This window comes from Salvia miltiorrhiza, chromosome 1, assembly GCF_028751815.1.
Source record: "Salvia miltiorrhiza cultivar Shanhuang (shh) chromosome 1, IMPLAD_Smil_shh, whole genome shotgun sequence".
Classification (NCBI taxonomy): domain Eukaryota; kingdom Viridiplantae; phylum Streptophyta; class Magnoliopsida; order Lamiales; family Lamiaceae; genus Salvia; species Salvia miltiorrhiza.
This window is the reverse complement of record NC_080387.1, coordinates 55366236-55436163: the sequence shown is the minus strand read 5'-3', so window position 1 is coordinate 55436163 and position 69928 is coordinate 55366236. Positions and strand designations below refer to the sequence as shown.

The 69928-nt window shown below is 37.4% G+C and overlaps 9 protein-coding genes across 13 annotated transcripts; 6 read left to right on the top strand and 3 right to left on the bottom strand.

The window, feature by feature from the left end:
• Positions 1-1162: 1162 nt before the first annotated feature.
• Positions 1163-1756, bottom strand: LOC131010297 (uncharacterized). The gene has a single exon (XM_057937753.1). It carries the CDS (start codon positions 1754-1756, stop codon positions 1163-1165), a length of 594 nt encoding a protein of 197 aa, XP_057793736.1.
• An 11991-nt stretch (positions 1757-13747) lies between these two features.
• LOC130995369 (60S ribosomal protein L35-like) lies at positions 13748-15221 on the top strand. Its single transcript, XM_057920639.1, has 3 exons — positions 13748-13917; positions 14025-14317; positions 14953-15221. The coding sequence occupies exons 1-3, from the start codon at positions 13914-13916 to the stop codon at positions 15025-15027; spliced, it is 372 nt and encodes a 123-aa protein (XP_057776622.1). The 5' UTR covers positions 13748-13913; the 3' UTR covers positions 15028-15221.
• Positions 15222-15839: 618 nt separating this feature from the next.
• On the bottom strand, positions 15840-18313 carry LOC130995349 (chlorophyll a-b binding protein 7, chloroplastic). Of its 4 annotated transcripts, none has more exons than XM_057920605.1 (6): positions 18010-18313; positions 17762-17928; positions 17285-17431; positions 16894-17026; positions 16308-16400; positions 15840-16222 (listed from the first exon to the last, which is right to left on the bottom strand). In XM_057920605.1, the coding sequence occupies exons 1-6, from the start codon at positions 18121-18123 to the stop codon at positions 15905-15907; spliced, it is 972 nt and encodes a 323-aa protein (XP_057776588.1). In that variant the 5' UTR covers positions 18124-18313; the 3' UTR covers positions 15840-15904. The 4 variants fall into 4 exon arrangements, with proteins under 4 accessions (XP_057776588.1, XP_057776592.1, XP_057776602.1 ...); XM_057920609.1 differs by having other exon boundaries at positions 15840-16207; XM_057920619.1 differs by lacking the exon at positions 17285-17431 and having other exon boundaries at positions 18010-18245.
• Positions 18314-19001: 688 nt separating this feature from the next.
• On the bottom strand, positions 19002-19971 carry LOC130995378 (calvin cycle protein CP12-3, chloroplastic). The gene has a single exon (XM_057920650.1). The coding sequence runs from the start codon at positions 19572-19574 to the stop codon at positions 19206-19208; it is 369 nt and encodes a 122-aa protein (XP_057776633.1). The 5' UTR covers positions 19575-19971; the 3' UTR covers positions 19002-19205.
• A 1190-nt stretch (positions 19972-21161) lies between these two features.
• LOC130995341 (mitotic spindle checkpoint protein BUBR1) lies at positions 21162-25366 on the top strand. The gene is given in 12 exon segments (XM_057920594.1): positions 21162-22151; positions 22260-22319; positions 22803-22947; positions 23035-23192; positions 23718-23799; positions 23907-23970; positions 24050-24104; positions 24497-24596; positions 24598-24666; positions 24733-24815; positions 24929-25006; positions 25106-25366. Coding segments are annotated over 12 exon segments (1170 nt in total). The 5' UTR covers positions 21162-21939; the 3' UTR covers positions 25170-25366.
• Positions 25367-25850: 484 nt separating this feature from the next.
• LOC130995334 (splicing factor U2af small subunit B-like) lies at positions 25851-27275 on the top strand. The gene is given in 2 exon segments (XM_057920584.1): positions 25851-26691; positions 26693-27275. Coding segments are annotated over 2 exon segments (864 nt in total). The 5' UTR covers positions 25851-26073; the 3' UTR covers positions 26939-27275.
• Positions 27276-30644: 3369 nt separating this feature from the next.
• On the top strand, positions 30645-33077 carry LOC130995323 (bZIP transcription factor 60). Its single transcript, XM_057920574.1, has 3 exons — positions 30645-31310; positions 31871-32094; positions 32581-33077. Exons 1-3 carry the CDS (start codon positions 30856-30858, stop codon positions 32883-32885), a joined length of 984 nt encoding a protein of 327 aa, XP_057776557.1. The 5' UTR covers positions 30645-30855; the 3' UTR covers positions 32886-33077.
• Positions 33078-34052: 975 nt separating this feature from the next.
• On the top strand, positions 34053-39654 carry LOC130995311 (pyrophosphate--fructose 6-phosphate 1-phosphotransferase subunit alpha). 2 transcript variants are annotated; one of them, XM_057920562.1, is made up of 19 exons: positions 34053-34267; positions 35260-35432; positions 35556-35668; positions 35943-36017; positions 36095-36208; positions 36292-36359; positions 36545-36628; positions 36908-36961; positions 37249-37329; positions 37452-37545; positions 37624-37697; positions 37896-38006; positions 38082-38126; positions 38203-38259; positions 38503-38607; positions 38690-38806; positions 38898-38995; positions 39105-39270; positions 39358-39654. In XM_057920562.1, the coding sequence occupies exons 1-19, from the start codon at positions 34178-34180 to the stop codon at positions 39469-39471; spliced, it is 1833 nt and encodes a 610-aa protein (XP_057776545.1). In that variant the 5' UTR covers positions 34053-34177; the 3' UTR covers positions 39472-39654. The 2 variants fall into 2 exon arrangements, with proteins under 2 accessions (XP_057776545.1, XP_057776536.1); XM_057920553.1 differs by having other exon boundaries at positions 34059-34267; positions 39105-39654.
• Positions 39655-52473: 12819 nt separating this feature from the next.
• Positions 52474-62002, top strand: LOC130995303 (AT-rich interactive domain-containing protein 3). The gene is made up of 15 exons (XM_057920543.1): positions 52474-52626; positions 52711-52876; positions 53281-54452; positions 54581-54711; positions 54791-54830; positions 55951-56003; positions 56283-56328; positions 56658-56750; positions 57245-57370; positions 57472-57523; positions 57676-57754; positions 58476-58542; positions 58634-58684; positions 59366-59458; positions 61641-62002. Exons 3-15 carry the CDS (start codon positions 53292-53294, stop codon positions 61743-61745), a joined length of 2097 nt encoding a protein of 698 aa, XP_057776526.1. The 5' UTR covers positions 52474-52626; positions 52711-52876; positions 53281-53291; the 3' UTR covers positions 61746-62002.
• The last annotated feature ends 7926 nt before the right edge of the window (positions 62003-69928 follow it).

Here is a 69928-nt window from a genome sequence, read left to right as displayed (position 1 = left end):
ATATTTCTCATTATACATATCAAATTTATGACATAAAATAAATCTAATATGGATGCGCTAGGAAATATAATGTATTCATTATTATGATAATATATGAATTCACTATGAAATAACGCATTCGTTGTGAAAAATAATAAATTTATAAAAATTAAATTTGCGTCATTTATAATTTATGTTTTGAATCAAAATCCATCCAAAACAGTCATAAATTTACGTCTAAAAAAAACAGTCATAAATTTAACATACATCTTCAGAGTCTAAAAATTAAAATTAATTTGATCTTATATAAAATACATCTAAACCATTTCTCATCCCGAAATTCAGAAAATAACACCAAAGATTTGCGCCAGTTAGCTAGCGAAGTTTTGAAGCATACTCCACACCGCATCAACGGTCGCATATTTACGATTTTTTTTAATTACCATAAGCAATTTATTATATGCAAATCGCATTGCAATTTGAATATTTGAATTTAACATTCGTGTGGAAGAAATTAATTATGCACGGTCACATGTACTCACTCCTTTCTTATTCTTTTTTAAAGCATTCACCACTCCTAACAATAATGATAAAGTTACTCCTTCAAATATCCATGCGTGTTGAAGCGCGCGCGTCCACAAAAAATAAAATATTACTACTATTTAAAAACCAGTATTTTTTTTTGAAGGGGTTTAAAAACCAGTATTAGATATCTTCTTTAACATGAATATTTAATAATTATGAATCAACAAAAATAGAGAACGAGAGACACGATATATTTAGAATGATAATTTGCATATGATTATGAACATGAACGTATTATTTAATACACAATGACAGATGATCGTGTCTGCAAACGTATCAATACATGATGATTTTGTCTCTAAACCTGCCGATCGACAGCGAGAATATGCATTCATTTTTCAACCTCTGTTTTGTTCTTCAAATGACAGCCTCAACTCCAATTCCCCAATTTGTTGATTTCGATCTAACCAAAAACAAACCTAATAAAAACTCTCTAGGAGCTCGACTTGATGAACTATCTATGGAATTTCCAGTTCCAAATGGGGATCGACGGCTTCAGAAAAGGACTCAAAATTATTTACAGCGGATTTCCCTCCGCGGAAGAAATGAATCAACCCTCCACAAATGGCATGGACACTTAATTAATTAATCAAATTAATTAATTTAGGAGCACGGAACCTTCGTTAATCGTGGTGAGCCTAATCCTGAAAGATCGAACCGCCAATTTCGCTCGCCGCGAAGAATATTTATGCAGCTTCCTCACGGAGCTGGATCTCGAAACGCCGCCCGACGACGCCTTCCTCGCATTTTTGGCGTGAACGTACGAATTGCTGTTGATTTTGATCTGATGAGTCGACTGCGGATCCTCCTCCGCCACCAAAACGGGCGAGATCCGAGATTTCCGGCTCCGCCGCGGGTTGAAGTCGTTGAACGCGACGCTGGCCTTGACGGCCAACGCCGCCATGTCGGAGGCGGCTAGGCGCTGCTGGAGCCTCGAAGCCGGCATCACGAAGTAGATCTGATCAGGCTCCAGCTCCTCCGCCGCGTCGAGGCGCGGTATGTAGTCGTCGAAGTACAGCCGGTCGGAGTCGCAAAGGAAGACGGAGTTCGGGGCCGACGCCTCGAACTGAATCACCTGCGACACCGTGACCGGGAGAGGATACCGGCGCAGCTCTCCGCCGACGGAGATCACCGTGGCGCACGGCTTCTGATGGATAGAGTGATCGGAGCCCGACGATATACAACCTCCCATTTTAGTTGATATTAATATTTAATTTGGAGAAGTGAGTGTGAATTGAGAGAGAGAAGACGATGGAGAGAGAGAGAGAGGAGTGAAGGTGGAAATTGTGAAATGAGGCGGTGGGGGGCGATTAATATAGTGGGGAGGAATTGGGTGAGGGGTGACGTAAGGGGAAGCACGTGATGTAAGGGGTGAGTCATCTGCAGGGAAATAACCTTGCGTCTCAAGCATGTGCGTGCTCCCTAGCCGCGTGCCACATTCTTCTAACAAACTTCGCAAATGTTTCACCACTTCTTCCTCTCTCTTATTCATGGGACCTTTCTCTACCACTCTTTTCTTAATTATTTTCATCCACTTTTGAACGTTTGTCTTTATTTCTAAATACAAACTCTACATTCGTTGGTAAGAGGCCTAAGCACATGCGCTAAAATTGAGTTATCATTAGTTCAAAACTCCTTTTTATAAAAAGGTATTAATTTAATATTGTGTGAATTATATTTTTATTTATTTAAATATTTAATTTTATTTATACTAATTTAATTTATTTATTTATATAGTACTTTATTTATCCCACTAATCACGAGTCACTTCTTTTTGGCACAAAAATTAAGTAGAATGTGTAAATTGGATAAAAGTGGTAAGATCCATAATTTTTCCACAGTTAAATATTATCTTTATGAAAATGAATCATCTTTAATGGTACAATCCAAAATAGAAAACGGATCATCTTTAATGGGATAAAAGGAGTATATAAAATTATGATATAATAAGTATTCATTTCATATTCAAAAATAGTTTTAGAAGAAAATGATACGAGTATAAAAATTGTTGAGTGTATTGTGAGTGGAGAAATGATTACACTTTGAGGACATCGTCAGTAGTGATTAATTAATTATATGTAAGTGGAGGAAGAGGTCATCATGTGATAAGATAGATAAATAAGTTGATATATTAAATATCATATGTTATAAGATAGTGTTTATAAATGAAAATAGACTAATTTTTGTGGATGTATTCAAATGGCAAAAATTATTAATTTTTTCTAGGACCAATGAAGTATATTGTATCTAAAAAATTATATTAACTCTACTTTTTATTAATTTTGGGGTTTTCTTTAAAACATAGTACTTGCCATTTATGAAATTTGGCAAGTATTTGCCCCACTTTCAACGTTTGCCTTTATTTGGATTCATGGCTTTGATATTTTGATTTCCCGATTTATTTGAATCATACTATCATTGGAGTGATCGACCTAAACTTTTTGAATTAGTCTGAAGTATGATTTAGAGGGTGTTTGGCTAAGTTTATTTTAAAAAATTTATGAGCTTTTAGAGCTTATAAAATATTTCTAAAATCGAGCTTATAAAATATTTCAAAAGTTTATAAGATGTAGTTCTACCACTCGACCAGTCATAACGATAAATAAACTTTTCATTTTGCCTAATCGAGGCTTAGCCACATCAGGGGCTATGGGACTCGAACCCAACTCAAACCGCGACCCCCCCTAGAATAAGGAGCAAACTTTTCTCTTATCTTTTCTACGAGAATTTCTGCTTCGCTACTCTTCTACTATACAGACAGCTACGCTACGATCTTTCTTCTCTTATGAAATTTCTGGTCACTAAAAAGTGAACTTCCTTCCTTCGACAGTCGGAAAGTCTCTTAGGCGGTCTGAGGATACCAGCTTCGCGGGACCGCAGTCCAACTCAAGGCTAAGCTTGATGGTCCTGCCGCTTTCTCGATCAACTAACCGAACTCTTGAAGACAAGGAAAGGGACTGATTCACAAAGGAGTCCGGCACCGACCCGGATAGATGATGCCCTATCGCACTCCCTTCGATTAAGAGCTTATAAGTGGTCAACGTGTTTGGGTAATTGATCTTATAAGCTAAAGAGAGAATTTTTAGTCAGTGAGAGAAAATCTTAGTTAGACTGAGAAAATTGAAGAAAAATGAAATTAGAATGATATATGATAAAAATAAAGGTTAATTGCATATAATATCACGAACTTTGCCCGAAATTCATTTTCCCCACTATCTTTAAAATTTTCATTTTTTATCAAATACTTTGATATTTGTTCAATTTTCCCACGATTTTAATTTTACCCTCAAATTGGAATCGACGTGGCACTGATGTGGCTCGCCGGCACACGCCATTTTGATAAATTGAACGATGTGTTTCAATTTAAACATTAAAACCCTCGTTTTAGCAATCAGTGCCACCAATGGGCGAAGCACCGGCGTCAACAATCGGCGCACTGATTTGAAAGACTGGAAACACGAATCAATCAGCGAGCAATTGGCTCCACTAGTTTGGAAGACCTCAACACGAAGATTTCCACACTGGTCTGGAGAGGAACCCTTCGACAGAGGTGGTGGAAAGGAAAGCAATCGTTTTTTTTTTCCTATCGCAAAAAATAATCATTTACTATTTCCTTTTGCCTGATAAAAATGAGAAATTAAAAGAAATTAGGGCTTTTTATTATGATTTAATATTATATGTGTAATTTAAAATTCATATATATTCTACGTCAGTGTTACGTGTGTAAAATTAAATCCACGCCACTGCTATGTCATTTTTCCGGTCATCAGAAAAAAAATCATGGAGAAATTGAACAAATGTCAAAGTATTTGATAAAAAATGAAATTTTTAAAGATCGTGGAGAAAATGAATTTCGGGCAAAGTTTGTGATATTATATGCAATTAACCCTATAAATAAAAAAATCATAATTAAGTTATTTTTGTAAAAACACTTTGAATTAATTTATAAGATCTTAAATAACTTATAAGCTCAGCGAAACACCCTCTTCATGATGCTGTGAGTATTTTATAAGCTAAAGCCTCTCAAAATTACATTTGAGTGAGTATTTTATAAGCTAAAGCCTCTCAAACATGTCACCAATATTTTTTAAATTGAACATTTAACAACTAATTTCAGTTGTATTATGTTCATATAATTCTCATCCATGTTTGGTTTACTCTCGTGTACCTTTCAAAAGCTAATTTTCTAATAATTTATCACAAATTCTCCTGTGGACCCGGGTGTACATTGTTATTTCGATAACATGATAGTGTCATTTAATGTTAGTGTCATTTCAATATAGTGTTAGTGTCATTTCGTGACAATGTTATTTATATAACATAATAGTATCATTTGTAAAACAAAATAGTGTTTATGTCATTTTAAAATAGTTTTGGTGTTAGTGTCATTTAGTGTAAGTGTTAGTATCATTTTGCACCCGAATGCACGATGCATTCGGGACACCACCTCATATTTTATTTATCTAATGAGCACTGCAAAATAACAATTCATGTACCACCGACCACATAAAAAAGAAAATCATATCAAAATTAGCTTTACGTATCCCATTGTTTTTGCAAAGTGGATTGTTCTCTCATTAAATGAAAACATAAAGTGCTTTTCTTTTATTTGAAGCTTTGTAGTCTGAGGTTTTATTTTATCTTTTTCATTTATCCGTTATTTTACATGGTAATTAATGGTATATATGATTAAGTTTTTTATAAGTATTTATTTATTGACGATGCTTGTATGCGTGAACTTGGTTTTTGCAAGTTTTTGTAATCATGCTATCTATTTACTTCATCCGTCCCATTACAAATATTCCACGTTCTATAATGAGATATCTCATTATATATGTTTCATTTCTTTTTTGGTAATATATTCTTTCTCTATAGCTAATATTTAAATAATTTACATCAACTCACTTTATTTATTTTCTGCACATTTTTAATTTTCGTGCCCAAAAGTAATGAGACATTTATAATGGGACGAATGAAATACAATTTTAATTAAACAGATACTCTCTCCGTTCACGAAAGATCTTCCTAGGAGGAAGTGCCACAAATTTTAAGAAAAAAAATTATTGATTGTATTGAGAGTGAAGAAAAGGTTGTTGGATGTTTGAAAGCGGAGAAAAATTGTTGTAATTAATATTGAGAATGGTGAAAAAAAAAAAGTAAGAATAAATAATTAATACAGTGGGGTGTAGTCCAAAAATAGATAGAAAATTCATTTGTGGACATCCCAAAAAGAAAAAATAGGAAGTTCTTTCGTGGACGGATGAAGTATATCATTATTTATTTTATATAGCCTATTAGTAGAAATACATTTAAAAACTAAAATCATCCACATATATATATATATACAATTTAATTACTTCTGGGAACCAAACTCATAATATCATCATTGTAGTAAACTTGGCTAATTAATGTTTCACCACTTGTTACGTTCTAAATATCTTCTAATTCGTCGCATCTGCCCTAATCATTTATAGGATGCAACCTATGTTAGACAAATGCTCGAGTTTTAAACGTTTGTGTTTATAAGGATCTGCACGTCTAGATTACAATCTTGAGTTTATTAATTAATGTAGTTGTACCATTTGTGTGAAGCATATTCACTTGAGTGATCAAACAAAAATCTTCAATATTAAAATTCCCATTCTTTGATTGAGGTATTAATGCAGAGTGAACTTTTATTTTTCTGATAATGACCGGTGTATACGATTTATTTATTTTACTTAAAGCTTAGCCATCAAAAAAATGACCATCAATTAAATCATCATTAAGGTTTCATTTTATACGCGTGATAAGAGCGTGAATTTATAGATATGTGAGATTGATACAATATATAATTATGTTATATCATAATTTATTATTGGACTAATTAAATACATTAATTTCACCCTCATATCATATATTTATATATTTTGTAGATAATGTAATACATTTCAACAAAAATACAATGTTGATAAATTACATGTATAATAAAAAACATCATAATTAATCAAACACATTAATTTTGATCTCATAGCAGTCAAAATATGGTCTTAATTGTAATATAAAAATCGCCTCATGTTAATTGTAATATAAGTGAGTGGCAAGGATACGTACGGATTCAAATCTCCCTTCCCAATAATAATAATAATAATAATAATATCAATATCAATAATGTTATTTGGACAAAATTTATCCGAACAAAATATAATTAAATATTTTATAAAATAAATTTATTTAAAAATTTTGGTTCAAAATAAAATAGGATTTAACTAGTTTTATTATTTTCTTTATATTGTAATTTTTTAATAACCTTTTTAATTATTATTATTATTTTTAAAGTACACAAACTACAAATAAAATAACAAAAAATAGAAAAAAATATTAAAAAAATACGAAAAAATTACAATATGGAAAAAACAATAAAACTAACTAAATCCTTTTAAACTTGAATCAAAATTTATAAATAAATTAATTTTAAAAAAAAAATTAACCTTGTTTTTCTTCGGACAAATTTTGTCCAAATAGCACTACTCTAATAATATTTGTGTTGCTAAGTATTGGTGAGCCTAGGGCCCTAGAGTGAACAGAGGCTCTAAGTTATCCTGAACAAAAAAAAAAAACATTCATAACGTTTCCATGTAAATTTCATTTTGCAGGCCGTTTTCCAATAGAGCAATGAAAGACAGAAAAAATATATAATATGAGTAAAATATTTTAATAATATAGTATTAGATTTAATAGCATTTAGGGGTAATCTAAGGTGACATTATCTAAGTTAGGTGCATTCAAGGAAGGCTTAACCATGTCCTTGGACGGCCGAGCCTTTCGTGGTTCCAAATCCAAATACAGTTAACAATTTTTTATCATATATACTCCCTCCGTCCCTGAAATAAGTTCATCTTTTTCCATTTTGGGACGTCCCCCAAATAAGTTCCTCTTTCTTTCTTTCTATTTTTGAACAACTACCCCACCACTCTCAATACTAATTATAACACTTTTTCACATTTTCACCACTCTCAATACTAATTATAACATATTTTTCTCAATTATCAATACACTTTACCATTTTCTTTAAAACCCGTGCCGTCCCCAAAGAGGAACTTATTTTGGGGACGGAGGGAGTATATTTTAATTAAACAACATAATCTATATGTTCTCATAAAAAAAAAAAAAAAAATCTACACAAACAAATTAATCAACGATGTTGAAATATGAGATGTGATTGTTCCCTGAAGAGGAACCAATCAAATGTCAAGGTCTAGGATCCAAATGTTACAAAATAGAGGTCCCTTACCACGATCTTCAATTATTTATCAGCTCAATTTAATTTTGTTAAGAATTAATTCATAATTTTGACGGATCTTCATAATTGATATGCTTGCTTCTATTATTGATACTTTGGTCCAAATAGATGGACTATAATATGATTTCTGCAAGTAATATATATGCATAACTTTTTTTTAAGTAATGCAATTTACGGAACGTTGAAAAATAGTTATTAAGAACAATTAATATAAATACCAATAATATTTTAAATCCCTTTACGGGTGACCCATAATGAAATCATTTAAATGGATAAATTTATTGTCAAATATCACAACATACGATGTCTATTCACTATCTTTTTGCTCGATGAATTGGTGAATACAAGTTTATAAATCTGATAATGAGATATTTTAAGCTAAATTTGTCACATATATATGATTTCTCTAATTAGGTAAACTACATGACGTTAAAATATAAACAATTATAAGCATTGCTTCGAATCAAAATGTATGGATATCAACATGTACCATTAATGACTAGTTGGTATGTCTCCTTTATTTGATGTGTATCAAGTCTCAACATCATCAATAAAACTATATATCAACATGTATTATTGTAGATCATATTCTAATTGCGCACGTATATTCATTTTTTAAATAATCTAGAGGGAAATATATAATATAAAAAGATGTAGTAACTAGAAACAAAATAAGAGTTTTTTTGGCGACATGCCAGCGGCTGGTTAGCAGTTTTAAATATTAAAATTGACAGAAATATAATTGTCAGTTAAGCTAATCAATTAATTTCATGTATTGAGAGTTTTAAAAAAATAAATTGGGCGGTGAACATATGATAAAGCTAGATGCACAATTAATACATTGTCCGAACAACAACCTACAATATGTTGATATTTGCATTGGGGAATCTGGATTAATGTATATGTCTAATTCTACCCGACCTTAATTAATTAGTTTAAGCATCCTGTTTGTCACCCTTTAATTAATTAATTAATTAACCATTAGTGGTCTAATAACTTACCAAATTTTCTGCGGCGGCAGAGGTTTCAACGTTCTATTTATTATTTAAAATGATTTGGGTTTTCCAGTATCAATTGTTCTGACAATTTGACTACTATCATATTAATTAGTTTCGAGGATCGTTCTAATAATAATAATAAGGGTTTACTAAATCATAGTAATATTTTAGATTGATTTTTGGACTTCTGCATGCAAATTTTTGCCTTATTGTTAGCTAGTATTTTGTATGATGCACCATAATAGAGTATTTTGTTGCATCTAGCTTTAATTATGATTTATTTTTAAATATAAAAAAGCTAAAACTCGATATGTACAAGGCTACAGTTTAATAAATTGGAGTACTATTATTCATTTAATAAAATACTACGAACTAATGGAAATTACAGTAAAATAAAAGAAATTATCTCAAAACTAACTAATAGATGATGTTGTTCGATATCCGATGATGAAATTGTGATGTGTTTCGTTGGCCTATGATATGGATTTTTAATTCTAATATTTATAAATAACATGACACATTATTAAAAAATAAATGAGGTGTCGAATCTTTGGAGAGTTTAAAATAACTCGTCAGAAATATTTTTATTAGTTTTCAGACAATTTGTATATTTTATTGTAATTATCATGCTTTAAGATATTTTTATTAGTTATTAGGTAATGTTAATGAAGCCTAGCTCAAATAATAAAGTTGAAATACCAAAAAATTCTTATTTATGAGAAGTTTTGGTTCAAACTTGTGTGTGGATAGTATTTTCATTTTATGTGAATAGTAGTTTCATTGCGTGCAATATTTCCATCACGTGCTATTATTTTTCCAACTTTATTAATGATCTCCCAATCTAAAGAGTGAAAAGGTCAATTCACTAAAATGCATAATTTATTTATTCATCTAATAATGACTATAGCTTCTATCAAATTGGAATTAAATCTATTCAGCACCAATCTGACAAAAGAATATAAAGTCCACGCATGAATTAAATGTTACTGAAATGAGTGCCATATTGTTTCTTTTACGTCCTAAAAAAATAACACTATCATTAAATAAATTATGTACCGATTAGTAAGAATTTGTACGTACGGAATGAGCATTACATGTGTGTAAAGATTTATATCTGCAACTCGCCAGATTAGCATTACTTATTAGCGAAGATTAATTTCCCTAGCTCACTTGTGATTATATATTATAAAATGAAATCTTCTAGTATTATTTTTCAAAACGTAGATTAAAAAGAGGTGTATGTATGCTTTTCGCACTTTTCACTTTTAAAAAAAATGTTGTTCATATTTTTTTATCCTCGAGCACAAATTATTTCATAATGAAACGTTGATTTCACTTATTAGTATGTATGTCGACACTGTCTTCTACGTTATTTGCATATTATTGCCCAAAAATAAAGTTCATTTAGTACGCATTTCGAATAGGTATAGCAAATTTTATGGCAATATATATATATATATATATATATATATATATATATATATATATACAGTTTTGATGTGCTGAGCACGATTTGAGCGACTTTCTTGAGCGCTAATCTTTATCCCAACTTAATTCCTATTCTATTGTATTTTACTTATTTAATAATTTCCTTTTATTGTTAATAATATCATTATATTGATAGGCACATATTCTTCCGTCTTTTTTTTCTTTTCTCTCTACGCTCGCCGCCGCATCGTACTTCTTTCTCACAGCCGCCTCAATTATCCATCTCGCCGGCGATCACGATTCATTAGGCGTGAATCGAGGTTCCAAAAATCAGCAGACCGACCCCCTCTTTCCTCATCTTCACCCGCACCAACGAAGCTTGACGTCGGAGGTTTATCTTCGGAGCACTTGTTCAGCAACGTAAGTTCATCACTCTCGTTCTGTTCATTATGAGTTCGTCATGGGATGGGTGGCGCTGGGAGTGGTTGATTCGGAGGCTTTGTCGCTGAGCTGGGTCGTTTATTTGAAGAGTGTTGAGGTTATTGGAAAATTTTCATTAAGGCCTTTCGTCGATCACTTGGCGCGCGCAGTAAATTTGATGTACTAATGGTTTGGGTTGAAGCCTTTGTGCAAGTTGTGGTTGTTTGCTACGATCTGTGACTTCAAGTGTGTTTGGTTTTTTGTTTTCTTTTCCTTTTCTTAATAAAATTTTAATTTTTTTGCGTTTTAATCACCGTCCTTCATCGTTCTTTTTTCTCCGATCCAAAATAGTGGTTCGTGCTATCGTTCGTTTTTAGCTCTTGCTAGTGTTTAGCCAGTAGAGTATCTATTCATTCGAAATAGAGGATGTAGTTTTCATTTTTATTCCACAAACTGAGTAAAAAAACATTAATTGACAATAGCATGCATACAACACCACATCCACATAACAAATCACTAGAAAATTTAAAATGAGAAACCATGACATTGGTATATCCATCTTGATTTTCTAACATATTATAGTGAAATAAACATAAACATTAACAAGTGAAACCAAAGTGAGTAGTAGCACATATAAACAATTATATTTTTATAATGCTCTGGCTTTATTCTACCCTCATTAGCCATCTTGAAGAGTTGCGCTTGAGCTGCTGCAGCCTGTAGGAGCTCAGCCCTCTAACAAAACTATCTACCTGGTTGGTGGTGTAGGGGAAGCTCGTGTATGCCATGGAGATAAAAAGAGCCATTGTGCCTTCCATGTAGAGGGCTCAGATGCTATCGGTGCGAGTGTTGGAGAGATCTCTAGCAACTTCATGTTCGACCCCAGATTATTTTAACAATTGAAAGAAACATCTTAGTTTAGGATTTTGGACCTTTTCTTTTCATTAGTGAATATATGACAAAGTCACTGATTGAAATATTTCTAAAAAAACAAAAACAGATAGAAGTGAAATAGTATAATTGTTTTTATCAAAAAAGCATCGAGCATTCTAATAACAATTATAGCAAAATTAGTTTGTTTGCATCAAGCCTTAGAATGTAAAATAAAAATGCAAATTAATTATAACCTCATGACTATCATCATTTCTGACAAAATTTCGTGTTTGTCCTTCCTTTTACTTTTTATGATAAAATTTGTTTTTCAAATTAATTTTGTATTTTAGTCTTAATCAATAATACAAAGAAGGGGTTATTTGCCTTAGAATCATAACCTGCATGCCATTCTGAAATTTAAGAAAGGAATCATAATGAAAAAGAAGTAATTAAATTAAATCACAAACTTAAACAAGATTTCTTCACAAATTAAATCTGGGAAAAAGAACCATCACAATCACAAATATCCTCTCAAGACTGCCCAATTTAACTATTATGTGCTGCAAATATCTTTGTAACCCATTGCTCGGACTGTTCAAAAGTCTTGAGTTTATCAAGTCTTATCTGAAATAAAGAGCCTTCATCTCTTTCAAGTAGTGACAATCTCAAAAATCATACGAAATTCTCAGCTTCAACTTCCCTCTATGAGTAAGCAATGGATCCTACTTGTTTCCAAGAGAAAGAAATGACTCACATGGATCTGTACTTGTTTCTTTTCTAATAACCTCAACACTCTTCAAATAAACGACCCAGCTCAGCGACAAAGCCTCCGAATCAACCACTCCCAGCGCCACCCATCCCATGACGAACTCATAATGAACAGAACGAGAGTGATGAACTTACGTTGCTGAACAAGTGCTCCGAAGATAAACCTCCGACGTCAAGCTTCGTTGGTGCGGGTGAAGATGAGGAGAGAGGGGGTCGGTCTGCTGATTTTTGGAACCTCGATTCACGCCTAATGAATCGTGATCGCCGGCGAGATGGATAATTGAGGCGGCTGTGAGAAAGAAGTACGATGCGGCGGCGAGCGTAGAGAGAAAAGAAAAAAAAGACGGAAGAATATGTGCCTATCAAAATAATGATATTATTAACAATAAAAGGAAATTATTAAATAAGTAAAATACAATAGAATAGGAATTAAGTTGGGATAAAGATTAGCGCTCAAGAAAGTCGCTCAAATCGTGCTCAGCACATCAAAACTGTATATATATATATATATATGTAGCAAAATAACAATAAATAAAATAAAATTGATTGGGGCTGAACTTGTATGGGGCAAATTTTAGTACGCATTTAGTACTTCCTCCGTCCCACGAATCTTGACACGTTTGGTTTCGGCACGAGAATTAAAGAGTTGTAGATTAGTGTTTTAAGTGTGTAAGTATAAAAGTGATAAAGTAAGAGAGAGAAGGTAATAAAAGTAATAAAGTAGAAGAAAGAAGGTAATAATTACCCAAAATGAAAACGTGTCAAAATTCGTGGGACGGCCCAAAAAGGAAAACGTGTCAAGATTCGTGGGACGGAGGGAGTACTTATCAACATGGCCGGAGCCGGGAATTAAGTTCGAGGAGGGCTGAACTTGTACGGGGACGGTAGGCCCTAAGAATTTTTTTTTGGGCATTCCGTATATTTAAGACATTTTTTATTGAAATACGAGCATAATAGTAATACTAACGAACAACATTTTCATAGATTATATTGTTTCATTATACTACAATTTTTTTTTAAAAGACAAGCATAATAGTAATAATAACAAATAACATGTTCATAAATTATACTCCGGCTCCGCCTCTGCTTATCAATGAGAAATACTCCTATGTCATAAATATTTTATAAATTGCATATTTAGACTAAGTTAGTATTTATTTTGTTTTATATATTTATTTTGATTCTAATATACTCCAATGTCATAAATATTTTATAAATTGCATATTCAAAGCTCGATTTATTTATTTTTTTATTTAACTTCAGATAATTATTAACAAGAAAAAATTGAAACTCTAATTTATAAAATTAATAATTTCAAGTTGAAACTCTAATTTCTGTCTAAATTATGAGTAAAGTTTTAAAAATCATCTTAATGCAAAATATTAAAGGAGAGAGAATTTTCATGAGGAATATTATTGGGCCATTTGTGGGGATTTAGAGGCCCATCTGTATAGCAAAAATTTAGCCCAAATCGACGCATAAAAATATAATTAGGGTTTGAAATTGCTGAAGCTGAACCACACATCGCTCGTCACTTCCGCCGCAGCTCTCCTGCCGAAACAGAGAAAACAAGACAAGAAATGGGTAAGGATTCGATTTCGCGCTCCAATTTCGAAGGAAAATGGATCACAGTTAACTTTTTTGTGTTTTTCTTTGTGCATATTGATGTGCTGATCGTTATGCTTTTGTAGCTCGGATCAAGGTGCACGAGCTTCGGCAGAAGAACAAGACGGAGCTGCTGGCGCAGCTGAAGGATCTTAAGGCGGAGCTGGCGTTGCTGCGGGTGGCCAAAGTCACCGGCGGCGCACCCAACAAGCTCTCCAAAATCAAGGTTGTAAGGTTGTCCATCGCGCAGGTGCTCACCGTTATCTCGCAGAAGCAGAAGTCCGCTCTGCGCGAAGCCTACAAAAACAAGAAGTATTTGCCCCTCGATCTCCGCCCCAAGAAGACGCGCGCCATCCGCCGCCGCCTAACAAAGCACCAGGTATTACTTAAAAAAAAATTGATGTGTTCTTTTTATTAATTCTATTGGCGGCTTGATTAATTGAGTTTATTCTATCATGTATGGCCTATTTAGCTTAATATCATACATATCCCTTTTGGTTTAAGTAGAAATATTATTCATGTTTAGATCTTTGATATGGGTATGATACTGTTGTTTCTGTTGAGTCGATAGGTTTGTTTGTTGTGCATCCAATAATACATAAAGAATGAATTTATGAATTTAATCTTTATTTCTACAATCTTGTCTTCCAAAAGATAATTAAATCCCAATAGTGACTAATAAGCCCCAAATGGGTATATTAATAAACTCTAATTGGGATTGATGAACCCTAATTTTCATGATTTTGGTGTCATTTTGTAGTCTTGGGAAGTTATGACCAGGTCTTTTGTGTTGCTTTGGTTTCCAAAGAAGTCATGAAATGCTAGTTACTGAAATTGCTGCATTATTATATAGTTGCACCTCCTATGTTAGCAAAAGGAATTGTTCATCTCTTTTATCATTAATTTCTGCACCCCACCCAAGTTGATTATCCTTTTCCATGAGTTCTTAACCACATTCAGCCTAATTCAGACCCCGATTCTTACTGTTTGATTTGGTTTTGCTACCATTTTCAGGCTTCTTTGAAGACAGAAAAGCAGAAGAAGAAAGAAATGTACTTCCCCTTGAGAAAGTACGCCATCAAAGTCTAACTTTTTCCGCGGTATTTAAACCCACCATTGGAGTATTATCAAAATTTATGTGCAATTGAATTTCAAATTTCTTTTTGGCATTACTTCAAAGACCTCATGGTGTGAAAACTAGAAGCTTGGGATTAATGGTGTGCTGTTTTGTACCCCTGCTACAAATTTTGTTATTGAGTAATTCATGTTCATTTATTTCCCAAGTTTGTCTTTATCTTTTGTCTCTACAAGTTTGTCTTTATCAGTTAATGCTATTGTTAGAGCAAATAATAGATCTTTTAAGATGCTAGAAGCTATTGAGTTTCCTTATGTTCATCTGGTTAAGCATATGCCTTGTTCTTTATGAATATTTTCATTCAAAACAATATTTTATTTCGTATTTTATGTATACATAGTTAGCTCTTTGTTTGTTTTAAGTATGCAATAACTCTATACATGAAATTTGGCACATCTCCTCCAGTTTTCCGCAAGTATATTTATTAATTACTCCTTTGAAATGTTTTTAGAGCTCAACAAAAAGAGTAAAGGAGAAAGAAATTCATTGTTTTAGGGGTTTCTTTTGAAAAATTTGAATTACCAATTTGAAAAAATATCGATAGAAATATAAAAATGAATTGAAAAAGAGGAAAGACGTCTAAAATGCTGTTTTAAACTACAAATCCCAAAAGGCACAAAGCCAAACGTCTAACGGTAAATACGTCATACGTACATTTCAATTGAAAGGTTAATTTAGTTTAGTAATATAGAAACCTTCTTATAATTCTAGTTATTGTAATCCGAACACTATGGATACAAATTTGCTCCATTCCAAATGCAAACAATTGCAGGTATAGAAATTAAAAGAGGATGAATACAGAATTTACAAGACACAAATCATGTACAAAATCTACATAGCTTTTAGAGCTGAAAGCAGATTATAGTGGAAAGGATCAGAAATATGGTCAAGAAGGTTATGTACAGGTCCTTTACCAGTTAGAGCAGCTTGAGCATAAAAACCTAACCATGCAACCATGGCTAGGCGCCCATTTTTGATCTCTTTGATTTTCAGTTCCTCGAATGCAACTGGATCTTGGGACAGATTCAAGGGGTCGAAAAGCGCGCCTCCTGGATAATTGATGTCCCCTGGTAGATATATGCCTAAAGGCTCCAAGGCCTCGATGCCACAGAAACGCGCATACTCTGGACCAACCTGCGCTTGGAAGGCCTAATATTTAAGCATATATTCATACCGCGAAAAAAAGTACTAACACAAATGTAGCTTGTAGAGGATATTATTATAGAAAGAGTACCATGAGAAGGGCTTGACATATGGCTATGATGAGGACTCCTTGACTTCCAGCTAAATGGAGGCCGGGGATGCCGAGGTAGTCTAGTGTGTCGCCCTGGTCGACGATTCAAACACGAAAAGGAGTAAGTTTGTGTGACAACCTACCTTGAACAATTATTCAACTGGGAATTTTCAGTAGTAAGAAATCATATGTGAAAATTGGAGCTTAGAGTGGGGAAGGTCTGCTGTTTTCAGCGGCAATGTTGCAAATTACTTGTGACCGATTATGCTTATCACGACTTATCTTTTGTTTCGTAGATCAACTAAGTATATAGAGGAGCATTTAGGGGGATTCCATGTATCTTTAGATCTAAGTTGTGATCACCCAATCTTTATTAGAATATAAGTTGGTAGGATACATAGCTTCACTACTTTGAACCTCAACTACAAACTTCCCCTAGTGGCAAGGAAATGGTTCTATAAGATCTCATCAAGGACTGCTTTGGACATCAATCTTCAGAACTGATATACAAATGAATACATGATGTGTATTCCACTCGCATCACATAAGAGGCTATGGGATGATTAAAGAGGCACGGCAAACTAACCTTAAGCTTTGAGTAGCCCACTCGCCACCAAACAGGTTCCACGAAATGAAACGCTCCTATCAGATCTAATATCTCTGGAATTAAAGCACCGAGAGCAGCAAGCATAGCCCACCTTGCATGTAGAACTTCAAAACTACATAGTAATAATCGTGTTATATAAATAACTCGACAATGATGTGTTATTTCCAACATATACCATTCCAATTTCATTTCTCTTTGACTCTCTCTCTCCCTCTTAACTTTAAATTTAATTATCCAAATGCATTGACAACTCTTCAAGCATTAAATCTTATAAACTTTTGAAACATTTGTCTAAAATAAGCTTAATCAATCACCCTCTTAGCATTGGTTGCAGCAAAGTAAATATTGATTCTTGATGAAGAGTACTGACTTAAAATATCTCTGCAGTGCCACAGGGTCCTGGCTCAAACCAGCAATATCAAAACCATAATCCCCAGGCAACTCGCCGGTGAGATAGGTAGGATACTCATATGAGATCGGACCAAGCCAACGGGGGCGATCCTCCCCATACCACACGCTGAAAAACCAGAGAATTTCAATTTCTCAATTCTTTGGGCACGTTTAGTCCGGTTGGTAGATTAGATTGACAGATACATAAGATTGAGAAGCAAAAACTTGTTCAGTCCATCAAAATTTTGGCAGATTACCCTATACTTAATTTTACCTGTCTACACTATTATCACCCAAGGTAAGAACCTCCTAACAGAAAGAGTAAAGGCATATGTAGAAGAACTGTAGTAAATAGAAAATCTACAAAGCATCACCAGAAAATTGTATCAAAATTAGGGAGTGATTGAGATCGTGTGTCATAATTTCAATTGCAAGTAGAGATTAATTGGATGACTACCTCTCCATTCTAGCCTTGTTGGAGAGCGCCTTCAGCTTCGAAGCGTTGTCCTTAAAGAGCTTCTTCTTCTCCTCCATTCGCCTCTGGAGCTCCTCCCCGACCGGGCTGTTGGCAATCGCTTTCACCGCCGTGAAAGGAATCGCGGAGAACACAACGACTCCGGCAACCTTCACACCAACGGAATCTTTAGAGTGAGAGAAGGTTATACAAGCGTAGGGAATTAGGGATTAGTTTGCCAGTGTGGCTACCTCTTGCCATGAAGCTTTAAAGCGGGAGAATGAGTTGATACCGTGGAAGCTCGAAAAAGTTAGAGCCGCGCGTTCGCAGCGGAGGAGCGGCGGCGGAGGGCGGAGCAGAGACATGGCTACGACGGCTCCAGTCAAGCCTCCCGGGAGGAATTTGCAGCAGTTAGCCGTTTAATGGATTTTTTGATCTCGATGGTTAGTTCTCCTCAGCCACTAGTTTTGTCTTCCCTTTTTTCTTTTCCTCCATTTCTTTATTTTTTATTTTCTATTTTCTATTTTCGATTTTCTTTTCTCAATTTTCTTTTTGCAAGCGGCTTTCATAATGCCACGTTCAGTGGAATATAACAATTTTTTAAAGTTCGTCTGATTTTAATAACATTAAATGTAAACATTAGAGATGAACGAAGTGTAAAAAAGAAAAACAGTTTCATTATTTAAAATTTAGTGATATTCATCGCCTTTCTCGATCCTTCAATTGCCAAACTTTATACTAATAAGTAAAAATAATATTCTCAAAAAAAAAAAGAAGTAAAAAGAATGGTCAGATTTATAGAATTTTCTTGAATTCAAAATTCTCAATTTTCGATAGGTGAGAAAGAAGATGAATTGGACATTTAAATCAATTCCATCTTATTAAACCCTACTAGTTTTTCATTATCAACCTATTCAGAATTCAGAGCTATAAAATTACGTTATAATAATGCTTAAAATAATAAGATGACACGTTATCATCAAAATTGAGGTAAAATGATCGACTTCTTCTTTGATGTTTCGCAACTTATTTAGAAGAAAAATGAAATTGATCAATAAATTTCGCGACAATGATTTGAAGGAATAATTCTTAGTTTAAACAAAATAGAGGAAATATAACTATATAAGTATGATTTTGGCATCTTCCGAAAAGCCATAAACTGAGAACAGATCAACTTTAGACGATCTTAAATACGCCACAATTAAACAATTAAAAGAAAATTAAGCAAAACACTCGGAAACAATACTTCGTAACTCACAGCTTCAATTCAGAAGTAGATGAATAACACAAGATCAAGATCCCACGAAATCACAACCATAAACTGATGATTTACAACAACAGAAGTTTAAGATTATGCTAACACGATACCAAATATTGTTGTGCAGGTGGCGGATGAAGAGATCGCGCGGATAATTCGAGAACACGAACACTGGCGAATCAGCGATCGTCAATCCTCATAAACACGGCACTCATCGGTTTCCGGATTCTCCTGGCAGAAGTATTCGAGCGGATCCTGCTGGAGCTGGTGGATTTTGAGGCGGAGATCGGCCTTTGCCTGGCTCACCTCCTCCACCTCGTCCCATGCCACCTTGCACTCGTCGGAAGTCTCGTCCTCGCCGCAGACTTGCGTCGCCTCCGCCACCTTCTTCTCGATCATCTCCGTCAGCCGCTGCTCTCTCATGTGCGTTCCTTTGTACAGTTTCATCTCCGACCTAACCCCGGCCATCGTTGGCCGGCCGGATCGCGGAGGTGAAGCAGAAGAAGGAGGTGCGAAAGGTAGCGGCGGCCTGAAATTTAGGGCTAGAGAGGCGGACATTGGAGCGAATGGTGAGAGGAATTTTTACCTTGTTTTCAATGTGTAAATGGTTAAAGGTAGGTGTTGCAGGGAAGGAGAAATGTGAACTGATTGATGACGGGATGGGAGAAAATGGGGCCGGGTTGTGACTGAAAGTACGTGGGTACCCTTTGGTCATTATATGGGCTGCTATGGCTTTGAAGGGTATTCCTGGGATTTTTTATGGAATGAATGTAGTTTGAAATAATTTGATGGAAATGGTTGTGCTTATCTATTGGTCTAACTTGATTGGAGGGCTGGTCGGTTTGTCATTTTTTGGTATATCACGAACCTAAAATTTGATTTTTAAATATATTGTACTTGTAATTGAATCGCTTATTAGCTCGAGAAATAACATTATTATGTTGAAAATATATTTACAGAATGCATTTATATTTTTGTTTGAAGTTGTATGATATAAAGTTTAACATAATGTAAAATCGTACATGGCAGATAATAATAGGTCTCCCTTAATAAAAATAAACTGAAGTATCAATACTTATGTTTACATTATGGTACTAAACATATAAATTGCATTATCAATATTCACAATATAGTTAGATACTAACGTATTAGTAGACACTCATAATATAATAATTTTACCCCAAGAAAGATAATCTAATACTATTAACATATAATAATGTATGATACATAATTAAAATTTTATATTAATACATGACATCGTTACTATTTTAGATTGTACGAGGTGCGTGTGCAAGGAGTAATCGTCGGTGCATAAAGCACAAACAAAGGGCTACTCCTATTAGTGCTTTGAAGTAGAGGAGTAGATGAACAAACCAAAATACACCAGAAAGAGAGGAAGAGTTATGTGACGCTCGAGGCAGAAGTAAAGAGCAGTCGTTGGTGCACAAGGCACAGACAAAGAGTGACTCCTATTGATGCTTCAAGCGGGGGGATAGATGAACAAATCAAAATACACCAGAAATAGAGGGATTCCAATAATATGTAAGTATGAGATTGCATATTCGAAGATAGTTTAAATCATTTGATATGTGCTATTGATACTAATAATATGCATCTTATTTTCTGGTGACCAAGTAAAAAAATAATTCAAAGTTAAGCGTGCCTTAATTTGGAGCAATTCCATAACGGTTGACCGTCTAAAAATTTCTCAAAATGCATACAAATAATGACAAAACATGCTAAACAAGATTAGGGGACAAATCAACTTCGATATCATATTTTTTTTCGAGTTTGATCTTATTCTTATTATTTTTCAATCTCAATTATATAACAACAAGATCAAATTGATCATCCATCTTCGAGTCCATTATGATTAATATTCACATCCTATTCGTATATTTTTAAGTTTAGTGAAACAATATTAGATCGGAAAGGGTAATTCTATTCATAGCCCCCATTTTTCTCTTTATAGCCCCTTATATAAAATAAAATAATAAATAATTATAAATTTACTATTTTACCCTATAATTCATAACCCCTTTAATTTAATTGCAAGCATAAAAAATTTCCACCGATTTCCGTCTAGCAAACTAATCAATATATGTATACATTAAAGAGAAATTGATTGATTACAAGTTTAGAACCGTATTTTGTGATGGATTGATTCATAAATTTATAAACTTCAATCTCCACTCATCATCACTCCATTTTTCATACTTCAAATCAAAGCATTTAATTGCCAATTCCAATTCCCCCAATCGAAGTATTAAATTGTTGGTTCCAACTCCCTTTCTCAAAAGCGGGCAGCAACAAGCTTTCATGCTCCAGAAGCTTCGGCGGCCACGGCGAATTCTGATGCAGTGGTGGGGAATCTAACGACTCTCTACCTGGTTGTCATTGCGGCCATCAAGGTCTACGGGATGGCAGCGGGGCGGAGCTTTAGCGGCAACTGTATAATCATCTCGCGCTGATCCTCATCGCCGCTCTCACCTAGGTGGCACCGCCACTGCATCCTTGTGGATCTGCTTCATATACAAGGAAACCTGGCAGCCATGGCGGAGGCTGAGTTTTCTCCATTTTAATTGTTGATTTTCTTAATTGGGGCTATACATTAGTTTGAAAGACTTAATCGGTGGAATTTTTTATGCTTAGCATTTAATTATTGAAAATTATAAATTATAGGGTAAAATAGTAAATTTATAATTATTTATTATTATTATTATTTTATATAGGGGCTATAAAGAGTAAAACGGGGCTATGAATAGAATCTCCCGATCGGAAATTATAAAGGCCCAGCCAGAGTAGGCCCAATCAACCGCTCCCACTTGCCACTTGTAACGGCTAGAAAAGAATCTTGGGTTCATTTCAAATTTAAAAGATTTACAGAGAGCAGGAAAAAGAATTGGAGAGAAAAGGAGAGAGAATGGCGAGCAGCAAATTGGAGGAGTCTATCGAAATCATGCAAGATCCGGAGATGGAGTTCTTAGCGTCGAAAGAAGAGACCGGCAACGAGTGGGAGCTCTTTAAAGAAAACGTCCGCCCATTGAAGCGCGGGCGCAACGTTCGTCTCCTCAACCACGCTCTCAAATCGAACTTCCATTCCCAAGTCAAGAGCTCCCTGCTTCAACATCGAAGGTTCCGAATTCATTGCTCGTTTCTTCAGTTATTTATTTATTTATTTATATGTAGATGAATGCGCTTTCCTTTTCCTGAGGGTTGACAGTTGGAATTTGAATTGAACAGGAAGCTGATCGAGGCCATTGATGAATATACCGGAGACGACCCTCTCCAGCCCTGGATCGAGTCAGTAATCATTTCTTAAGATAGCTTGGTTGAGTTTGAATATTCTTTGTGAGGGTAGGCCGTTAGGGTTTCTATACGGCGAATGTGCTCCCAATTTTGTTTCGCAATGCTTCATGACTATGATTTAGTACGTTTGAATTATAATGATTGGTGTGCTGATTATAGCTTATTAAGAATGATTGGCATGCTGATTATAGCTTATTAAGAATATGATTTAGTTTTAGTATCTCGGGCGACAGACATATGTCGTATGTTGTTGCTTCAATGTTTATCCACTAATTATTCTAGTAAATTTAAGTGTGTTAACTTTCATTTTTTGTATGACCTATTTTTGTTGATTATTAAAGATGCACATTGCAATCATAGAATGTAAGTTTAGGCAAAGGTTGTATCATATTCTACTCAAAATAAAATGGCAAGTGACTGAGTCAGTTCCTTCTGCTTTGTCTTTATCCTAATCTTTTCTAGTTAAATTTTAAAAAGGTGCATCAAATGGGTCCAGGAAGCTTTCCCACCTGGTGGAGACTGTTCAGGATTAGTCGTGATTTACGAACAATGTGTCCGCACCTTCTGGCATGATGACCGATACAAGGACGACCTACGGTACCTGAAAGTTTGGCTAGAATATGTAGGTGTTTTTGAGAGTTCCCAATTCATAGATAAACATTGTCTTTAGATGCTTGTGTTGATTAAATTTTGTGAAATGGCAAAACAGGCTGAAAACTGTGTTGATGCTGAAGTCATATATAACTTTTTGGAGGCAAACAGCATTGGTGTGACACATGCGGGATTCTACATTTCCTATGCGTTACTCATGGAACAGAAGAATAAAAATAAGACTGCGAATGAGATCTTCAGTCGTGGGCTATCTATGTAAGTTGTTTCTTTCAGGCCCCTTGAGTTTGTTATAAACGCTTGAAAGTTTTTGGAATGAAAAGCTTGTTGGCATTTCATTTCCCTGAGATTTCATATCTGAGGCATCAGTAAATAAGCATGTTATACTATAATGACTCGTAATTACTTTTGGAGTGAATATTGGTTGCTGGAGAAGTAACTAAGTAAGAGTATGGCGTGCACCTTTTATTCTCTTATCAATAGATTTTTGTTCATGTTGTGGCATAATTTGCTTTGTCTTTCAACTTCCTACAGTTCAAGAAACTGTGTCTTCGATATACTATGATAATAGACCAATCTACATTAGGAGTACAATATTGATGGATGCAGTTTTCATCTTTGTTGCTTACATGGATATGCTCAGATTTGCTATGACATATACATGGGACTTTTGATTGGTAGCTGAAATAGATATTTATGGGAATTTAGCTGAATGTCAAAAAAGGATTGGCTATGAAATCTTTCTATTTTAATTGACAAACTGAGCTTTTATTTCTCTACTAGGAAGGCTGAGCCAGTCGAAAAACTGACAGCATCTTACAAGAAATTTCTTGCTCGTTCAATGAGACAACTAAAAGCTACCGATGTAAGGAAATTTTTTGCATTGTGGATGCATATGCGTTTCTTTTTCCTTTGCCTTCTTCTGCTGTCTGATCGGCTTGATTACTCACATGACCCTATTCAAATTTGCAGGATGATGCGACAGAGAACCAGGCTTCAGCTCGAAGCTTTGGAACTTTGTTGGCTAAACAAGCAAGTAGGTTTTCTATCAACTAACTGAACTTTATATTCTGTGGGTGATTAACAATATGCGGCTGCTTTCTTATTGTTTTCAGGAAACCAGGTGCCAGAGAGCTCTGATATTTTTAGGAAAAAACAGAAGCCAGACAGGTTAGAAATAAGAACTGGATTTGTGTGTGTGGATGTTTTTTGAGAATTTTATTGTCATTTTTTTTTTTAATTTGTAGAAAATGACACTGAAATCAGTCTTATTATTTCTCAGCAGTTTCATGTTTTTAAGCCTTCATGCATAGATGATATTGTTGATTACTATGAATTATTCTATGCACCTTATTAAGAAAAAATGCCTTATGCTTTTGATTGGTTAATTTATGCCAACACTTTGAATAAACTCGTTTTTAGTTGAGTTTAATTAAATGTGCCTGCTAGACAGTCTAACAGGAAGATAAAGTATACCGGTAGAAGTTCTCATATGATGACTTTTAGCAGATTATTTGTATTGGTCCAAATACTATCTGACATATGATGCCCGGTTCTTTTAGGGTTCCTGGAGGCACCTTCTCCATCTTCAAAGACAGCAGCGATAGTACGGTATTTAGTCATCAACCAGAAATGTCCAAAGTAGGCATAAAACCATGGCACTTCGCTTGGTGCTCGTGCAGAAAGAAATAAAGAGAACAATGCAATTCCTTCCAAGTGGACATCAAATAAGGTAAACACAGAACATTAATCTACTCCACGCATTGCAGATTGTATACTCAAAAGTTATTTTTCACAGATTCCTCAGAGACCAGGTCAGAGAATATCAAGGCCAGCTCCAGGCCCGTGCATTGAGATCTTTGTGGATGAGGAATGCACAGAGTAAGTATATAGTGACCTCCAACTGAACAGGTTGAAGAATGCTTAATGCGTAAACTTCATATTTGCTCATATATCTTAATGCATGTTGCACTTTCTGTTCCTTGTTCTTCTAGACAAAATAAACCCAATAAGGAGGGGGAAAAGTCTTCAGTTTTGCATCTTAGACCTGGTGACGGAAAAGATATAAAGAGGTAAGAAGGCAATCTCATTATGAGACTCGTTCGACTAACATGTCATCTTCTCCTTTTAACTCTCAGTTGTTTTACTGGCTCTACTTCTTCTTTGTTCAGGGAAACGGAGCTGTTGAGAGAGAATCCCTTGCGCAACTTTCCTTCAAGTGCTCTGCCCCGATAATGCATCACTCCCGTATATGTATGCAAACATCTTTGTATTATTTGTTGATGGATCAGCTTCTCCCTCCAAAGCTTGATCCTTGTACTTCAGTTGTTGTAAGCCAACAATATTGTATTCTTTTCTTTTATTTTAAATTTCTTGCCAAATGATTCCTGATGAGGTTGGGTTTATTTTGAATCTCTATTTGCCCTGCAAAATGTGTTTGCTTGCAGATATTGCCATTTCAGCTAGTTTCTGTTATAGTATTTGTGATTCTGCTAGTTTTTTCCTACAATGTAGTGTATTTTGCAATTGGACTCGGATGATGTTGAATATCCTTTTATTTATTGAGTTACTCTTTTTTTTTCTTTTTTCTTTTTTTCTTTAAGCAATTACTCATTTAATTATAATTCATAGAAAACAACTCACAAAAGAATATGATTCACAGAATAGGAAATAGCTCAAAATCACAAATCACTGGAGAAAATGGTAAAGAAAATGATTACTAAAACAAACCCATCTTGTTAATTTTAGAAGTGGCTTAAGAGAAGGAATAAGAAAAGGGGCAAAAGAAATGCAGCCTTATTTTCTCTATATAATTTATCCATAAAATTTAACCTGAAAGATTGCCAGTATTTTATTTATAAAAGAAATAAGAAAATTGGACAATAAGAAGTGGATGAGAGGAGTGACATTTTTGTCGGTATAAGCCTTTGGTGTCCTTGTACAGTTGTACCGAGCGCTACTCGAGTATACTTTTTCTTACAAAATGCAATTTAATTCTATATTCCCGCAAATAGATTTCTAGGTTTTCTTCATTCTTTTCTCAAACCCTAACAAAATCAATCATTCTCCGCTCGGGTTCAATTTACCGCCATTAATCCTCTCCCCAATTGGATTATCGAGGTCTTCGATCCACAAAATAATGGCGGAGCACTTGGCCTCCATTTTCGGCACCGAGAAGGACCGCGTCAACTGCCCGTTCTACTTCAAAATCGGCGCCTGCCGCCACGGCGACCGGTGCTCCCGCCTCCACAACCGCCCGACCATATCGCCGACGCTGCTGCTGTCCAACATGTACCAGCGCCCCGACATGATCACCCCCGGCGTCGACGCCCAGGGCCAGCCGATCGACCCCGACAAGATCCAGGAGCATTTCGAGGATTTCTACGAGGACATATACGAGGAGCTCAGCAAATTCGGCGAAATCGAGAGCCTCAACGTCTGCGACAACCTCGCCGACCACATGATCGGAAATGTCTACGTCCAGTTCAAGGAGGAGGATCAGGCGGCGGCTGCGCTCAACGCGTTGCAGGGGAGGTTCTACTCCGGCCGTCCGATTATCGCCGATTTCTCGCCTGTCACCGATTTTCGCGAGGCTACCTGCCGGCAGTATGAGGAGAACAGCTGTAACCGTGGCGGATACTGCAATTTTATGCATGTTAAGATGATCGGTAGGGAGCTGAGGAGGAAGCTGTATGGTACCCGCCATGGCAGGTTTTGGGGAACTAGGAGCCGCAGCAGGAGTGCGAAGCCCCGCGCATCATAAGCGTGAGAGGGAGAGGAGTAATGAGAGGGGAAGAGAGAGAGATTATGATAGGCGGGATCACCACCGTGGTAGTGGGAGGAGGAGTGGTGGAGGTGACAGGCATGGTGGGAGGTATGGGAGTGAGAGGAGAAGGCATGGAGGGAGTCCGAGGAGGAGCAGGAGTCCGGTGAGGGAAGGGAGCGAGGAGCGTAGAGCTAGGATTGAGCAGTGGAATCGGGAGAGGGAGGAGAAGGGACAGTGATGCTGTTGGGATTGTTGTATTTGTTTATACTCCCTTTTCGGCATTGCATACTTTCTTTTCGTGTTGCTATGTCTTGGTAGTTCAACTAGTTAGACAGTAAACATGCAGCTATAACCTAGAATTATGTTTCTTTTTCTGTGGGATTAGATTATATGACCATTAGCATTCTAGTTTGCCGAGAATGAGTCTCGTCACACGTTTGGTGGTTGTTTTCATGAGGTCTTGACATGCTGCTAATATATATGTTCACTGTTGTCTTTAGCTCGTTGTTCTGGTTATTATGGGTTATCCAATTTTCAAGTCCTTATATGTCAATCACAGACACAAGTTTTAGATATCTCCATATTCAAGTTAATATATCTGCTTCTGCTCATACAGGTTAGTTATATTAGAATATGATATGAATTCCCTATTGAACATATAACTGTGGTGAAAACTTCATTAGCTAGAAATCCTGAAATGTGTGGCCTGGCCTTCTGAGCTTTGTGACGTGTAGTTAATAAATATATGGAGGATGCAATAGCTTATGCAAGATTTTTCGCATTTTCTGAAATCAAGTTTAGTTATACCCGGAAGCTTATTGATAGACCAACTTACTCTGAACTGGGTATTTGTACTTACCTTGCAGAAATTTCAACATGAGCCGTGGCTGAACAATCTGTAATCTGCGTGGTCTGCATTTGGTAGTAAATTTTAATGCCATATGATATTACTCGTAATATAGTGACTATTTGTTTTTCCTGTGTTTTTGTGTTTGTTTTAGACACATCTTTCAACAGTAAGTTTTCTATATTAGGCTTAGCATCCATGGTCAGAGTGAATGACTCTGATGAAGTTTTGTCTTCATAGTTTCAATGAAGTCGACTAATCAAGCTATACAGAACTTCTTTTAAGAGTATTGCTTTTTATGGATATAACAAGGATTGTTGTGTTTAACCTATCTATCCACGGTACATGTCTATCTGTTCTACTTGCTGCATTCATTTGTTCTATACTCCTATTTAAGACTTGGGTTAATGGGTTTAGTGATACCTTTGAGAAGTAATAGATTGATCTAGATTGTTGACAAGGACTAGTGTCTAAATTGTTTAGTCTAGTCTTAGCATCAGCTGCAACATATAACAATTCTTTGATATGGCTCTTTATGTATACGCCAACTTGCCATTTCTGGTTTGAGGCTTGATACCGAAGAAGCAAACCAATTCGTCCAATATATCAATTAGTCAGAGACATGCCATATTCATTTATTAGCTCGGTGCACAACCATATCCATTTTGAATTAGTTAAAGAAGCAAGTAAACCAGGGGGCTTAGCCCACTGGCCACCGGGTCCTCACTTAAGTGAAGTGACCCGGGTTCGATCCCTCTTGGGAACGAATTGGTGATTGGAGATATAAGGTGGAGTTTGGTGAATGGAGAGATAAGGTGGTTCTTGGAGTGGATGGAGAACTAACTATTAACATCTAACATGACTTTGACCGATCAAAAAAAAAAAAAAAAAAAAAAAGTTAAAGAAGCAAGTAGGTCTTTATGTTCGAGTCTTCTTTTTCTCATTACATATAGTGCATACTTGGGCACTTATGTTGATACATGCATCCGGTCTATTTGCCCATGGCACATAGGTGCTTTTCGCGTTGCTATGTCTTGTTGGTTTGCTAATTAGACAGTATCTTTGCAACGATAAGACATGGTTATGCTTCCTTTTGCTGTGGCCCTGTGGGATTATGACTGCAGGATTAACTTGTATAACAATTAGTATTGTAGTTGTCAAAAATGAATCACGTCAGAAAACTTGTGTTCAAAGGAATGAAAATTGTGGAAGGGTCCGTTCTATTGCACGTTGCATGACATGTCTTTCTTTTCGCGTTGCTATGGTAGTTTAGCTAGTTAGACAGTAAACATGCCGCTGTATTTCCTTTTATGTGGGATCACGATTGCCGGATTAGTTCATATAACCATTAGCATTTCTAGTTTGTCAAAAATGAATCACATCAGATGACTTGTTCTATAGAATAACCTCTTGCCTTCATGTGGTTTGACGCATTACCAGTATTGTCGTCATGGTTCTGACCTTTGTATAACTATTGTGAATCACGATGCTGACTTGCTCTGTGACCTTGTGAAGATTTCTTGATATAGCTTTGCAGAACTTTTTTCGCGGCCATCAAAGATGCGGGCATATGCTCATCATATCCATTTTAGGCAAAAACTTGTGTTTGATTGGAATTTAATTAACATCAAATAACAATGAAACCTATCAAACAACACACAGTGGAAGACAGGTTAGAATGCAATTTGTTTTAGTAAAAATCCAGTCAAACCCGGATTGGTTTTGGTGCTTATTGAAATTTTGGTCCTACTTGTCTTTTGGGATTGGATTGCTGTGCTTTGGTAGTTTAGCTACTTAGAGTAAGATTTACTTCCTCCGTCCCATAATAAGTGGCCACATTTTTTTCGGCACGGAGATTAAGAAATTGAGTATCATATGTTTTAATAGAGTGTGGCCTACAATTGTTGACCAAATTAATGAGTAATTGTTGACTTAATTAAAGTAATTTTGGTATTTTTAGAAAGTGGCTACAATTGTTGACCAAATTAGTGAGTAATTGTTGACTTAATTAAAATAAACTTTTGCCATTTTTAGAAAGCAGCCACTTATAGTGGGACAGACGAAAAAGGAAATGTGACCACTTATTATGGGACGGAGGGAGTATTAGTTATCTTTCCTAATTAAAATTGTCACATCAATGGTGGACACGTTATGCTTGCCCACGGTGGGTAGGTGATCGGTTCTGCTTAGACCTATTGATACTTTCGGCTTGAATTATAATGTTTGGTTCAAAAATGAGGCCTAGCACGGTTGTCAGGTTGCTCCCCTATCACCGTAAACTACCGTAATTATGTTCACAAAAATAAAATAAAATTATATAGATTTCTTAAAACTTGTTTAGAGAGGGAGTTCTAAAAGGTCAATTGTATTTGTGGAAGTTGATACTTAAAAGTAACGCCGCCACATCTACAACCTCAACAATTAATTTTGTTAAATCTTAGTGAGAGATTAAAATGAAGCCAAGTCCATATCACACTCTGGGCAATTGGGTTAATTGCAAAAGAAAATGCAATCTACAATCATTGTCAAAATAAATGAAACTATGTGCAGAATTAAAGTACAATAATAAATCCTTGTTGGTTCATTTCACACAATTTGATGTGCTACCATGTATCATTGTTATATTTAGTATTTTAATTTTAATAATATTTTTTATAAAATGGATTTTATTTTAATATTATGAATTAAAACTTTATTTCAAAAAATTTAAATTAAAAGGAATTGTGTACCCATCTTCGAATTTACTAATCATAATAATGAATTATTTAACTAATAAAAGAGAAATTCAGCGATTAAAAATAATTACATACTTTAATTAAATGAACTAAATCCAAATTAGTAATTATTAAATTAAATTAAAATATTAAAATTAAAAGAAATTTAAAGAAAATTAATATAATTAAAAATGAAACATTAAATTTCAATTGAATTTTAAATGAGAAAAATAGTAAAAAAATTCCTCCCACCAAACAAAAAGTAAATAGAAAAGTGGAAATGAAGAAATTCACATAGCAAACCACGTGGAACCAAACTTGCGTTCTGATTGGCTGGATGACTTGTCCCCCTAAATACAACGTAAATCTCCGTAGTGTGATCCGACGGTTCAGATCACCCGCCACCTCTCCTTAACCGCGAAGGCAGCAGAAATATCCACGCAGTTGCGCTCCCGCTCCGCCGGGCTCCATAAAACCTGCAGAAATCATCTCTTTCATCTTTGTAAATTCCGTCTTCTACAGTTCCACCGTCAACGTTCATTTTTCTTTTCTTTTTCGATTTGTTGTTATTCTGTTCTGTTCAGTTTAGGGTTAATGGTTGATCGCGGAGTTCTGGGAGATGAACTGAACATCGATTGGGATAATCTTTTGGAAAATTTGCCCGATGACCTCTGCTTCGATTTAGGCAACCTTCCGCCGGCGGATGGGTTGTCTACGTCACCAGATTCCGGCTGTTCTCTGTCGATCGATGACATAGAGCAGTATCTCTTGAACGATGAGTCCTACAAGCCGGCGGATGAGAAAGATGGTTTAGCCGATGAGTTTGTTGCGGACGTGCTTCTCGATTGTTTTCCCGGGTCGGAGTCGGATTCGGATCGGGTCAAGGACTCTTCGGCCAGTCCAGAGTTGGTGGACGTTGTGAATTGCGAGGAGGAGAAAGAGCGGGAGAAGCCCCAAGAGAATGGCGCGGATGGTATGCAGACGGGGGAGAATTGCGCCGCGGACGATGATGGTGATGCCGATGATCCCGATGCGAAGAAACTAAAGAGGTAATTGCTTCTGAGCTTTGATAGTAAATGTTTTGATGTTGTTTTTGGTATGTGTTTGGATAGATACAATAGAAGGAGAATCTGCTTTACTTGTTCGTGAATTAAGGAACTTATCATCTCCTGGTAATGTTGCTTAGTGATTCTAGATGAAGCGCTGATTGATACTGTATTTACATTTTACCACCAGATTATGTATACGAAGAATTCACTTGTTCCTTTCTTCTTCAATCGTAAATGTTATTTAGATCAAAACCCTCTGCTTTAGATTAAGGCAAAAACTTGTGTATATCAGGATGTGGTGCATCCACGCCAATTAGGGTTTACCAATTCGCAATTATGATTTATAATACCCAATTACAGTTTATTAAGCTTTTTAATCAAAATTAGAATTTATTTAGGATGGATGCACCGGAGTGTGCCTCTTAGATTATGTATACGAAGAATTTATTTCCCTTGTTGGGTGTTGGAGGTATTTTGCCTCTTCATGTGGGGAGATTTTGTGGCTCATCTTTAGTTTGTCTCATTGTGTTAGCAAGCGTTGATGAGATATTATCTTCCAGGCAATTGAGAAATAGGGATGCAGCCGTTAGATCGAGGGAAAGGAAGAAGATGCTTGTGCGCGATCTTGAGATGAAGAGCAAGTACTATGAAGCAGAATGCAAGCGGCTTGGGATTTTGCTCCAGTGCTGTCTCGCTGAGAATCAAGCTCTACGGCTATCGTTGCACAGTGGTCAGGCATTTGATGCATCCAGGACCAAGCAGGAGTCTGCTGTGCTCTTGTTGGGTAAGGACTTTCCAACTCCTATACTATCATTCCCAGCACCCAGGAGCCTTTTTGTGCAGTCGTATTTGCTCCGTAAATTGTATGAGGTGTCTTGCAGCGGAGTAGCTGTATGAGCCAGCAAAAAGATTATATTATCATTGAATGCATTTTCATTACTATAAACCTGCATATCTTGGTATCCACCATGTGATTGAGGAGTTTTCATAACTGAACTAGTCTTTATCTATCTGAAAACCTTAGTTTCTTATCTTGCTATCATTGTGATTGAGAAGTCTTTTCGTCGTTGAACTAGTCTTTATCTTCATAAGGAACTACACAATGGCTGTGAATGTGATGGACATAGTGAATTATGTAGTATCTTATGTATGTTGGTTTATGAAAGAAGCATTTTATGTGTTTGTGGTGATATACTTGATCCTTTCCGACCTAATGGTTTCAGCCTTTTTTCGCGCTTTGAATATTAATGGTATATTCTGTGTGGTGCAGAATCCCTGCTGTTGGGTTCCCTGCTTGGGTTCCTGGGCATCATATACCTGTTAATCCTGCCCAGCCAGCTCCTATCAGCTCTGGAAGTGAGTCTTCTGCAAAACGTCAACAACACAGAGCGGAGAAGCGTGGCTCGAAGAGAAGCAGGAAATGAGGATTACAGCTCTATGTTCCATTCGTTTATGATGAGCAAGAGATGCAAAGCTTCGAGATCAAGAATGAAGGTGAGGCTATTTAGCAGCAGAGGTGATGCAGCCAGCACTGTATCTGGTTTCTTGCTAGTTGGTCATCACTTATTTCTCTAGGTTGAGAGAGTGGAGTGGAATACAGGTGTTTTCACTTTGTTTGCTCTCTTTCTTTTGTTGCTTATTACTACTTCTTCTTCTTTCTTAATTTTATTTTATTTTTTTGGGTTTCCTACAAGAACTACTATGACTCTTTGGGTTTTTTGGCTGTGTTGATTACTAGAATAATAAGTGGTTTATCTTATTTCGCAACACACTAATTTCGAAATTGCGTTGCATTAGTTGAAAAATCAAGAATGGGACACATCCAACCGACTTAACGAGTTCAATATAGTGGGAGTGGGACCCAGTCAGTTGACGATATTTACGAAGCATTTGTTGTGAGTAGGTTGTAAAATAATTATTATGCGAAAAAAAGTGTATTTGTGAAGAAGGTATATTAGTATATTACATGGTCCATGGATATACGAATCAGCATATTCTATTCGGATCACACAATTCCATCTGTACACTAAAGCATAAAGTTGGTAAGTAAAGGGTATTTCTGGAAAAGCCTTACAATACGGTTGGTCCATTTTCTTACACCATTTGCAGAAATGTTTTGCAACAAAATATTTTTTTACCAATACCAATAATACTTGACTATATCATTCCATTTAATATTATTCGCACTTCTTGGAAATCAAGTGAAAAAGATTGGAACTCGGGCATTATGGGTAAGATGGCTGTTTTCCTCACCTAAAAAGTGACTAATCAGACTAAATTTATTTTTCATTCACGATGTGCAAGCCACCTACCACCATTACACTCCAAAAATACAAAATTTCCTACGCTCTTATATAAAGTAAATAAAAAGATAAGAAAGATCATGTCATATCTGAAACATGAAAGAATATGGCTCCTTTGGAAAGATCTCAATTTAAACATTTTTATTTAAGCCAAGGAATATATTGCATTAATATTTATACATCAACTTTACAAAATTTGTAAAGTAAAAAGGCAAACACAAAATTACAAATTACTTTGAACTCGGATGAGATCTTCTGTTTCAAATTTTACGTTTTATAATTCATTTTCCACTATTAATTATACTATTTTAATAATATTATTATATAATAAATATTTATTATTATTGTTATAGTATAACTTAATTTTAGAATAAGCAATTAAACCAATTATTATTTTTAATTAAAAATATAAAACCCTAAACAGTAGAGTGGTTACACTTAAACAAAGGGGCAGCAGCGACTCGGTTGGTAATACCGCCCCTTTTTCGTATATATACAAACGGGAAGAAATTAAGAAGAAGAAAACGAGAGATAGTTTGCAGCTGGTTTTTGAAGTCTGAAGAAATGGACTCCGATTATGGGATAGCAAGAGAACTCTCTGATCTACAGAAGCTCCGGTCGCTCTACGAACCTCAGCTCCCGCCCTGCCTCCAGGTCTCTCTCTCACTCTCTCTCTTAAGAAAAAAAAAATATGTAAAGCCTACGATCCTAGTTTCGTTGCGTTTTTTGTTTTGACTGTTAATTTTGGTTTGAATTCACTTATTGAGAACTAGCAAAAGTTTTAGGGAGAAGTTTACGAGCTCACGTTTAGTAAAAGAGATCCTATATTTTGGACTGGCTGATGTGTTCGTGCATCTTCTGATTGTTGTTGCAATGTGCTACTTATTTTTAGGCAGTGTGGTGATCTGAACTACTTATGTTTAGGCACTGTGGTGATCTGACCTACTTATTTTTAGGCAGTGTGGTTGTGGTAATCTGAGATAGGCATGGCAATGGGTCGGATCTGGACCGGATCTTGCTAGGTCTACATCCAGATTCGATTTTTTTTTACATCAGTTCAGATCCATCGGGTCTAGTGGTGTAATGAATACTAATAAAAATTAGAATATCAAATCGAACAGTACTTATTTGATTAGTTATTTTACAACCCTAGTGGTAGAGTGTAGCTTGTAGAGGAAGAAGGGATTTTAGTCTTAGAAATTGAAGACACGGTGAGAATTTACCATTATGGACGTAATTTCTTTGTATTTTCCTTTTTTTAATCATGAATTATTATTAGGTGTCATAATACTTCATATACAAAAAGGTGTTAGTCGTGCAAAGCATGGTGTAACATAGTATATAAATATTATAGTATTTGTACATATGTGTACATGTATATATTTGGTCGAATATGTGAGAATATCAAATTGAATATCATAATTTTGTATTTCTATATAAATACTAATCGAATAAAAATTATTTTTAGCCGAAGTATAAAATTTCGAATTCGAAACCAACCGAGTCGAGATCCATAAGATCTTGATTCACATCTGTTCAAAATTTACCCATGCAATTTTTCACCATGTGTATTGCTTAGACAGAAAAGAGTGGTTGGCTTGCTGATTTCTGTTTGTATTTTTAAAACATATGATTGCATTGGACAGGGAACTACAGTTCGTGTCGAGTTTGGTGATGCAACCACAGCTGCAGATCCCACTGGTTCTCACACCATTAAAAGGTCTTTTCCTCACACTTATGGTCAACGTTTAGCACACTTCCTCAGAGCTACGGCTAAGGTTCCTGATGCTCAAATAATCACTGATCACCCTGCAGTTCGGTATGTAATCCATTACCACTGAATTTAGAAAGAATAATTGCGTTTTACATACGTTGAAGTAGATTTGTTTCTCCTCCATTAAATCTAATTACCAATGAGTTAACTTCTTATATCTTGTCACAGGGTAGGAGTGGTGTTTTGTGGTAGACAATCTCCCGGAGGACATAATGTAATTTGGGGCCTTTTTGAAGCTCTAAAAGTGCACAATCCGAAAAGTGTGTTGCTCGGTTTTTTGGGTGAGGAGTCTACTCTTTTTCTTAGATTTATGGTGCTCCCTTATTTTTGTCCAGTTGCTTGCTTGAGTAAATCTCCTTAATTTTATTGGTTTTGTTGTGGGCCTTTTTTTTTTTAGTTATTATGCTTTTGATCACTTAATCTACTAGTTAGTCATCAATCATCATGTATTTCCTACTAGTTTTGTTGGTCCTTCCTCATGTCTTGCTCCTCTTGGCCGATTGTGTTCTTTTTAAATGAAATATAGTATGTTGAAGTCTTGCGCATATTTTCCAGGTGGTTCTGAAGGTTTATTTGCTCAAAAAACTTTAGAGATCAGTGATGAGATTCTTGCAACCTACAAAAACCAAGGTAATCTGACATGTAGGAAATCTGACATGTTAGTTGAATTCTCAGATCACTTATGCTTGTTGAGTTATACTGTAAAGGTGGTTATGATTTGTTGGGACGGACAAAAGATCAAATTAGAACAACTCAACAAGTCAATGCAACACTTGATGCATGCACAACTTTGAAGCTGGATGCTCTTGTCATTATTGGGGGTATGTTTTGTTTTTTCTTCCCCTAACTTTCCATGATATACTTTATATCAGTTTCTTGACTTTTCTTTGTCGTGCTTATGAAGGTGTGACATCAAACACAGATGCTGCCCAACTTGCAGAAACATTTGCAGAAAGGAAGTGTCCAACAAAGGTCTACTACATGAACTTGTGCCTCATCAAACATATTGCTTAGAAGTGTTGCTTTTACTTTTCTGACCATGCCTTGTAACCTCATTATTAGCACCTAGTGTTTATTCTCATCTATGCAGTTTGTTCAGTTTTGACTTTTGTATTACTTTTATTTGTCCTTATTCTAAACATAGCTAAACTTTGCAGGTTGTTGGTATTCCTGTTACTCTAAATGGAGATCTTAAAAACCATTTTGTTGAGACAAATGTAGGTTTTGACACAATTTGTAAGGTAATAATTTCTGTTCCAGATTTCTCCAGTTTGTCTTGAGGGTTGAAAATGTGATGACATGTTAGTTTGTTATGTATTGTTTCCTTTCTGGTCATCTTATTCTTCTCATGAACACTCCAATGTATCAATCCTGACAATTTTCTTATCTGGTCATCTTATTATTCACTCATTCTATCTTCAAGCAAATTAATACAAATTCCAACAAAAAATATGCAGAAAATATGCATTTCCATTCTATAAGCAAATGAAATGATTATAAGTCTTGTTTACTTATTGTAGGTTAATTCCCAGCTCATCAGCAATGTGTGCACTGATGCACTCTCCGCAGAGAAGGTAAGCAACTTACTTCATGTAATTCTGCATTTTATTGCTAGAGATCCTTCAGGAGTGACTTGCCTGTTTTCACTTGTGACTGTACTAATTTTTGGGCCTTTTCTTATCCGCATGAAAATTTTGATATTATGTAACCAAGAAGTCTCTTTATGTGAAGAACCTGGGGTCCTATTGATTATATATGACTGACTTTTGACTATGAAAGACAGGATCTATGGTCCATAGTTCGACATCAGGTTTATATTTTCTTACAAACTCTGAAGAATTTTGTTCTCTCTGCCGTGCAGTATTATTATTTTATAAGACTCATGGGAAGAAAGGCATCTCAAGTTGCACTGGAGTGCACACTTCAGTCTCATCCCAATATGGTCTGTACTTATTTCTTTCTTTTCTTATATCAGTTTGATTGGAAACTTTCCATTACAAGAATGAACTTCAAGATATTGTATGATTTCTTTGTCTCTTAGAGAGGTTTGATCATTCAATACAGGTAATTCTTGCGGAAGAGGTGGATGCATCTAAGCTTACACTTTTTGACATCACCAAACAATTATGCGATGCTGTTCAAGCAAGGGCTGAACAAGGTCCGTCAAGAGCTCTTGTTGGTTCTTCATTGTTTGCACCAACTAATCCTTTCTGAAAGTTTTAATTTTTCTTTTCAGATAAATACCATGGTGTAGTTCTATTGCCTGAGGGGCTCATAGAAAGTATTCCTGAAGTATATGCTCTGTTGCAGGTAAACTGGATTGCTCTTTGGCTTCTTAAGTTTTTTCTCAGCTTCTGACTTTCTCCGTCCTACATAAAATAAATATAGATGAAAGAATAAACATAAATAAGAAACTGAGATGATTAGAGCCGGAGATTTTTTGTCATATTCTGATTTGATATGGATATGAAGTTATTGTGCATCTGTAATAATTTGGTACCTCTCCAGGAAATTCATAGTTTACTCAGGAAAGGTGTCTCTGCTGACAATATTTCTGGTCAACTTTCACCATGGGCTTCTGCATTATTCGAATTCCTGCCTCCTTTTATTAGAAATCAGGTACTTGTGTTATATACGGATCTTTAATATATCTGCCATATTTTATTTATGCTGAAAGTTAATTTTGTGTTATAGCTCCTTCTTCACCCAGAATCAGATGACTCTGCGCAGCTCTCTCAGGTACTGGAAAAATGTCTATTTTGTATCTATAGGCAAGGTGTTTATTTATCAACTAATCTTACTTTCACCTTGACAGATTGAGACGGAAAAGCTCTTAGCTCATCTTGTTGAAACAGAAATGAATAAACGGCTGGTAACTAACTTGCATGCTTTTGTTTTATATTCACTACAGTATTCTAAGCTAACTCAAGCTTTTGTTATATGATTTCGGACGTGTTAGTGAATTTGCTACTTCATGCTATCAAGCTTTATATATTCCTACATTGTGTGTCAAGACTGGACTTTGAGATTTTCTACTCACCCGTTTCTTTTGGTACTTGATACTATCGAAAGATGGCTTATATGGATTTTGGCATTTTGCTGCATCTTCTTGCAGGAAGAAGGAACCTACAAGGGGAAGAAATTCAATGCAATTTGCCATTTCTTCGGTTATCAGGCTCGCGGATCACTGCCTTCCAAGTTTGATTGTGACTATGCTTATGTAAATTATATTTTCAATTTTATGCTAGCATTTTGGTTAGTATTTCCTAAAGCTAGGGCTTATAGCAATGTTGTTATTGTAGGTGCTTGGTCATATCGGCTATCACATAATCGCTGCTGGGTTGAATGGTTATATGGCGACTGTTAACAACTTGAAGAACCCCGTGAATAAGTGGCGGTGTGGTGCTGCTCCTATCACAGTACAATCTCTATCCCTGCAAAATTTTGCTATAAAACCGCTACTTAACATCGTAAAGATATAGTAAGAAAGTTGTGATTTACACCTCTCAGGCTATGATGACAGTGAGGCGGTATGGTAATAACCCCTCAATCCTTGGACAACCAGCCCTGCATCCTGCAACTGTCGATTTGAAGGGCAAGGCCTACCAGTAGGCCTCTCTCTCTCTCTCTCTATCTCTCTCTCTCTCTCGCACGCGCGCACACATCCTTATTCATGATAAGAAACATGACATGGATGCTTGATATTTGTTTGGCAAGGTTGCTGAGACAGAATGCAACCAAGTTCTTGATGGACGACATCTACAGAAACCCCGGCCCCCTTCAGTTTGAAGGCCCCGGTGCTGATGCCAGACCCGTGATCCTCTGCGTTGAAGATCAGGATTACATGGGACGCATCAAGGAACTGCAAGAATACCTCGAGAAGGTGTGTGCGAAAATTGTGATGATCCTCGTACTTCTATTTTTTGTGCAGTATTATGAACAACAGAGTTGGTTGGTTTTGATTCTACAGGTGCGAGCCATCGTTAAACCAGGTTGCTCTCAAGATGTTGTGAAAGCTGCTCTCTCAGCCATGGCTTCTGTTACTGACATTCTCTCGGTAATGTCCTCCCCTTCCAGTTCGTAGAAGAAGCACATTTTACTTTGTTGCAGACTACAACTGTTTTCTTTTTTTTCCTTTTTATTTCTTCTATTTTTGGTGGTGCTACCTATGGATTTCAGATGTTGTGGTTTGTACTACTCCTTCCTTATCAGAATAAACTAACATATAAACCCAGTTTTGCATTAATGGTGCGGACTTTCTTTGCTTTGTCTGTGACCTTTTAATTGTGAATGAACTGTGGGAAAATAACAAATAACCAAATAAACCACGATTGTGGCTGGTTTCTAGGGTAAACTAACCCCACTAATATTAGTGTGAAATGTGATTTTATTTCTTAAATAGAAGAATTTGGTAAAACATAGATTTTTGTGTTAAAGTTTATCTGAATTTTGATCTTTGTGTCTTTCAGATTACAGTCACAATCCGGGTCATTATGATGTGTTATAAACAATCCATTACAGAATTTTAATACAAAAATTCATTTATATTTGGGTTAATTGCCTGTAAATTCATAATATTTTTACGGAATTGATTTTTGCTCCCAATTAAAAAAATCTGCTTTTAAATACATAACCTTTCATTTTTGTCTCGTTTTTGTCCGGTGACCGGTTTTCTCTTACCCCAACACCGAAAATGACACGGTGGCAGTCGGAATTGATGCCGTGGCAGTTAGAAATTGACACCTAAGCATATTATGACATGTGACATAAAATAAAAAAGAAAAATCCCCCCATCGTCTTCTTCCCCTTTCCCCCACCCCAAACCTTAATTCCCCCTTCCCCAATCTGGCGCCGTCCGTACCCCCTCTCGTTCCCCCACCTTAGTGCCGCTGCTGCCTCAATGGAATTTGAAAACGACGGCAACGCTAGAGTACCCTTCTCTGCCCAAATCCATAACGACCAAAGCATCGGATTTGAGAACGACGACGACTGAACCAGATGGAGGAAGAGAGCTAGGGCTCATAATCGATTTGAGAAGGGGGATAGGACAAACGAGACGCGGTCGGTCTTCCAATTATGGTGGCTGAAATCTTGACAGAAAAATGAGAGATGCAAGACTTGATTTTGGAGGGGGAAGATTATTTGAGAAATTGAGAGAGAGAGAGACGACTTGAGAGAGAGGGCGAGGCCAACTCTCGTCCCTCCGTTGCCCCTGCCCCTTCCTCTGCTCACAGCTCCTGCTTTCCGCCGCTGCCACCCTCTACTACGACCTCAGAAGCGCCGATGCCCTTCCCGCGCCGACGGCATTTGGAGGAAAAAATGGGAAATGAGAAAAAACTGTCTGCCAAAATCATCGGCAAACCAGAATCTGTAAGACCTGATTTCATTCGCTGATTTGGAGGTGTGTCAATTTCATTTGGAGTTTGATTTGATTTCATTTGTTGGAGTTTGATTTGGTTGTTGCAGTACGTGATGGTGGTGGTGAATGGAGGTGTGTCAATTTCATTTGCAGATGATTTTGGCAACAACTTTAGATTCGGTTTTGGGCGGCGCCGGTGGTGGTGGCAGGGGGGAGGCGGCGGCCGATTAGGGGAGGGGAATTAGGGTTTGAGATTGGGGGTTTGGGAAAGATGATGATGATGTAGAATTTTTTTTCTTTATTTTATTTTATTTTATGCCACATGTCATAATATGCTTACGTGTCAATTTTCGGCTGCCACGGCATCAATTCCGCTGCCAACATGTCATTCCGGCGTCGGAGTAAGAAAAATAGATCACCAAACAAAAACGAGACAAAAATGAAAGGTTATGTATTTAAAAGCATATTTTAAAAATTGGGAGCAAAAACCAATTCCGTGAAAACGTTATGGATTTACAGGCAATTAACCGTTTATATTTTTAGGTAGAATGTAAACTAAAATTTTCATTTCTTATTCTTTATTTGTTCTTATATATATACACATGAAATCAATATAAAATTATTCTTCATATACAAATGAAAAAAAGAAAAAGAAAATTATGGTTTATATTCTTGTTAGTTCTATAATGTTCGAAACTTTCTCAAAAAATTTACGTATGCATGATCTCCATTCAGAATGAATCTTTTTCATATTGAAAGAATCCCAAATTTAAGTGCACAAATTCTGAAATCAGCCAAGAGGGGAAGTGACCGTACCAAAAATAAATAAGTCCAAACTCAGCACTACTCCCATTAAAGGAATTAAAAGAAGATCACAGATGTACGTGTGTTAACTTATTGGCAGGAGGTTAATGTTTAAGACCTGAGATCTTGGTTTCGAATTCTCCGTTGCGCGATCTTTGAACTTTTTTATGTACTTATGTAATTTATAAAAAAAAAAAAAAACCACAAAAAAGTACTTTTTCAGTTCACAAAAAATAATCCTAAAAAAGTACAGCATGAATTTTAATAAAAATAATTAAGTATATTCTAATAATAATAATTTTATTTTATAAATTACATAAGTAAATAAAGAAATTCAAAAACCGAGCGACGGATAACTCGAACCCAAGACATCAGGTCTTGGACATTAACCTCTTACTCTAGGCCAACATACACACAATATTATTTGTGATATTCATAATAATAATTGATTGTAGTGTGATGGAGAGATGAATCCACTATGTGATAGAATATTTTCAATAATAAAAACGAATTAATTTTTGTGAACGACTCATGATAATAATTAAAAAAAAAAAACTATTTTTTATAAACAAAAGGATTATCCGAAAAAGCTGATGAGGAGTAAATCTTACATCAGTGCTGATAGCTTGCTTTTATTATTTGCGGAAAGAAATAATTCGCGAAATATACGAAAACGGTAAAACATCACTCACCAGAGCTGAGGAAATGATATAAAATCAGAGCTATCTATATGGGTGATACAACTACTGGATCTGTACCGGGGGAGCCCAACATCTCAAACGAAGGAGCAGCCCAATCGGGAGAAGGCCCAATTACTGATCGACGGCCCGTTCGCAACAAGAAGGTCCCTGGGCGCTTTCAAGACTTTGTTATGTAGCAGACGAAGGAGCACCTGGCCTTGGGGACCACCTTTCTGTTAGGAGCATCTTTCCGTTGTGTTTTCTGCATGTTTGTGTAGTGCCATTTTGGGCAAGTAGTCATTAAATAGCCGAATGCAGATGTACGTTGCAATTAATGAATGAACAAGTCTGCTGCTTAATTCCTTCTCTCTCTGTCTTTTCTTGGAGTTTTGGCTCACTCGAAGTAGTCTATATTGAATTATCTTATCATTGGTGCTTTCATTATTTTCCTCTCTTCCCATGGCAGACTCTGATATCTTGTCCGCAATCCACACCCTTCAAGCTCACATTGACTCACAAACAGCCCACCTGGAAAATCAGATCGCCGCCACAACTAACACCCTCACTAAATTCATGTCTACTGCCGATTCCACTCGCCATCTGCGGCGAAAGAGAAGTTATTACTTCCGCCGGACCACAGCAACAGGTGTTGGTTCAATGGGCTGGAGAACCACCAGAATGCTCAACTTGGGAATCAAAGGAGAGGGTGCAACGTTCATTCCCAAACTTTAACCTTGAGGACAAGGTTATTTTTGAAGGTAGGGAGAATGATACAACTACTGGATCTGTACCGGGGGAGCCCAACATCTCAAACGAAGGAGCAACCCAATCGGGAGAAGGCCCAATTACTGATCGACGGCCTGTTCGCAACAAGAAGGTCCCTGGGCGCTTTCAAGACTTTGTTATGTAGCAGACGAAGGAGCACCTGACCTTGGGGACCACCTTTCTGTTAGGAGCATCTTTCCGTTGTGTTTTCTACATGTTTGTGTAGTGCCATTTTGGGCAAGTAGTCATTAAATAGCCGAATGCTGATGTACGTTGCAATTAATGAATGAACAAGTCTGCTGCTTAATTCCTTCTCTCTCTCTCTTTTCTTGGAGTTTTGGCTCACTCGAAGTAGTCTATATTGAATTATCTTATCATTGTGTTAATCATGAAATAAGAGGCATGTCAGCGCCATTTAAAAAAGAACCAAAGACAACGTTAAAGCTGAAGTGGCATTTTTAAGAAGAGTGCAATTGTTCAAAGATCATCGATAATTACAAAAAGCTAGAGATAAAGTATCAGAGACTATAGACATGAAGTCAACACCGTTCGAAGTAAGACGAGAAGGAAACCGACGCCCATTAATTTATCTACGGTCAATATATCAAGTTAGAGGTGAAGTATGACGACAAAAACTGCAAGTTAGTTATTATTAGTGTGATTGTCGAAATGAACTTGGTGAAGAATATGCAACGTACTTGAATCACCGAATTTACTATTTTATCCTATCTGTATCTCTCTTATAAATAGTTAGCTCACTTCACTGGTAAGACTTACACTATCAAAAATATACAGAGCATTTTCCTTTACTTTAGCACTGTTCTTCAGTTACTCTTCAAGCGCTCTTCATTTTTCGATCAGTTCCGTTATTCATGTTCAGTTAAATAATGCTTTAATAATTATTTTCATAAAAATGTTGATATTTATTTCATCAAAAACCTATACAAAGTTTCAAGTGAAAAACCAACCTCCCTTATAATAAATCAGCAATTGAGTGTTTCAGAATTGTTGGAAATAAGAAGCTTGTGGGCGTATTACAATGCGATAGAAAAGTAGAAGATCAGAAATTACAATGAATTAAACAGCATTGAAAAATACAAGAATGAAACCCGTAGGAAAATAAAGCCGAGTCGAGGAGAATCCTCTATCCGCAAGACGAGATACGCGTGTCGTCTCCAAAGATAAAACGACTTCGTCTCGTGGGTAGCAGCATCGCAAACCAACGAGCTCCGGCAAACTGAAATGATGCGAGAACAAAGCTCTAGACTATATGAATATAGAGAAAATGCTTGTATGTTGAAAATCTGGACAATTTCGTAGTGTGTTATGCATGGTGCAGTCCACCCATGGGGGAGTCATGACAACAATAAATTCTCATTAAGGAAGATTCGAAACTGCTGTGAGTTACAAGTGTAACCGCTGGATGTTTGAATTCAGCCATGTAACTCCCTCCCGTCTCATAATGATGGACGTTACATGTTGTAGGACTGTAACTGCCGAGTCAACGGCTGTGTGCACGCATGGGCCCAACATATTGGGCCTTGTTCCTTTTTTGCGCCAAGAATTCTTTAGTCCAAAGTTATAAGTCATTGGGAGCTAAGGATTGGCCCAAGAGGCCACCCAAAGACCAATTGTCAAGATCCAAGTCTAAGACCAGGGTCGAGGCGTCGGTTGCCGGGTAGGCAGCGACTGCGGCAGCGCGCGTGTGTGGGCTTTGCAACCCATCACTTGTGCACACAATTTTATTACATGTACTAATGTAATAACTTATATAATATCTTAATTATCATCCACAAATCAATGTGAGTTAGGCATTAACATCTCTTTAATGCTTATCATTTTCCCACAACTCCATATTTCAAGTACCAAACTTTGATAAACTATTTCTCACTCACCGAAAATCGATTTTGAGTAAGTAAATTTATTACGATCATCTACTCGAAATGTAGATCGATCTCGTATAATTTAATTCTGCTAAATTAAATATTTTCGATATTTAAAAATTAGCCAAACATTGATCAACTCAATAACCAATTTCCTACAAAGGGAATGTACAATATATCCATGAGTTTTTAGTCCAATCAATTGTCAAGCCAAATGTCTATAGTCCAACCAATTGTCAAGTCAAATCATAAGCATAACATTACTATAAAATTATCAAGCCAAAAAAAAAAAAAAAAACCTTGTCAAGCCCAATCATAATCATAACATTACTATAAAATTAAGTGACAACACATAAATTAAAATAGTAGAATTCTTGTAATGTTCCCTTAAACTTTCCAATCTACGTAAATTTATTTAATAACAATAAAATCCAAACCTTGTTCATTGGTATGTCTCCAAGTATTCATCTATGAAATAGATGTATTGTTAAATTTTTTTTCAATAAATTTCAAGAACTTTGAATATTTACTCCCTTCATTCACCAAAAGTATGATATTTTTGATGGACACAAATTTTAATAAAATTAGTGGTAATTTTTATGTAATGAAAAAAATGACCCTGCAATTATATGAATTGAGTGGTTGAGATTGAATTTGGATTTTTTTTTATAAATAAATAATAATTGCAAGAATAAAATATATAAAAAAGATATGGGATCATGTTAAGAAAGGAAAATGTTATACTTTTGATCAACGCCAAAAATAACAAAAATGTCATACTTTTTGTGCACGGATGTAGTATCAATTATTCTCTTCATTTTTTGAACTCAAGATATTAACAATACTTCCTCCGTCCCACGAAATATGAGTAGTATTCTTTTTTAAGACGTCCCACGAAACTTGTTATTTTTTTATATGATAATTTTTTTTATTCACCTTTTCACCTTTTTACCTATTACGTTTAACGCACTATATACTTGCTCAAATAAAACGACTCATATTTCACGGGATGGAGGGAGCAATTTTTAATCTTCAATCTTCAAAATAAGCAATCTGATGCCTCGTTAGAAGTGACTATTAATAATGGTTATTCTTCTTTTGTCTTATCAATTTGAGCGTTTTCTAGGATTTGCATCAAATCTTCATTTTATATTAAAAGATAGCTAATAGAAAAATTGTCTGATTATACAAAATTTAACAATGAAATAATGAATCACCTCGTCAGATAGATTCAACGGTAAAATAACGAGTCAACTCATTAAATACATATGATGAGTGGAAATTTATAAATCTCATCCATTTATTTTTTTTTGAAAAGAAGGTAGTCATATATATCAACCACAGTCGTCAACAATAACATCATGCATCCAAACTGGAAAACAAAAATCCCAACAAGCATCCTGCTTAGTCCTCCCAGCATGTTGGGCAAGCAAGTGAGCTGCCCTATTGGCAGAACGACGGGCATGAAACACCCCAAAAAGAGCGAGATCTCTTGCACGTCTCAAGGTGGCGAGAATGTCATCCGGCAAGTAGTCGGCATCTTCACCAGGAGAGGCCAAAATCCTTGCTGCGAGCAGTGAGTCGGTGAAGATCTCAAAAGAGAACAGCTTCCTCTCCACACACTCCAACACCCCGTCAACCACCGCCCCAACTTCCGCAAACAAAACATTAGAGGAAGGCCCCTTAGCTTTAGACACAGCTCGAACCACTTTGCCCCTATCGTCTCTGATCACAATCCCCGCCCCAAAAGAATTTTGACCGGGATTGAAACAAGAGTCGACATCCACCCTAAAACTCCCCTTAGTCGGTGGACACCATCTGTTGCTGCCGACTTTAACCCCCATCGAACTCTCTCCCTTGCAAAGCGGTCCAGAAAGCCTCGCACTCCCCCTCCGTCGGCAGAGCAATGAAACTGCCATCCCCATGCGCACATGCACAGTGAAAGGACCATAATTTCCAGAGCATGACACCCCAAAGCTCAGCTTCCTCTTGTGAAAATTCGCCCAGAATTGCATTCCCAATATCTGTCATCGTCGCGCCTCTCATCCTCAACAAACAAGACCAAAATCTCGTCTTCTTCCAGATTGCCCTAGCTGTTGGGCAAGAAACGAGGCTATGCTCGGTGGAATCCCATTTGTCCTTACATCTTTCACAAAAACCCTCAACCGGAATGTGGTGTTCACGTAGATTACACGAAGTTGGGATAAGATCGTTATAAACCCTCCATAAAAAATTTTTGACCTTGGGAGGCACCGACAAGTTCCACACCAATCTGCCCCACATCTTCTTGTCACCTTGACTGCAATTAGGGTTTCTTTCATAGTACCCATGTTCACTTAAGTAGGCCGTTTTCACAGAAAAACAACCGCTCGGCTCATGTTTCCATCTTCTCTCATCAGCGTCCCCAAACTCACGAATCGGCGTCGTCCGAACAGCGGCCTGTTCAAACGGCCAGAACATCGCCTCAAGCTTTTCATCATCCCATTCGCCTTGTTCAGTGATCAAATCAGCAACTCTTGTGTTCTCATTGGCCCCCTCCGCCTTCCCCTTCGGAATACCGGACTGCCGATCCATGAGCCACGGGTCAGCAAAGGCACGGATCTTGGAGCCGTCACCAACCTTCCAAATCGAACCAGCCTCGATAACAGTCCTACTCCACGCCAAAGACCTCCACACAAAAGATGCATTTTTTCTGACCGGGGCCGTCATAACGTCACCATCCCTGAAGTACTTTGCTTTAAAAACCCTAGCCACCAGAGTGTCGGGCTGCCGAATCATCCTCCAAACTTGCTTTGCCACCAAAGCTTTATTAAAATGTTTCAGGTTCCTGAATCCCATACCGCCTTCATCCTTAGGCTTGCAAAGCACCTCCCACCGTCTCCAATGCATTCGGCGTCTGTCATCCTTGTCCCCCCACCAAAAACTTGCACAAATACGGTGAATGTCATCACAGATCGAATCCGGCAGCTTGAAACATTGCATAGCATAAGTAGGGATCGCCTGAATAACCGCTTTAATGAGAGTCTCCTTGCCGCCACCCGAGAACTCCCGCTGATTCCAGAAAGAAACTTTCTTTTGCACTTTCTCGGTGAGATATCTAAACTGAAGTCTTTTTTTGGCGAATAGAAAAGGCAGGCACTCCCAAATATTTCTGAATACCGTCACCACATCTAACTCCCAAGCTGCTCATAATCACCCTCTCGTCTCTCCTCCTCGTGTTCGGGCTAAAAGTTACAGAGGACTTGTCGAAATTGATTGACTGCCCCGACGCCATCTCATATGTCAAAATAATCTCTTTAATGGCAGCAGCTTCATCGACCTTGGCACGGAAAAAGACCAGACTGTCGTCTGCAAAAAACAAATGGGAAATGCTCAGTTGCCTCGGGATGACAGGCACCCCGTGAACACGACCTTGCTGCTCAAACTTTAGGAAGAGCGAAGAGAACCCTTGGGCGCAGATGACGAACAAGAACGGGGAAAGAGGGTCTCCTTGCCGCAAACCACGAGTCGCCTGAATACCCTCAAAGACTGCTCTGTTCAGCAAAAAGGAAAAAGAGACAGATCTTACACATCTCATCAGAAGGATGCAAAGCTTTTCAGGAAAACCAACCTTTCGGATCATCGCTTCAAGGAAATTCCACTCCACACGATCGTACGCTTTTCTCATATCAAGTTTGAGAGCGGCATACCCCGTTTCACCGAGTTTCCTGCTCCTAAGCCAGTGTTGACACTCAAAACTGATCAAAATGTTGTCCGTGATCAAACGACCTTTGATGAAAGCACTCTGGGTCTGATCAACGAAGTTCCCAAGAACCAATCTCAGTCGGTTCACAATGACCTTGGACACAAGCTTGTAGGAAGTATTACACAAACTCAAAGGCCTAAAATCAGCAACCGAGTTGGGTTTATCATTCTTTGGAATAAGGCAAAGAAGGGTTTTGTTCCAAGAAGTCAAATCCACCTCATTATTAAGCGCTGCCAACACCTGTTCAGTCACAAAATCACCCACATCCGGCCTAAAAACGTTGGTAGAATCTAGCATTGAAGCCATCCGGGCCCGGTGCCTTGGTCGGATGCATGTCAAATAAGGCAACCCGGACCTCCTCAGCAGTATAAGGCCTGTCTAAGAACTCAAAATCAGTCGGGCTAATGCAGGCTTCCACAGTTTCAGTCACCCTCTCAATCTCCTCAGTTTTGGGGTTGCCCGAAGCAAATAGGTCTTGGAAGTAATCCAGAATGACCGCTGCCTTACCAAGTTCATCCCCATGCCATTGTCCCATCTTATCCTTGATCTTGTGAATGGTATTCTTTTTCCGGCGTTTAGAAGCTTGAGAGTGGAACACTCCGGTGTTCCTATCACCATTCGTCATCCAATTCACCCGAGCCCTCTGCTTCCAATGTTGTGCCTCAATCTCAACAAGCTCTTTCAATCTGATTCGAAATAGCCAGAATATCCGCTGCCGAGTACTTATTCCCAACGCTGTTCATCATCACAGTTCTATCTTGGCGAAGCTTTTTAATTTGCTTGGCAAGCCCTTCAAACTTCTTACCCGCCCATCCCTTAAGAAACCTCTCACACCCCACCATTCTGTTAGGGAGTTCACCTTCGTGATGAAGAGAATCCCATTCGCACAAGAAGTCGGGTACAAAGCTCTTCTCCATGAACCATTTATCCTCAAAATGGAATCTCCCTCTGCCCATAAACATGGGCTTACAATTCTCCCTAGCCACTGTACACATCACAGCCCGATGGTCAGACCCGAAGAAATCAAGAGTTTTAACTTGACTTTGGCCAAAGCAGTCGATCCATTCCCGATTCCCCAAGAATCTATCAAGTTTCTCAAAAATCGCCATTTCAGTTCGTTTATTATACCAAGTGAACTCGTCATTCCCTTTGCCAATATCCCGGAGCAAACTGTAAATGAGAGAATCATGGAAATCGTTCATTTGTTTCGGCGGCCTAGCACGTCCTCCTTGTTTCTCCTTAGAGGATAAAACCTCATTAAAGTCTCCACCCACCAGCCAAGGAAGATCATCAGCAAGTTGAATATCACTCAAACGTCGAAGGAGATCCCACGAAAAATGACGTTTCTCAGTATCGGGGTTACCATAAAACCCCGTGAAACGGAACTTGTAATCAACTCCAGCCACCAAACAATCAATGTGTCCCTCCGAGTACGACACCACCTTCACATCCAGACTCTTTCCCCACAAAAGGGCCAACCCTCCGCTCTTTCCTCTCGCATCAACAAAGAAAGCACCCTCCAACCCGAGTTGAGATTTCCACCAAGTGCACTTACTTGCAACGAGCCTTGTCTCGCACAAAAAGACAAGATCCGGGGAAAAACCGGTCAACAATGCCCGGAGCTCATGGAATGCATGTGGTTTTCCCATCCCACGCGCATTCCAAATCAGGCAAATCATAATGATCGGCGGGACTGCTCCGCAGCCACCGCCGTTCCCCCATTGAGTTCATTGTCTCCCTGCCCAACTTTTAAACATTTTGTCATTGGGTTTGCCTCTTCACTTTGGTCAATTTTGTCAAAGTCTCTCTTTAAGGATCGAATCTTTTGTGTCGTGACCTCCACTATGGCTATGTCAGAAGCTTGATTATTGTCTCTTGCCAACCTCTTCCACCCTTTGCCTTTAGGGTTATTAGTCTTCTTGGTTGGAGGAATAAAGAAAATGGTGTTGGGTGGGGTCCCCCCTTCAAGCCCTGTTCCCTCTCTTGTCTTCACCTCCACTTGGGTTTTTCCTTTGTTTCCACTATCAGCAATAAATAGGCTCTCTTTTTTCCTTAAATCCACCTGCATTAACTCCCCCTCACTCATAAGAACCTCTCCAACCTCCTGAACTCCCTCTTCTCGCTCAGTTCTACCTCGCCCCTTCTCCTCTATTTCTTCTCCCCTGATTTCTTTTTCCCTCTGCTCCACCCTCTGTTGTCCCTCCACCACCTCTCTGCACTCACCCTCAATTCCCTTTCCCAATCTGTTGCCCGTGTTGTAAACGGCAAGACTTCTTTCAAAACCCGGTGGTGGAGCTAAAGCTGCCCCCACTCTCTCGTTCTGCACCGGTGGATCGCCTCTCGGAGGTGGCCGAGGTCTGGCACTTGCCCCCAGAGTGGGTTGTTTTGGCGTGGTGCGTTGCACGGGCATATGTGGCCTTGATCCTCCTATATTTCTCCTGTAATCTATTCCCCTCCCGGCTTTGAGCCAATTTCCAAAGCTCGGCTTGGTCTTTGCCTCCTCACTCCCTTCACAGTTCTTAAGGAAATGGCCAATTCTCCCACAAGCAAAGCAAAAATTGTCAGGAAGTTTCTCATACAAAACTAGAACCATCATTGGCTCCTTGTTCCCTTCCACCTCAATCGGAACACAGCGAACCAGTGGCTCTTGAATAGAGCGCAAAACTCGTGCCCTAGTAAACTTTCCCAGACATCTCCCCCCTTCCCCTTCCTCCACTTCCATAACAGGCCCCCACTTTCTCCCCAATCCTCCTGACCATCCTCGAATTCATACAAGCCAAAGGAAGGTTATGAAGTTGGATCCAAATAGAGATATCCACGAACTCAGTAGTAGCGACCGTTTTCATGGGGTCAGGTTTCCGAATCACCATCAAGTCATTAAAGAGGTGCCATGGTCCATCAGACAGTATCCTAGCCAAATCGGCTTCAAGATCAAGGTGCAAAACAAAAACATTAAAACCCACAACTTCCACATCAACATAACCCCGGATCTGGAGCACCGATGGAATTTTTTCACGCAGAAGTTCGCGTGGGTGTTGTCTATCAGCGAAGATCTTACCAATGAGCATCCCTGCTGCTTTTTTATTCTCAGATTCTGATTCTTGTGTTGTCATTCGAATGATTTTAGTGGAGGTTTCTGTAGCCAAAAGAAGATCCGCCACACGTCTGGCAATCTCGTCAGGATCCATAGATGAACAGAGAAAACAAAAACAACAAATCAAACGGAGAGGACAAAGACTTCCCTCTCGTGAAGAGGATGACTCCTTTTTCCAGTGAAAAGCACGCTAATCTCCCGAGAAACCCTTATCGCAGCGGAAGGGTTCACAGAGTTTTGTTTATATGCTGACTACAGATACCCAAACAATCTCATCCATTTATTGATGTCGTTACATCTAAAAATTCGATAAAGTAACTTGTTATTTCATTCTCAAATTTTAATATATTTTAAAAAGCGTTTAAAGTTAGAAATTTATAAATAAAAAACATAACATTATAAAAAAAAGCCAATAAAATTTAATTTAAATGGTAAAATTAAGACACTATAAAATTTTCTTTTAAAATTTTACGAGGGGTATTGAGTTTAATTCCGCTTATGTACTATGCATTATAAAAATAGGATGGTAGTGTAATGAAGTTATATTATAAAATGGAAAACACTAAAACTTGGGAGAAATTAGTTATACCGTGCAATCGAGTTGACTCATATTTAAAATAATTATATAATTATGATCATGATATGAATTCAAATTAGGGTACATCGATTTAAGTGAGGTGCAACCCGTTTGCACCAAGACCACCTCAAATGATAGGAGCAAATGACGCAATTCATTTAGCAGGGGTAAAATAGTCAACTTAAATGCTCGTCCGCACCATATCCAATTCAGTTCTCATTTGAACTGCCAAACTGCAGAAACAGAGTTCCCCTTCTCTCTCTCTCTCTCTCTCTCTCTCTCTCTCCCCGCTTCGCCGCCGAGTTTTCGCCGTTAGCATACAGTGAAGAAACGTAATTTCGGTTCCAACCTGTGAATAAAGCGTTATTTTTCTCCCAATTTGTAAGTAAAAAATCCTACTAATATATAATTTTCAGGTCGAATCCAACACGTGCAAAACACACCAGCTCACTCGCTCGCGCATTGTCTCCTCATTTTGCTCCAACTGAAAACAGAACAAGCCAAAATCCTAGATTCGATTGCCCCCACAATTCAACATCTTCAAGCTCTGGCCGCCGCAGCTGACTCGTGTTGTTTTTTCAGGCAAGTTTCTCCGCTTACGGTTTTTGTCGGATATATTTTTATTTTTTTTAATGATTTTATTGCGTTTCTCCCGCTTATCTAATCTGGAATGATCATAATCAGGCACTCATTCTGCGCCGTAGTTGTAATGCTATTACGCTGAATGGTTTCGGGTTTTTGTCGTTCATGTATATGAGAAATTGACTTTGTTTTTCCTTATTTCTTTTTTCAACGGTATTAGGGTTTTAAATGATAATGGTTGAACTATGATAAATAAATATGTAAAAGTTAATGAGAACTGTTCATGTTCCGTTGTTTAGGATTTTCTTTTGTATTACAAGGTTTGGGTTCCTTTTTTCTTGTCCATGGTGTTGAGAACTATCTAGAAGAAAGCGTCTTAACGACTGCTATGTTACATCTTTCAGTCAATACCAAAATGAGCAAAAGTGATGTAGAGATGGAAGATGCAGAAAAGTTTCATGATTATTCAGGAAATAATATCCAGGAGTCTGAATGTAAAGTGGTTGACCATAAGGTTGAATGCGAAGAGGAAGCTCCCTGTGAAGCTGCTGCCTCGGGGGATGTAAATGGAAGGGAGAATGTCGAAGAAGACCTAAATAAAGTTATAGATGAAACTGTTAAAGACGAGATGGATGTGAAGACAGAAGTGGAAGACCAAACTAACCCTGTAAAAGAGGCCAGTGAGCCAATAGAAGGATCAGACTGTGGAATAATCATTACCAAAAGTGATGTTAAAGAGCTAATAAACACTAAAACTGCGTCTGAAGCTCAAACTGCTGCTAGAGATTATAAAGAGCCTATAAACAGCGAAACCGTGGCTGAAGCACAAACTGCTGCTACAAGTGCAGCGGAGAAACAAGGTGACATAAAATTTGAAGTGATTGAATGTGATGCTACTAATTCTGCGTTGAAAGAAGATGAGCCTAAGAATGATGTGGTGGATGCAAACCAAGGGGAGGATGTTGAGAAGAGACCTGATGAAGATGTAGACGTAAAATTTCAAGTGGTTGAATGTGATGCTACTAATTCTGGGGTGAAAGAAGATGAGCCTGCTAAGAATGATGTGGTGGATGGAAACCAAGGGGAGGATGTCGAGAAAAGACCGAATGAAGATGTTGTGGAGAAGCATGGAGAAATTGGCAAGGATACAGATGATACTAAACATGTTGCTGGTGAGATGATGGTGGAAAATGTTGATGCTGGAAATGTCCCTTCACAAAATAGGCAACTTCCAACTGAAAGTTTTGCTAATAAAGATCTTCAAGGACAGGATGCTGAGGTAGGTGAGGTTCGACCAGGTGAGGCTGAAGAGATGGAAGATGCAGTTCACGATGATCAGGATGAGATGGTTAAAGATAAAGAACAGGGTGCAGAATCTTTCTTTGTGAGCCATGAAACTGATGGGAACGAAAAAACTATTGAAACTGCTGCCAAACCTGATGCTGAAGAATCTTCACGTGCAAGCCAGCTTCAACCTTTCACACCCAATTCCCTCATCAGATGTTCTTCTACAAAGACTGCAGACCATTGTGGAGAAACAGCCCAGACTGTTTCTAATCACGCAACACAACCTTTTGTAAGAAATATAATGTTCTGTGGTGAATACAAGCAAAATTATAAGATTGGATTTAGGAATCATGTAATGCTGGAAATGTCCAATATTAATTTAAAATGCACTTTTCTCTCTCTCTCTTTCATTTTTAGATGGGAGAGGATGATGACGGAACACCTGAGGATCAAGCTGCATTCATGAAGGAGCTCGAGCATTTCTACAGGGAAAGGACAATGGAATTTAAACCACCCAAATTTTATGGGCAGCCACTAAATTGTCTGAAGTAAGCATGCTGAGCTGTTGATTTTGCTACGACCCTGTCCTCGCATAAATATTTATTTCCTTGCTTTGGTGGCTGCTAGGTTATGGAGGGCCGTAATTAGGTTGGGAGGCTATGACAGGGTATGCATGTCCTGATGTTCCTAATGTTCTTTCACATTAATTTTGTTTGTACTCCATGTTACAATTTCCTGGGATTAAGATAAATGTTCTGTATTTCTGTAATGTTCATGCCTGTGCCTTGACTTATAAGTGTATTTAAAAGTTTGGATGCTTTCAGACTTGCCATGCAGATTAATACAACTAAGAACTCAAGCTAAATCTTGTCCTAGTGCTTAAAGATCAAAAGTATCCATAATGAGTGTGCATTTTTGTTGCCTTGTCACAGGAGTAGGATGGATAATATACTTGGAATAAAATAATTTGGTGTTGATATTTTTCGAGGTTCTGAGATAAGAACGTAATCATGCATCCATATTATGTGTGAAACAAAATGCTGATGGAAACATTAAGTAAATTTTTCATCTAGGATTGTTTCATTTCAGTAGTTAAAGTCTATGGAAAGAACATTCCTTCATCACAGATGTACCATGATCAAGTATCTGTTAACTGGTGCACACTAATGTGTCTGATATGGTATTGCAATTACCTTTGTTGGTTTGTTTCAGAAATGAAACCTACTGTATTATAAGGCACCTTTTGTTTTCTTAATACTTTATGAAATGAGTTCCTTCATGTGACAGTTAAAATATTTGTTACGGTTACTTCAACTCATTGTCACTATAGGGCATGTAGAGAGGAACTTTATTATTAGGATCGAGCTCTTATAACCAGGCCAAAAGCTGTAGCTGTAGCTATAACTTGTCCAAAGCTTCAAAAATCTTCTTGTTTGACTGGAGTATTATTAAGAACTAAGATTGAAGTTGACATGTGTTCTCAAACGTGTCTCATAAACATGAAAATGTGGTGCAATTGCTCTTACAACTTGTGGACTTGAAGAGCACTCACTAGTATCTTCAGTAGAGAACCACTTTGCTTCCTGATCTTGGAAAACCTGAGAGCCCTTTATGTTACTTGGACTGACTTTCTCAAAATGTTACCACAAGTGACTTAATGTTGTTCTCTTCGTTAGAAACTTGGACTTCTTTGATAATCATTTTTTTGTTAAATGCATTGACAGTTAAGTTTTAAAAAATATGACGTTTTGAACTGCCAAATTTATGAATTTGTGAACCTTTATTAGGTAACTGGATCCAAGTTATGGAGGCAGGTGGGAGAGTCATTCCATCCACCAAAGTAAGGCATTTTTTTTTTCTCTTTAAAACTCCTTTTGGCTTTGTAAGTTGCACATCAAATGATTTTGTCCCATCTGGTTTTGTAGTGCCTAATATTTATATTTATATTTTACTGAAAATTAACTTGTCATTCTACTTGGTTTGTGTAAAAGGACAGTACTCATGAATATTTTGGTTTAAATGAATATGACATCTATTATTATGTAGACTTCTTCATTGATTTAAATAAAGTAACGTTGGGAGTTTTTTCAACCCTCTCCTATCTTTTTTATTGTTGCAGGACTTGTACAACAGTTTCTTGGACCTTTCGGATTTTCTATGAGAAGGTGATGATTTTCTTTTAACTTTTCATGCTGTAACACATTTATATTATTAACCCTCCACCCCCACCCGCAAAGAAAAAGAAACCCCAAAAAATGTCAGTTGGGTTCCATCCATCTGCTACATTTCTTTCAAGATGATATGGTACAAATGCTTTAACTAGATATTGCTCAACCTTATTTATTTTGGAATAAGTGGAACTAACAATGAAAGCATGCTCATATGTATTGCTCTTTCGAGCATTTGCTTCTTTTCTGCTTTATCAATAATAACTTGGTGCTACCTCTTATATACAGAATACATTAACCTAATTTCTTTCCCCTATATGCATTAGTCTCTCCTGGAATTTGAAAGGCATAAGACACAAAGTGGTGAGCTTCAACTCCCTGTAGTAATGCTCCCTGAAGTTTCTGGTGCTGATGCTGAGGTGAGTTTGTATTCAGTTGTTCCTACTACGTCTTTGTAACTTCAATTAGATTTTTAGCAGAAAAAGTCTGTTACTATAGGAAACTCTTGTATTGTGGCTCTTGAGCTGAGAAGATTTTATTTCTTTCTCTCATTATTGCAGAAATTTATATTGTATAATTGAACTAAACTAAATTGGTGGAGATGCACAATGTCTGTTAACGCCTGTTGTATCTGTTGTGAACTGAGGGTATATCGTTTGTGAGATGCTTCAAACTGTACAAGAAGAAAGGATATGATGTTTGACTTATTATATGAGCGAAGATGGCTTAAAATTCCTAATATACAATACGAGTAAATGTGCTTGTACATAACCTTTTGCTGTGGGTTTGTATCTGATCATATTTCTGCGATTGTGTTAGTTGTCATGTGAGGTGAGCGGGTTAGGTGTTGCTATAACTGCAGAAGGCATAGTGTGAGTACATCATAAGTATTAGTTTTATGTACTTTTCACAGGGAAATGGTTATCAAGGATCAGGATCAGGACAAGGAAGGGCTAGAAGAGATGCTGCTGCCCGTGCTATGCAAGGTTGGCATGCCCAACGCCTTGGTGCTGGTGAAGTTGGGGACCCAATTATAAAGGTACCTATGAGTGATAGATTCAAATCTTTTGGCTTGATTTGTTTTGATATTTTTGCAGCTTAGTTTGAGATTGCTCTTTTTTTTCAATTATAATTTGACAGGACAAGAATCTCAACAATATGGCAAAAAATGAGAAGAATCTCAAAAGCATTGGTAAGCTAGATTTTGTATTAAAATAAAATGTATGAGTGTTTTAACCTCGTCAGATCAGCACTGTTGAAATTACTGATGTGGTGGAATCTGTTCTATCTGATTCTTTGAGCATGACTTAAATAGTTCGTTTTTTTGTGTCTCACATTGTGTAGGTTCATTAAAACAGAAGAGACCAAATGAAGTGGAGAATTCAAATTCTAGCAAAGCCGCTCGAACTGATATATCTAAGCAGTTAAGTCTTAACTAGAAGTTCTCTGTACTTGGTTCTGTTAGAATATGTCCCATAATCTTGCCGACTGTAATATAAGTTTTTCATTTCTTAAGTTGGAATTGATTTCTGAAGATGCATATTATTGTCCATAATTTGACAAAGGTCCATAAGTAGCAACCGATTTACATATAGAAACATGATTTGCTTGAATGTTTGATGTTGCCAGTGGTACCAATTATGTGATAGTATTGTTGACCAAGATTGAATTATTTTGGCTAGTTGGTCTTCTTATCTAGGGTTATATATATAACCAACATGGTTGATTGGTAACATTCTTATCAAGTTGAGAAAGAGCGTGCCCCGTAGTTAATACGATTGTCAATGAGGATGGCAAAATTCTTCAATATACTTTCAAGAAAATATTCGCTTCTTTCCATAGACATTGGTAAACAATAAAACAATTAGGTCCAGACCCACCGAAATGTTTGTAGTGGAAATTTGTACGCAGAACATTGGAAAATATATGCAAACTTTGGATCGTCATTTTCAAGTATTCTATAGTATTGCGTGTGATTGACCTTTTTACCAATACTAGTCCATGGTCAAAGCTAGTGTGCTGAAGAGGATTACTTGTCTATACCTGAATTGCTAAATGAATCTATATCCTGTTGACAATGTTACTCCTTCTAAATTTCAACTCAATATCAGTTAACATTGTCTGGATCTCCTTTTGATTTGTAGACTGGCGACAACTGTTGTTGATGTTGGGCCCCCAGCCGACTGGGTGAAAATTAACGTACGCCAAACTGTATGTTCTCATCATCTTACATCTATTTCTTCAATTTATGGAAATTACGCTAATATACGAAAGAACTGATGGAATTGTTTTATATATGCAGAAGGAATGTTTTGAGGTTTATGCCCTAGTGCCAGGATTGTTACGTGAGGAGGTGTGTGATCTCTGTAGTTTCCTTTTCTTGTCTTGGATTATGATTCTTCGATCTACCTCAATAGCTCCATATGAAAATAAATAACTAAAAAAGGGACAGCTTTTCTTATGATTAAAATTAAAATTGGATGGCTGAGTGGAGTATTCTTCTTCATATTTCTTTTTATCAGTTCAATCAGAAGATTGGAAAAGCAGACGAGCTATATAATCATAACTGATGCAGATATTTTTTGGGACCTGACTTCATAAGATTTAATTCAGTCTACTATGATTCAGGAGTGAATTTTTTAAAGGACTATCCACCCACTCTCTTGAAGTTTCTATGATGAAAAACAGAGATGCTTGCTATATAATCGTGAACTTTTATGTCATTGTTTCCAGACACTTTATTCATGGTCAAGCACTTTTCCTCACCTCAATTTGTTCAAATACTTATCCTATTGAAAACATGCTCTAATTATAAATTAATTATTATCTTATTGTCTTCTTAAATTGGGATTTGTATGCATTCGTCACATCTTCTAACTGATGGGAACCTAAAGCCTGAACCAACTCTTACTGACTGTAGGTGTATCTTATTTATTTCTCTCTTTTTGTGAAGAGTTGTCTCTATCTTGTAGATGACATATTTGCATTTATTCAATGCAAGTTGATTTATGAATTATGGTACTTTGTTGGCTAGGTGCGAGTTCAATCAGATCCAGCTGGACGTTTGGTCATAACAGGTCAGCCCGAGCAAGTTGATAATCCCTGGGGGATTACACCATTCAAAAAGGTAACCAGCATAATTTTCATCTATGTTATCTTATCTACATATATAAAAAAACGTACATGCTGTTATATAGTCTTTGACGACTATATAATTGGATTCACAATTGATTTTTCTATCATCTTAATAATGTTGTACCATTACCAATTTGTTATTATAGATAAAATAGAAAATATGCCCCTTAATTTTTTTTCCTAGCATCGTACTGTTTAGGTGCACCACACATGCTTTTTGCTAGTAGTGATAAAAATCTTTTGAGTAAATGAAACAGTTCTTGTTCCTTCTCAAAAAGAAATACTATAAAATGTTTGTAGTTCTATTATCTTAAGGAAACAAATACAGATGAAGAAGAAAATACTCACTCCATATGCCTGAAGATTCAAATTTCTAACAATATAGTTGAGAGCCTAAATTTATGTACAGAAATTATGACTAAAACTTGGGTGTGGACGTCCACGAACCTGTGTTTTATTTGCTGATTATTTGTTAACTATTCTTAACCAATTGTCCAAAATTTTCCCGCCAAAACTTTATTAATATCACCATTAATAACGATTAACTTAATTATTAATTACATTAATATGTGGGAATATATATAGAGATATGTGTATATGTAATTAATTTGTTTAAAAAAATCTATATTTAAATTAATTAACCAACCCGATTTATGTCGATCAATACATTTTCAATTTTAATTTTAATAATTTGTGTAGATATTCGCGTATTTCTTTATTTAAAAGTAATTAATTTAGATACAAAACTAGACACATCTTTTAAGTGTAGATATTCACATACTGGTGGGCATATATTAAAATGTAATGGTCACATTAAATGTATATAATTTTAATATAAGTTGTGTAACTAAATTAATTTATTATTATATATAGTGTTATAATAATTCAAATATAAAATTAAATTTTCTCAGCCAATTCATAATGTTAGAATTTGGAATTTGATTTTATCTATATAATAACAAAATGATAGCAAAATTAGTTTTTCCACCTAAGCTGCAACTGTATTTTTTTTTTTTTTAAAAGAAAATCACTTATTATTTATGTTGGAAAGTTTAATTGTTTGTTGGCCGATATTGATCGAATTAATCCATCCATTTAATGCATAAAAAATATTTAAAATGTCATGATCCTTGCTCATCTATTTTAGGATAATTGTTGCTTAGGCAATTTTTGTTATTATTTTATCAAATACAAATTTTAAAATTAAACTATATATTCATTAAATATAAAAAAGTATATATAGATATAATATATTAACATGATGTGCTGTATATTATATCAACTTTGATTTGTCATGTCAGTTTTAATTTTGGTGAAATTAAATTTATGGCAAATTCGAATGGGCTAGAATTTATGTAAATAGAGTTTTTATATATATATATATATAAAACCAAAAAACCCGAAATTCACTAATAGTTTGTGGATTTACAGCCAATTAACGTTTCGAAAAAATATGTTGTGAAATACATATCTATAAAAATTAAAAAGTAATTAAAAGTTTCAAAAACTCTTTCTAGACTAATAAAAATTTGAAAGAAAAAATATTTAGATATTTTGGTGGAAATTTTAAATAGATAAATAATACTTCCTCGTCCCACGAATCTTGACAGCGTATTCTTTTTTGGGCCTGTCCCACGAATCTTGACACATTTTCCAAATAAGGTAATAATTATTATCCTTCTCTCTTATACTTTATCACTTTTATTACTTTCTCTCTCCTACTTTATCACTTTTATACTTTATTAACTATATACTTAAAACACTAATCTACAACTTCTTGATTCCCGTGCCGAAACCAAACGTGTCAAGATTCGTGGGACGGAGGGAGTAGTAATCATTAGATTAAAATGGTTTTGTCAAGATCTTGGTCATTTATACGCCTCCAACTATAACATAATTTTATCTCATTTTAATCCTACTATTTTTATAAGAGTTATTTTATTAGTATAATATAAGAAATTTATAGAGTTTTATTTTTTAAATATAATATTGTAAAAAATAGTATAATTTATTATTATTATTTTAATTAAGTAGGCAACACCTTGCATTGCACGCGAGTAAAATAATTAGGATTAAACCCCAATTATTAGTTAGGTGGGTGGATGCTAATAATGTGGACATTTGTATTGGAAGATTGGAAATTTATGGCTGACATGCAAGTTGATGATATTCAGGTAATCAGCTTACCAGCGAGAATTCAACCAGTTCAGACTTCTGCCGTGGTAAGCCTGCACGGACGTCTCTTTGTACGTGTTCCTTTTGAGCAGCCAAACATCTAGATTCAGGTGTCTTGGACAACAATCTGCTTCACCGGCAACATTTGCAACTTTCTGAATGTGTATTGTTTACTTATTTACTTAGGTAGTCTTAGTTCGTTTACATTAAAGTCACTAGCTAGAACAACCTGGGGCTGGGGAGGCTTTTTTGGGCTATAGCTTAGGTCCTCTTCACTGTAAGATGATGAATTGCTTCTTGCTTTAATTCTATCTTTAACTTATTTTATTTGAATGTCAAATGAAACACATCTTTTGCAGCATTTCTGACTTTGCAACCACGTATGTCTCTGAAAGAGCAATATTATATTATTACATCATCACTTCCCCTGAGGAGAAAAAAGTTCTACTTTTCCTAAAATAACTCACAATATTTTATTTCAAACGTCTTTTGTTTTTGTGTTGTTGAATTTCGAATGAGACTATTTTCCTAGTTGCAGACAAATTGTTTAGTTGTTTTGTAGAGTAGATGTGTGTACGCGTGTGGGTGATTGGGTTAAAGAAGGCGAGAATAGGAGAAATTGAAAAAGAAATGTTTGGCTGTTAAAGTGAAACGAGCCAAAAAAACATCTTTGGACCACCATATGCGTGCGACTGTTATCCTAAAAGAAACTCTTCTTTTCATCACTCGCTTAGGGCATCCACTATGGTGCCATCCCATACTACTTGTGTATTTTAATTTTTGTATTATATTTTATTTTAATAAAATTAATAGAATTATATAAATAAATTAATTTATTTAAATGATAAAATATAAATTTTAAATTAATATAATTATGCTAAAAATTTGAAATTGAAACATGCATATTATTGAATTAAGTAAAATTTTGGAATAGCAAAAATGGATCATAAAACATAAATTATAAATTATGGTCATTGAAAAAACATAAATTTTGGCCATTTTTATAGCTTTGGGACGTTTTTGCCCTTAATTGGGCGGACTGGGTAGGGTCAGGAGCGCGGGTCGCGTGCCGGGTAGGATCAGGCACGCGGGTCGGGTTAGGCACTTATGGCACTATTAGTGCCATAAGTGCCAACGAAATTTTTTTTTTACTCCCCTGCCCTGTCTACCCCCCAGACCCCCGACCCCACCCACCCCCAAGCCAAAAACAAAAAAAAAAAAAATTTACTCCCCCTAGATAAAAATAAATCAAATTTTAATTTTGTTATTTTATTTTATGGCACTAATAGTGCCATAAGTGCCAACGAAAATCCAAAATAAAATAAAGTAAAATGGTCTTTTTAGCACTTATGGCACTATTAGTGCCATAAGTGCCAAACATGCAGAACAAATATAGAAACAACAACATCATCTAAACCCTAAATGGAACATTTAATCCCTAAATGGATAATCTAAACCCTAAATGAAATATCTAAACCCTAGGGGAAGTGTTTAAAAAGTTCCTTTTGGCTTGGGGTGGGTGGGGTCGGGGGTCTGGGGGTTAGACAGGGCAGGGGGAGTAAAAAAAAAAATTCGTTGGCACTTATGGCACTAATAGTGCCATAAGTGCCTAACCCGACTCGCGTGCCTGATCCTACCCGGCACGCGACCCGCGCTCCTGACCCTACCCAGTCCGCCCAATTAGGGGTATATTAGGCATATTGCCTAATTAATGGCCATAATTTGTATTTTTTCAATTAGTGGCCAAATATTGTGTTTGCATGTTCAATGTGGTCATTTGACACCATTGTTTCTATTGAATTTACAATTAATAAATTAAAATTGTGCCAAAATAAATAAAAAACGAAAAACAAATTCATCTGATCAAATAAAGGCAAAACAATAAAACTAAAAAAAACGTAAATGCAATGGATAGGTGTGACACCCAAATCCATTTTAATTTTAAATGAAAACGCACGCGGAAAAACTATGAATATAAATAAATATTTAATGAGAAAATAAGGAAATAAATTTTTATTTAAACATACTTTACTCAAAATAACATTTTTAAGTAATGCTAAATTCAAAATATTTGCCTCGCCATTCGACCTTCCACGCGCCTCCGGCCTTTAAAACCTGAAAAATGTTAAGTATGGGATGAGCATACAGAATATACTCAGTGTGGGAAACATGCAATCATTGTCCACATTAATAAAATGGTCAACACATATGCACTGTACTGTACTGATAACTGAAATTCGCACGGTGGCATACCAAGGACTTTAATGTCCTGGACCCATTGAGCGGGCCCTTGGCGAATAGGTTGCAACCTTAACTGTAACATGAAATCGCATTGTGGCATACCAAGGACGGTGAAGTCCTGAACCCATTGAGCGGGCCCCTAGCGATATAACTGAATTTACAACACATATGGCAAACACAGAATATTAAAATTGACAAAGATTAACCACAGCATGTACTGAAATAAATCCCAGACCTGTAACTTGAACCTTGAAAATTAACTTGAGTAGTTCAAATCAAAATAAACGTCATAGTCGTGCCGCACCTAGTCCCATTTAATAATAATTAAAAATAATTAATATATAATTTTAATATATATATATATATATATATATATATATTTTAATAATAAAACAAGTAAATATACCTTGATGTTTTGAGATTCTCGGACTTCTGTTTATGATGATCGAAACTATCAAGCTATTCAACCCCTATTTATACAAATTTTAAGTTCCTACCTTCAATGAATTTAAAGTATAGCTTTGCTGACTCATTTAATAGACTAGCTTACTAATTTAGCTAGAAAAGCTCCACGTATTTCATGCATGGATGATTTACATGCAACAATATTTTATTTTATTACTATCAGTATTACCTTTAACCACATAAATATATACTTATCCGTATACCTTATATATTATATTTATATATATACTGGTGAAACGAGAAACCAACACCTAAACTAAAAAGCGATAAACGACACCGGATTTACGTGGTTCGGTCGAGAAGACCTACGTCCACGGGGGTTTTGGGGGGTTTTTCCACTATAATCGAGATAGTATTTTACAGTTTACAAGAGAAGAATGAATAATGAGATGATCCCTTCTAACCCACTCCTAAGTCTCTATTTATACGCATGTAAATAAGCCCTAGGGCCTCAAGCCCATTTACTAAGATAACTAGGCTTAAGCCCCTTTAATACATTGACCTTGGTCTGAATCGCCTATGCTTGCTTGACTACGCCGGAAACTCTACTATTCCTTTTATTATCCCAAGTCTTCAATTAAACCTGCACTGGTTAGCTTAATAATAATAACACTAATCATAAGCATAAATAGAAATGTTCCCATTATATAGTGCACAGCGCTGGTGCATATTTCAGTCCTCATCAGCTACTCCCCCCTGGTCTGGTTGAACCGGGTATTCTTCGTGTTCAGCCAGCCAAGTATTGTTAAATCCAGCGTTGTGCTGTTTTCCTTAATCCCTGCAAATCATGAAGACATAAGAGTTTTAATATTATAAGAAAGCAGAGATAAGCATTTTCCCCTTGACTTTGGAATTGTAGTTCCAAATTAGATTTCCTTCTTGTTTATTGAATGTTGACAAAGATAAATAATTTCCATTTCTTTGGGCGCATAAGAAGACCAGCGCTGAGAATACCCCATATTGAATACTTTGCATAGATAAGCAATATAAATGCTTTGTGTTGGATGAACTAGAAGACCTCTGCAAGAATACCCGAATAACATAGGAAGACCCATGTCAAAGTTGAGAAATATGATACTCTGATCATGTGAGAAAACCAGTCATAAATATTTGTCGAGTCTGAACAATATACCATGTTGTTGAGCGCGTGAGAAATCCAGCGCGTGAGAAGACCAATAGATAACAGTAGCATGCCAAAAGGCGGCTTATTTCTCGCTGAGCAGCGATTAAAATAGATCAAAGCAGCCCATAGAGCAAAGGCGCAAAACAGTGTAGCCCGTAGAGTAGAGCAGAGAAATACCCGGTCAGAGCAGAGAAATTCCTATCAGATCAGAGAAATGCTCGTCAGAGCAGCCCGGTCAGAGCAGAGAAATGCCTATCAGATCAGCCCGGTCAGAGCAGAGAAATGTCCCTCAGAGCAGCCCGGTCAGAGCAGAGAAATGCCCTTTCAGAGCAGAGAAATGTCCCTCAGAGCAGCCCGATCAGAGCAGAGAAATGCCCTTTCATAGCAGAGAAATGTCCCTCAGAGCAGCCCAGTCAGAGCAGAGAAATGCCTATCAGATCAGCCCGGTCAGAGCAGAGAAATGTCCCTCAGAGCAGCCCCGTCAGAGCAGAGAAATGCCCTTTCAGAGCAGAGAAATGTCCCTCAGAGCAGCCCGGTCATAGCAGAGAAATGCCCTTTCAGAGCAGAGAAATGTCCCACAGACGGAGCCAGTTGGTGAATTAATAACCAACACCTAAACTATAAGATGTAAAGCGTGGACTATACCTAGTAAAGTTGATTAGAAAGAGTGAAATGAAGCGATCGGAAAACAGGAGCTCAAAGGGAAATTAGCTGTTGTATTTAAAAGTATATGATAGCGTAATTATAATACACGAGCTGAGGTCTATTTATAGATTACAATTGAGGGTAGAAAGGTAAAATCATTATTCATGCATGCTCCTTGCGTGGTCGGAGGGTAGAACAGTTTCGCCTTTACGCGGGAGATCTTCCCGCGCCTTCTAGCTTTTCTCTGGTGAAGGTGACTTCTCTGGCGAGGATGACTCCTCTGACGAAGGTGGCTTCTCTGACAAGGATGACTTCTCTGATGAAGCTGACTTCTCTGATGAAGCTGACTTCTCTGGTGAAGGTGACTTCTCTGGCAAGAGCCATTCCGCTGGTGAGTGAGATGTCTCTGATTAATGAAATCCCTCTGGTAAGAATGATTCTTCTGACCAGCCTGACTCCTCTGGTGAAGATGACTCCTCTGACGAGTGTACTTCTTCTGCCATATTCGTTCCGCTGGTGGGGTCGATTCCTCCGATTTGTATTTTTTCCCTACTCTGCACATATTACTCCTCATCAACCACTCCCCCCTCTAGTCTGGTTGAACCGGGTATTCTTCGTGTTCAACCAGCGAAGTATTGTTAATGCCAGCGTTGTGCTGTTTTCCTTGGACCCTGCAAATCATGAAGACACGAAAATTCTAATCTTGTAAGAAGATAAAAGGCAAACTTTACAAGCTGTTTTCTGGCGTTTTTGTTACTCCCACCCCCTGGTCTGGCTAGTTCACTCTGGAATAGTGCAACTAGTCAGAGGACTTGCCCGCGTGGGTGACGTCACCCGCATTAAATGCCTGTCCGAGCTACAGTGCTTTTCCCGTACCCCGAGGTTATCTTTTTAACCTTTGCGTCCTTTCATCTTTCCGTAGGGATTTTTAACCGTCGATTTATTTCCGTATGCCACGTGTCGTTCATCCCGCGTGTTGGTAGTTGCCCGCGTATATTTTTACTTGGTCGATTCGAACTCTCGTTTTTCACTATTCTTCTTCTCCGATTTTCTCGAGCTCCTTCATCTGCAAATTCCGGCGATTCTCCCTCCTGTTCCGGCGCACCTCCAGCGACCCTTCCGTTCCGGTACTTACAGTCAATCTTTCCCTCCCCTAGGTAATTCGCGTACTCTCTTCTCCCCATATTTGTAATTAGTTGTAGCGCAGTAGCGTAATTGTTGGTGCTCTGATTGAGCGTGCTAGAAACCCTAGGATTGATATTTCTGATAATGGCTTCCACTCCCGTTCCTCAACCCTCGCGTTCGCCCTCCCCTTCTTCCCGAACTTCTTCATCTTCCTCTCCCCAACTTCAGGATCTTGATAACCTACCTTCCCCCTCTGCCTCTTATGACTCCCAAACTATCCCCAGCTCTTCTCGGCCTAAGAAAAGGGGTAAGAAGACCCCCCAACCCCCAAAGCGTGTTCCTGAATCCCTCCTTAGCGTCGCGGCAGTTGAGAAACTGAAGAGTAAGTGTCGACACCCCGAAGGTTTAAAATTCGAGGCCTTCTCTAAAGATTCAACACCCCCCGAAAGCCTTCGCCATCCTAAGGTAATAGTCATCTGGAAAGCCCAAATAGATGCTGGCCTAAGGCTCCCTCCTCCTACCCTTCTGGCTGATGTTTGTAACCATTTTCGCATCCCTTTCTTTCAAGTTGCCCCCTCTGCTATCCGAAGGTTATATGCCTTCCATATTCTATGTCGGGCTCACGGTGTTGGGGATACCGCCAAACTGTTCTGTCAAACCCAATCTCTTCGCATGCAGGGCAGTCCCCTGTATAGTTTTGCTGGTCTTCCCAAATATCCTACTACCTTTCTTTCCTCTCTAAATTCCCTTGATAAGGGCTTTCTGAGCTATTACTGTTATGTGCGCACTCTCTTCGGCACTTGGCGCGATTATCACGTTTTGGAGCTGGAGTGGCATAACCCTCGCACTACTTATAAACCAGCCTCTCCCGATGCCCCCTCAACCCGTGATCTGAGTATTATAGCCCATCTTAATGCTATGAACAAGGCCCGGCCCTTAGACTGTAAATATCTTGTTGAGAACAATTCGGCTCTGGCACACAATGGTCTATTTCCCCTATATCCAGAGAAATCAATAGGTAAAGAATATGAACTAGAAAATACATTAACTTTTGTTACCCTGATTTTAAAGATGTAGAATTTTGATTTGCAGACATGTCTTGGAGAAAGAAGTGTGGGGACAATCTGCCCACTATTGCTTCTCCTGTTCCCAGTGGAGAGCGTGACTCGGGGGGCTCCGCTTCCAGGATGGGCCCCTCAGAGCAACCAACCGAGACCGAGCTGGCCGATATTCCCCCTGTGGTAGGGATCCCAGAGGGGAATGTGGAAGTTTCCCGCACGTTTGATGCCGAGGAGGTTGATGCGGGTAGCCTTGTTCGCAGGCGTGGCCGCCCCAGTACTGGTGATACATCTGGTGCCGGTGAAGAAGATGTCCAGATTGTGGACATTACCGATGAAGTTCCCTCACCTGATTCGGTCCCTGGTGTCACCCTTTCCGAGCTTTCAAAGAAGAGGAAGAGAGGTTCTCTGATTTCCGTCGGTGAGAAAGAGAGACAGGAGAGCCTGAAGAAGGCCGGCAAGTCTTCAGAGCCAGCGAAGAAGTCTGCTGGTGGTTCGAAGGTCCTTTCCTCTGCAGTGGAAAAGGGGAAGGGGCCAGCGAAGAAGTCTGCTGGTGGTTCCAAAGTCCTCCCTTCTGCCGGGGGAAAGGGCAAAGGCAAAGCTGTTGTACCTCCTGCTGATGAATCAGAGGATCTCGTTCCTGGGCCGATCTCGAGTTTGTCGGGGCAGGGGTTGATTGGTGCCTTGATAGCTCGTGTCCACTCAAAGGACCAAGAGAAAGTGGAGCAGCTGCCACGGGGGACTTTAGCTACTCAGCTGTGCCAACTGGCTCTTCAGGTACCCTGCATCTTATACTTTTATTAGAGGAAGAATGAAATTATTAAACTCTTGATCACCTTGTTGGAACCCGTTTTGCTTCCCTGCAGGTAGAGGCTCGGATGTGGGGAGCTGTTAAGTGTATTCATGACTATGACATGTCAGAAAAAGAAAGAGAGAAGGAGCAGGCGGACATCGCCAAGCGTGATGATGACGTTGCCGGGGTGGTAGAACGCCTTAGTAAGGCTGAAGCGGAGATTGCTGAATTAAAGGCTCAGTTGTCCCAAGTAGAGGTGGAGAAGTCCTCGCTGGTTTCTGAACTGACCAGGACGACCAAGGAAAGCCATGAGAACTTGGCCCGGTTCAAAGCGGGATATGAAGAAGCCTACAAGGAGACCCGGCGAGGCTGGAAGAAAACGCTTATGGAAGCGCAAAATCGTGCCTATGCCTTGGGGGTGCGAGATCAACGCCTGGAGTATTTCTTGTCTCCGCAGGGTCAACACTTTCTAGGGTTGATGCTGGAGGGCACTCTGGGGGCCTTCAAAAAGACTCCCGAGTACCTAGAGGATTTTGGGCCCCTCTTCGCTTATGTGATACAGCAGTCTGCTTCCAAGGCGTTAGAGATGGCTGGGGCGACCCCGGAACAGCTTGCTACCCTGGACCTGCATGCCTTAATGGATAACCTCAAAGATGAGGAAATAAACAAGCTGATGGGGATCCCTGCGAATTCTCCGGGGAAGCCAGAATGGTGGTATCCAGTGCTGGAGAGGGTCATTCCCTATTTCGCCTTTGGGATTGGGTCTGCTTCAGTGCCCTCCGCTCTATTGTATGCGCCTGCTTTCTCTGCTTCCCTGGCGGGCTTTGTGAACCGGCT

What these genes read in the sequence shown, in the direction of transcription:
- LOC130995311 (XM_057920553.1), top strand. Translation starts at nt 34,178, where the DNA reads ATGGACTCCGATTATGGGATAGCAAGAGAACTCTCTGATCTACAGAAG. An exon ending in TCAAGCAAGGGCTGAACAAG is followed by an intron (nt 37,546 to 37,623) that starts GTCCGTCAAGAG and finishes TTTTCTTTTCAG; the next exon opens with ATAAATACCATGGTGTAGTT. An exon ending in AAGTATATGCTCTGTTGCAG is followed by an intron (nt 37,698 to 37,895) that starts GTAAACTGGATT and finishes GTACCTCTCCAG; the next exon opens with GAAATTCATAGTTTACTCAG.
- LOC131010297 (XM_057937753.1), bottom strand. Translation starts at nt 1,756, where the DNA reads ATGGGAGGTTGTATATCGTCGGGCTCCGATCACTCTATCCATCAGAAG.
- LOC130995369 (XM_057920639.1), top strand. An exon ending in GCCGCCTAACAAAGCACCAG is followed by an intron (nt 14,318 to 14,952) that starts GTATTACTTAAA and finishes TACCATTTTCAG; the next exon opens with GCTTCTTTGAAGACAGAAAA.
- LOC130995303 (XM_057920543.1), top strand. Translation starts at nt 53,292, where the DNA reads ATGAGCAAAAGTGATGTAGAGATGGAAGATGCAGAAAAGTTTCATGAT. An exon ending in GGTTGGGAGGCTATGACAGG is followed by an intron (nt 54,831 to 55,950) that starts GTATGCATGTCC and finishes AACCTTTATTAG; the next exon opens with GTAACTGGATCCAAGTTATG. An exon ending in TTCGGATTTTCTATGAGAAG is followed by an intron (nt 56,329 to 56,657) that starts GTGATGATTTTC and finishes TATATGCATTAG; the next exon opens with TCTCTCCTGGAATTTGAAAG.
- LOC130995349 (XM_057920605.1), bottom strand. Translation starts at nt 18,123, where the DNA reads ATGTCTCTGCTCCGCCCTCCGCCGCCGCTCCTCCGCTGCGAACGCGCG. An exon ending in GCACTGCAGAGATATTTTAA is followed by an intron (nt 17,027 to 17,284) that starts GTCAGTACTCTT and finishes ATTACTATGTAG; the next exon opens with TTTTGAAGTTCTACATGCAA. An exon ending in TGGGCTACTCAAAGCTTAAG is followed by an intron (nt 16,401 to 16,893) that starts GTTAGTTTGCCG and finishes ATCGTCGACCAG; the next exon opens with GGCGACACACTAGACTACCT.
- LOC130995378 (XM_057920650.1), bottom strand. Translation starts at nt 19,574, where the DNA reads ATGTCCGCCTCTCTAGCCCTAAATTTCAGGCCGCCGCTACCTTTCGCA.
- LOC130995323 (XM_057920574.1), top strand. Translation starts at nt 30,856, where the DNA reads ATGGTTGATCGCGGAGTTCTGGGAGATGAACTGAACATCGATTGGGAT. An exon ending in GATGCGAAGAAACTAAAGAG is followed by an intron (nt 31,311 to 31,870) that starts GTAATTGCTTCT and finishes ATTATCTTCCAG; the next exon opens with GCAATTGAGAAATAGGGATG. An exon ending in GTCTGCTGTGCTCTTGTTGG is followed by an intron (nt 32,095 to 32,580) that starts GTAAGGACTTTC and finishes TGTGTGGTGCAG; the next exon opens with AATCCCTGCTGTTGGGTTCC.